The sequence below is a fragment of the Lactuca saligna genome, chromosome 3 (assembly GCF_052625555.1).
Source record: "Lactuca saligna cultivar CGN05327 chromosome 3, ASM5262555v1, whole genome shotgun sequence".
Lineage (NCBI taxonomy): Eukaryota > Viridiplantae > Streptophyta > Magnoliopsida > Asterales > Asteraceae > Lactuca > Lactuca saligna.
The window spans coordinates 140,722,223-140,794,311 of record NC_136419.1 but is presented as its reverse complement, the minus strand read 5'-3'; the positions used below and the strand labels follow the sequence as shown (position 1 = coordinate 140,794,311).

The 72,089-nt window shown below is 38.4% G+C and overlaps 4 protein-coding genes across 4 annotated transcripts in view; 1 reads left to right on the top strand and 3 right to left on the bottom strand.

The window, feature by feature from the left end:
- The window catches only part of LOC145037313 (peroxidase 55-like), a 2,231-nt gene extending 2,037 nt beyond the window's left edge, over positions 1–194 (bottom strand). The window contains exon 1 of the mRNA XM_078985948.1: positions 1–194. This exon is cut by the window's left edge and continues 111 nt beyond it. Coding sequence (XP_078842074.1) covers positions 1–105 — 105 coding nt within the window. The 5' untranslated portion in view covers positions 106–194.
- A 31,230-nt stretch (positions 195–31,424) lies between these two features.
- LOC145036029 (uncharacterized) lies at positions 31,425–32,809 on the top strand. The gene is made up of 5 exons (XM_078984515.1): positions 31,425–31,450; positions 31,536–31,662; positions 31,747–32,049; positions 32,314–32,421; positions 32,513–32,809. The coding sequence occupies exons 1-5, from the start codon at positions 31,425–31,427 to the stop codon at positions 32,807–32,809; spliced, it is 861 nt and encodes a 286-aa protein (XP_078840641.1).
- Positions 32,810–52,980: 20,171 nt separating this feature from the next.
- On the bottom strand, positions 52,981–55,941 carry LOC145037312 (plant/protein). The gene is made up of 7 exons (XM_078985947.1): positions 55,812–55,941; positions 55,652–55,692; positions 54,986–55,043; positions 54,791–54,884; positions 53,452–53,536; positions 53,295–53,360; positions 52,981–53,213 (listed from the first exon to the last, which is right to left on the bottom strand). The coding sequence occupies exons 1-7, from the start codon at positions 55,873–55,875 to the stop codon at positions 53,121–53,123; spliced, it is 501 nt and encodes a 166-aa protein (XP_078842073.1). The 5' UTR covers positions 55,876–55,941; the 3' UTR covers positions 52,981–53,120.
- A 156-nt stretch (positions 55,942–56,097) lies between these two features.
- On the bottom strand, positions 56,098–57,352 carry LOC145037311 (ribonucleoside-diphosphate reductase small chain). The gene has a single exon (XM_078985946.1). It carries the CDS (start codon positions 57,235–57,237, stop codon positions 56,248–56,250), a length of 990 nt encoding a protein of 329 aa, XP_078842072.1. The 5' UTR covers positions 57,238–57,352; the 3' UTR covers positions 56,098–56,247.
- Positions 57,353–72,089: the final 14,737 nt, after the last annotated feature.

Sequence of the window (72,089 nt, the reverse complement as noted above, 5' to 3'; positions counted from 1 at the left end):
GGTTCCGGCGTAGAAATTCTCAACCAGTTGACCATTCCCAGCTCCGGCGAGAACCACCAGCGTGATCAAAAAATGTAATACACTTCTCCGCCGTGTCTCCTCCATCTCTTCCTCTGAAAGACACAAGCAAACTCCAATTGATCGACCAATAAACTTTTAGTATTGGCATATTCAACCTGGAGTTGTTATAAGGTGTACAGAGTTGACAAAATTGCAATAAACGGTCAGCTGATATGATCTTCCAATTTGTAAAATTTAATAGGGAAAGTGACGCAATTTGAAACCTACCACACGCATGCTATCTATGAGAATTGGTATGGTGCTAGTCATAGTCATAGAAGTAATCTCTCTAATGGAGCATTGCACGAAACTTTGTTGCTGTAGAATTGGCAAATATATCGACCGGATCATTAGCATGGTGGATTGCGATATTTAACCTGTTTAATTAAACTAGTCAAGTTGGATTAAGGTTGAAGATGTTTACTTGAAATCATGCTTGAACCGCTTTAAATGTATGTTTTTGTTTTCACTTTTATATATTATCTTGAGTCATGTTATAAATGAAAGTGGATTTTCTAGAATATAAGATTAATTATTCAATTAAATGTCCATTTATGAAGCCTAACATAAGATTCCAAAATTATAACAAGATGTTACATCGACCCCTCAAATAATTTACTGTGAACTTGTAATCTTTTTTTTTTTTTTTAATGTTTTGTGTTTGAATTCAAACTTTAATCCTTGTCTTCTCTTTCAATGGAAGGTGAAGACACCGTAAAGTAGCGTTTTTGGAGTTTGTCGAAAGCAATACAGCGCAACATGTTAGTAAAATGTTTATGCTTTACTATTGTTCTCACGATAAAACTTAACCGTTGTCTTGATTATAGGTCGTAAATATATTTTATCATTCGTGAAAGGTAAGAATGTGGGTTCTTTTTTACAAATACTCCATGTTTACATCATATCCCTCCTCAACATCACAAGTAATCGATGGTGATAAAAAAAAAAAAACAATATTGTTCACAACAATATCCTGAACATCTGTGAGACGATGTTAATATGTTAGTAAAATAAATGGTTATGTATTGTCCCAAAAATACTAAATAAAAATTTTCTTTAAATCAACAAAAATAACCATTCGTTTATTCCAAAACTCAATCAAAATATAAGGAAAATGTATCAAAAGTCATCAAAGTACAAAACAAAACATAGAATGCGGAACACTGGTGGATGTTGTACGATCATGTCAGACCCTTCCCTTTCATTGTTAACCCTAACTGTTACTTTGGTTAAGATTATTTATCCTAGATAATCTTCGATAAAAAAATCATTTTTAACGTTTATTATATCTTAATTGATTAGCCCGAATCTGCAGGTTTTACACCTAGTTATTGCATGTTGGTATGTTATAGTGATCTATTAGATCGGTATCCTGGTATCTACCATATATGTTATGCTTAGTGATCTGTAAGACCTGTTTGATTATCTGTTGAGTGGCTATATATGCTTATATGTTATGTTTATGTCGACATGTTATGTGATGTTGGGTTGAGACGGACCAGTGAAACTCATGGCCATGAAACATAGGGCAATCCAGATAGACTGAAGGCCCATGAAGCGAACCAGTTAGGTTGAAGGCCCGGAGAACGGTCCAGATAGGCTGAAAGCACAGTGAGGCGGTCCAGTCATGCTGAAGGTTCTGTGAGTAGTCCAGATAGTATGTAGGCCTGCTAGGCGGTGCAGTCAGGCTGAAGGATCTGTATACATGTTGTTTGTTATTGTATATGTTACTTGTTTGTGTTGATATTTGGTGGGGTCTCACTAAGTGTTGGCTTACAGTTTTGGGTTATGTTTCAGCTACTTCAAATGATCGCGGGAAAGCAAAGGCGTGACTGTACACATCCTCATGATTTGACTTATGGTTTTGGGAAAACTATGATGTTGAAATGTTTTTAAAGACTATGTCTGTAAACAATTTGTGAATTACGTTGGTTTTAAAAAGTTTAAATTTATCATGATTTTTATGGATGTTACAAGTTAGTATGAGAGTCTTGGTTCGAGTGAATTGGAGGAACACTCGTGTAAATCCAATCTCAAACCAAGGAAAAGATTTTAAAAAAATGATTTTCAAAGTGTTTTCAAAATAATCAAAGAGGATGCGATGTGTACGATCAATCGGAGACAGTAAGTAGACCCCAAATTACCACACTGTTATTTGATCTTGTGATATGTTAGAATAACATGCTAGTGATAGGCCATGGATCTTTAGGAATTGCATGATAGAATTGTCTAATTGTATGATGCCGGATAGCCTAGGTTATTCATTATATGAAATTGACATCATTGCTATAGTTGCTTAGTGTATGCATCAAATAACTAAGATTTTATAGCCTGAGAATGTTTGTTTTGGCATTATTTCCTGTTCTTGTTTGATGCAGGGATTAGGGTAGGATCAGATATTCGACTGTCTATAGGGTCCAATGTTATGTATGATTAACATACATGAGTGTTGCAGGGTTGGTGGATGTTTCATTAATTAGTTGTGTGGGGTCAGCAGGCCAGTTTCCTGATGTATAGTGTAACACCGTAAAATTTCAAACAAATTTTCACATTTTAAAAACACTTTATTTCACAAAATGATAAAACTCATTGTTTCATATATTCGAACATAAGTCAAAATCCCAAGATCATAACATATATATATATATATATATATATAAAACTCTGTGTGTGTGTGTGCTGATCATGTCGGCGCCTTCCCACGATCCTCACTAGTACCTGAAACACATAACACAAAACATTGTAAGCACGAAGCTTAGTGAATTCCCCAAAATACCACACATAACACATACTAGCCACCCGAGGCTATAACTCTGTGGGCCCGTGGGCCCAAATTCTGTGGACCTTCTGGTCCTAACTTTGTGAACCTTTTGGTTCTACTCTATAAACTCTAATATACACACATCATAAATCACATAAAAATAATGCAGTGCAACACATCACATAAATAGCATATAATAACTCTGTCATATAACTCTAATTACCACTCATGGTATAGTATAGTGAGAAAACTCACATCGGATGTCTCGGTAATATCTCGCTCGCATAAAAACTGATCTAGCCTCTGCCTAAACACATAAACAATCATCTCAATCAATAACGGCTCTCCAGGCTAGACTAGATTCTCACATGTCCTCTAAGAAGGCTAAAAGACCATTTTACCCTTCAAACAGTCCACGAGTCCAATTGTTGACCAAACCCTAAAAGTCAACAAAAGTCAACGGTCAAACCTTTGACCAGACTCGTAGAGTGCAAAAAATGTGACTCGGCGAGTCCATGCTTGTCCTCCTCATCCCTAGTGCTCACTTGACTCACTGGGTCAACCCCCACTCTTCGAAATCATCTCAGGTCGTGAATTGCGGGACAACCCATCCCAACTCGTCGAGTTAGGCTCTTGACTCGGCGAGTTCAGTTGTGAACTCAGGTCCTCTAAATCCCCTCTGACTCACCGAGTCATTCCCCCAACTCAGCGAGTCACCAACTGTGTGATTCATGGGGAAAACTAATCCTATTCGTTGAGTCTGTTCTTGGACTCGACAAGTTCATGGCATGCTCAAACTCAAATGACCTCCTGAGGTCAGATCTGTTCCTCTAATCCATATATCTGACCTTCCCAAGCATGATAATTACGTAAAGTTCAGATCTTGGTGCTCATGCAAGGTCCAAAGAATCTATTTGAAGAAATAACCTCAAATATGAACCTAAGCTCATGTCTCCCAATATCAATCATAAAGATCAAAGGGTTAAGGTCTCTAGACCTCTTTCGATCCAGATCCAAAGCCTTAATACGAGAAGGGACCAAATACTCACCAATCAAGCCTCTAAAGGGTCTAGAAAACCCTAACTCCAAAGGTTAACACCAAAACTGAAGAAGGATCGAATCTATACCTCAAATGTGAAGTCCATGGGCTCTGAAATCTACAGAATAGCTCCCTTTTCAGCTCCCGCTTGCCTTGGTCACCTTCTTCTTGCAAGATTACCAACACAAGGATCAAAAATGGCCTCTCCTTGCTTACAAACGCTCTAGCTCTCTTAGGGTTTCTCTTTAGGGTCTGGTAGCGGCAACTGAAGGCTATAAGGGCCTTTAAATAGGTCCTAAACCCGAGAAATTAGGGTTTCACTTAACAACGTGGACTCGTCGAGTCCGGTCATCAATTCGAATAAGAACTCGCGATCCTACTCGGCGAGTCTAAGAATCAACTCGCCGAGTTCCTCCCCAAACTCTAAATAGATGAATAAAATAATATACCTGGGAATCCGAATGTTACAATTCTCCCCCACTAAAATCAGACTTCGCCCTCGAAGTCTTACTCCGCAAACAACTCTGGATGCTGCTCACGCATCTCTCGCTCCGGCTCCCAAGTCAAATCGAACCCTCTCCGATGTTGCCACTAAATCTGCACCAGGGGCACTTCCTTGTTGCTCAGAACCATGATCTTCTGATCCATAATTGCAACCGGTCTCTCAACATAGTTCATGCTCGCATCCACCTGAATATCCTCTAATGGTACCGCCACCGACTCATTGGCCACACATTGCCTCAACTGCGATACGAGAAAGGTGTCATGAATCTGACCTAACCGCGCAGGTAGCTCCAACCGGTATGCTGCCCTACCTACTCTTGTGATCACCCTGAAAGGACCAATATATCAGGGCCCCAGCTTGCCCCTCTTCCTAAATCGGATCACTCATTTCCAAGGAGATACCTTCAGGAGTACGAAGTCACCAACTTGAAACTCGAGCTCCGAGCGACGCCTATCCGCGTAGCTCTTCTGTCGACTCTGAGCTGTCAGCAATCTCTGTCTGACCTGCTGAATCTTCTCGGTCGTCTGAAGCACTATCTCGGTGCTGCCCATCACACGTTGTCCGACCTCTCCCCAACAAATAGGGGTCTGACACCTCCTCCCATACAATAACTCGAAGGGAGGCATACCAATGCTCGAATGATGGTTGTTGTTATAAGAAAACTCAGCCAAAGGCATATACGTGTCCCAACTTCCCCCGAAGTCCAACACACATGCTCGAAGCATATCCTCGAGTGTATGAATTGTCCGCTCACTCTGACCGTCCGTCTGTGGGTGGTATGCGGTACTAAAATGCAGCCTCGTACCCAACTCCTCGTGGAATTTCTTCCAAAATCTGGAAGTGAAACGCACATCTCGATCTGAAACAATCGAGACTGGAACTCCATGTCGTGATACCACCTCCCTTACGTACAACTCTGCCAGCCACTCAGTAGAAGAGCTCTCACTGATAGCAAGGAAATGAGTGATCTTCGTCAACCGATCGATTATTACCCATATTGCATCGATACCTCTCGCAGTCCTCGGCAATTTGGTGATAAAGTCCATGGAAATCTGCTCCCACTTCCACTCGAGAACCTCTAATGGCTGCAACTTGCCATGCGGACGCTGATGCTCAGCCTTGACTCTTCGACAGGTTAAGCACCTCTCTACGAACCATGCAACATCCCTCTTCATACAGGGCCACCAATAATCTCTCTTCAGGTCCAGGTACATCTTAGTGTCCCCGGGATGGATCGAGAACCACGACCTATGCGCCTCCTCCATCAGAATGGTGTGTGCCCCTCCCTTAAACGGCACCCAAATCCGACCCTGAAAGGTCAAAAGCCCTCGGTTGTCTGCAACAAACTCAGTCACCTGCCCGACTACCCGCTCTCTCTTGCGGTTCTCTGGTCTCCCGGCCTCAACCTGGGCCTCTCGAATGGTGTCCAACACTGGAGTCATCACTGTCAATCTCATGTAAACGTCTCAAATCAAGGCACTCTCCGCCCTACGACTCAGGGCATCAGCTATAACATTAGCCTAAACTCGGGTGGTACAGGATCTCACAATCGTAATCCTTTACCACATCCAACCACCTTCTCTGGCACATATTCCGGTTGGGCTGATCCATCAAGTACTTCAAACTCTTGTGGTCTGTGTATATAGTACACCGGACCCCATATAAATAGTGACGCCAGATTTTTAGGGCGAACACTACAGCCCCCAACTCTAGATCGTGGGTGGGATACCTCGTCTCATGAGGCATCAGTTTCCTCGATGCGTATGCGATCACATGCCCTCTCTGCATTAGCACCACATCCAAACCCGATATCGACGCGTCACAATACACCACAAAATCCTCCATCCCCTCCGGAAGGGCTAACACCGGAGCTTCGCATAATCTCTGGCGAAGCGTCTCATACGAGGTCTGCTGCTCCAGACCCCACGAAAAAGCAACACCCTTCCGGGTCAACCTGGAGGCACGACAATCTTGGAGAAATCCCTGATGAATCTCCTATAGTAGTCGGCCAATCCTAGGAAACGCCTAATCTCGGTGGGGGATCTCGGCACCTCCCAACTCATCATTGCCTCAATCTTGTCCGGATCAACCAATATCCCATTTTGGTTAATGAGGTGCCCTAGGAACTGAACCTCTCATAACCAAAAATTGCACTTGGAGAATTTGGCATAAAGCCTCTCCGATCTCAGAACTCCGAGGATCTCCCTCAAATTCTCCTCATGCTGCCCTATGGATTTCGAGTACACTAATATGTCGTCAATGAACACGATCACCGAACGATCCAACATCGGCCTGCACACTCTGTTCATGAGATCCATGAACATTGTTGGTGCATTGGTGAGCCCGAAAGGCATCACCACGAACTCGTAATTCCCATAACGAGTCCTGAATGCCATCTTCTGAATATCACCATCGCGCACTCTCATCTGATGATATCCAGACCTCAGATAGATCTTGTAGAACCAAGATGCTCCCTGTAACTAATCAAACAAATCGTCGATCCTCGGCAAGGGGTAACGGTTTTTGATCGTCAACTTGTTCAACTCCCAGTAGTCAATGCACATCCGGTGTGAACCATCCTTTTTCTTGACAAAAAGGATCGGAGCTCCCCACAGCGAGCTGCTCGGCCGAATAAACCCCTTCCCTAGCAGCTCCTGAAGCTGCGAGGATAACTCCTGCATCTCTGGAGGCACAAGGTGATAGGGCGCCTTGGCGATAGGTGCTGCCACAGGAATCAAATCAATGCAGAACTCTACCTGCCTCTCAGGAGGCACACCCGGTAACTCCTCGGGGAAAACATCCGGGAAATCGTGCACTATCGGTACCTCATCGAATGACCTCGATCTCACTGAATCAACTCTCGTATCTATCACGTAAGCCACAAACCCACTACAGTCCTGCTGTAGACTCTGCCTCGCTCTAACATCCGAACAAAAGGTTGAACCAGTACGGGTACCCTCGCCGTACACCATAAGAACTCCCCCACTAGGGTCTCATATGGTCACCAGCTTTCGCTCGCAGTCGATAACCGCTCCGAACTTGCTCAACCAGTCCATGCCCACGATAACCCAGACGTCCCCCATCGCAATCGGGACCAAATCAATAGGAAACGCAATGCCGAAGATCTCGAGTATACATCCTCGAATCACCTCAGTGGCATACACTGCTCTCTCGTCAGCTATGGAAACTCTCAGAGGTCGACTCAACGTCTCTCGACTAATACTGATGTGCTGACTAAAAGCTAAAGGTACAAAGGACCGACTCGCACCCGAGTCAAATAACACCAAGGCAGGTACAGAATTCACAAGAAAAGTACCCACGCATATCATAATATAAGCACAATATCTCAAACATTAAAATAAATACATGAAAGTATACATACCAGCCACAACGTCGGGTGCTGCGCGGACCTCCTCCGCGGTCAACTGGAAGGCTCTCCATCTCAAGTAAACAAACAACGTATAAACACATAGCACGTATTTCATAGCAAATACATCATATCTATGTGGTAGAAGAAAGTAACTATACACTCACACATATAAACAGCAGTATATATATATATATATATACACACACACACATACCCACATAGGGTTAAGTTCAAATGAGAACACTATTTAATGTGAGAACACTACTTTATGTTACTGTTCTACTATGAATGTTGTATATACAACGATATGGTATTATTCATCAACAGATATACGAACAATCACACATTAATATTTACATTAAAATTTTGTATGTACAACTATATGACATTATTAATCACCGAATATATGAACAATCACATATTTAACATTCATATTAGAATTTACTAAATTACTACACATATATATATAAATTTTATAGTAGAATAGCAATATAAAATTGAATATATTCATATTATAATTACTACAATACTATACATATTAAATTCATAGTAGAATAGTAACATAAAGTAGTGTTCTCACGTTCTCACATTAAATAGTGTTCTCATTTGAACTTAACCCTATATATATATTGATAAGTTTAAAAACAAACTTGAAGATCGATTAGATCTATGAAACAGGTAGAGAAATAACCAGATAAACAATAAGAACAAGCAAATGGATCAAAAGGTGTCGAATGATTAATAAACAATCCTCAGAAGAGCTCGATAAAGAACATCAACTGTAGAGGATTTTCGGGTTTACAATGATCAATTAGAATGACGACCCCTGCCTTATACGCATACATGCATGCATATATTTATAATAAAACCCTAACACTTTATCTAAGAAAAAGAAGGCTAATCTAGATAAACACGGATGGACAAGCCCAATCTGGCTGTAAAACAAAAGGGCCCAAGACACAACACGATAATCTTCAACAATCTCCCCCTTTGCGTCTTTGGCACAGAGGCTTCATTCCCTTTTAACAGCAGAAGGTTTCTTCACCGTCTCAAAAATTCTCGGTATAATGGCCAGAATGTGATGCCTGAAAGTGATACACCACTGAAGCATATCAGTGAAGTTCTTCTTATCTGTTGTAGAGTTCTGCTTGCATCGGTGAATGATGTTTATGATATGCTCCAGACAATCTGTTGAAAACAGATGCTTGTCTACCAAAGCAAACAGAAACTTGTGCTTATCGCCTCTTGTGAACATGACCGTCAGATTTGAAGAGTCAATTTGCCCTAACTTCATTTTGTGCACATCTCCTGTCTTGGAAGTAGGCTTGACGGTCGGTTTCTTGTTCATTATTTTTTCTATTTCCTGATCCATAGTGGCAAGCTCATGGATATAGGAAGCCAACATTCTTTTGAGATGTTTCAGAATCGGTTCATACTCTCTTTGATTGGAGAGAAGAATGTTGTATAGCAGAATCCAATCATGAGGATTCAGACTGGGAAGATCTTCCAGAGAAATAAAATGTTTTGTGTTGGCCGTTCCTCTGTTGACTTTGAAGTTAATGTTCACAAATGGTTTCAGTACCTTGACCTTTATTATCTTCTGTGCACTCCATGTCAACACCTGTGGTTGACCATACTTCAAATAAAAATCTATTAATTCTCTGTCAACCTTCAAGTTTGGATGAGGGACATCAGCAGTGACATCGAAGCAATGAAATGTAAAAGCCTTTCGTGTGATTGGCATGTCAAACTGCGAGTCTTTGGTATTCTCACACTCAAAAGATGCAATCGGTTCCAACCAATACATGGAGGGAAACTCAATCGCTTGATTAATGAGTGTGTCTCTGTCCCATTCTGGGAACAGAGTCTTCTTGGCCTGTAGAGCATCCTCATCCTCCTTGATTCTTCTTTCTTTGGCCTCTGCCTCTCGAGCTATTTTCAGTGTCTCATCCAGCTCTTTGTCTCTTTTCTTTCGTTGAAGAGCTTCAGCGATAGTTTCATTAGTATCTGATTCGCTCTCAACAAGTAATTGTTTTCCAGAACCCGAAGCTAAATTAACCTTCGGTTCTGTCTTTGGTATACCCTCCTCTCCCCCTTGTCTCGGAAGAACAAGCTTCTCTGAGACACCCTTCATTTCGCTCAAAATGTTAATCGCAGGAAGGAGTTTAGCCTGGAGATGCTGTCTGATGGTAAGGGTAAGAAAGGGATCATGAGTGTCAAGGATAGTTGTCAACATATTCTTGACATCACCAGCGCAACCTTGAAGAACAGCCCGCTGAGTTTTCAGCAAAGAGATTTCTTGTTGTGCCTGGGCCAGTTGTATCTTCTGAAGGTCAATAATTGCCTGATGCTTGACAAGATCTTCTTTTAAAGTGCTCTCTGCTGCTAGAGAAGCAAAACGTGAATCCAAAGATTGGAGAAAAGAGGTGGATTCAGTTTTGAGATCAGCACGCAGAGCCTCAAACTTGGAGGTTTCACCCTGAAGGGTAGCCGAAAAGGAGTCCACAGACGTTTGATACTTGGCCGCATTAGCATCAGCATGTGCTTTGAGAGAATCGAGAAAAATCTGAGTTGTGTGAACAACCTCAGAGACTTCCTTTGTAGCTTTGGAGCATGAAGCGGCTGAGTTGTCAATGGCATCGGTGGAACGATCCAGAGCATCAGTATACATCTTGATTGCAGACTCGATAAAGGCTTTCAGCACCACACCCCCATAAGCTTTATTATCAGCCAACAAACTATCGAGTTTGTCATGAATTTCTTGAAGCTGCTGACTGGTAATAGGGGTATCTGCATCAGTATCTGTGGGAATCCGGTATGGGCTATAATAAAGAGAATCGTACTCTTCATCATCACCGCCCAAAGTAGCACCGGAGGTTGAGGATGGAGAAGGTGATGGTGGGATGTTGATGACGGGGGTTTCAACCACAGTAGTAGCCCCTGTATCAGATACATTGACTGTTACTGGTGGTTGGGAAGAGGTGGTAGTAACGGATTTGGTGATGATTGGAGTGGGGATCGAAGATGTAGGAATAGTAACAAAGAAAGGAATGGTTGAAGTCGGTAAAGAGGTTGGTTCTTTTGTAGTGGGAGGGATGATGATAGGAACAGAAAGTGGGATCTTCTGTTTCGGTGATGGGGGTGGGGTAGGAATTTTAGGAGAAGGTGGAGGAGTGGGTGGTTTTGTAATTTTGGGAGATGCTGGTAGAGAGGGAAGATGAGTATCTATAGGAGAGGATGGTTATTGAGGAGACTGAGCAGTAGTTGGCTCTGTTGGGGAAGCATGAGGAGCAGCAGCCTCTGCGTCTGATTGGTCATTTGGAGCAGAGCCAGGAGAAGGGGATCCTTTAGCCCTTTTAGCCATCTTCTTAACCTTCTTTGATTTTGACTGAGAAGGTTCATCTGCATCATGTTTTCGCTTGGAGGATCTTGGCTTTCTCTCCTTTTTCGGTTCTGATTCTTTCTTCTCTTGTTTTTCCTTTTTACCAGCCCTCTTGCCACGGATGGCAGGTTGATCTAGGGCTGCCAAGGCGGCTTTCTGTTTGTCAGTCAGAACCCTTGGAGGCAATGGAGTTCTGGTACTGTAATCGGCCATGATCTTGCTATGAGGCGTGACACACCTGTACATGGATTCAGGAATTAATCCATAATGTAGAAACTTACTTGGATCAGAAACAATAATCTTCTTAGTGTGGAAAGAAGCTATTGAAGCCAGAAGAGCATCCTTCATCACAGGGATTTCTAGGGAATCCATGGCTTTCTTTGTGATGAGCGTCCAGAAACGTCCACAAGAGATCTCGGAGTACCGGGTTGAGGTGTTTAGACTCTGAATGACTTGAGACCAGATTATGGAGCCATAATCTAGGTTGATGCCGTTGTAAAGACCATAGAGAATGGTGAGAAATCCTTTGCTCGTGGTGTCAGAACCACCACAGCGTTCCGCTAAACCCTTGATTAAAAGGGTAAGCAAGCCATTCCACTGAGAAGGAAGACAAGATTTCTTGACCTTTGCGATTGTCGTAAGAACATCGGTATAACCCATCTCGTACATCATCGAGAAAAGCTGGGTAGTTGTGACAAAATCCGGTGAGATGATGGAAGAATCAACGGCAAGCCCTAGAAGAGAGCAAAACTTGGTTTTTGAGACGGAGGTTTTCTTGTCATGGATGGTGAAGTAGATACGATCTTTGTGTTTGTCATAACTTGCTGATGTGTAAACTTGAGAAAGCAGGGACATCAGAACTGCTTCCACCTGCGTGAGAGCCAACAGCAATGGGGAATATTTCAGACATTCCACCACATGAAGCATGTACGCATCATATAAGAAAGGGGTCATCTCGATAATCATATTCTGATTAGGTTTGATGGAAAGCAAAGATGAAGATGCAGTTTGATCGTGCACAGAAGAAGAAGTCGCCATTGTTGAATCGAAGAAGAAGATGAACAGTGGAAACTTTTTCAGAGAGAGAGGTTACGTGTCTGGTAAATGCCAAAGAACACGATCACCCCTTATTTATACCGTTCACTGGAGAGAGAAAATCGTGATGATTATGGAACCAAAACATCGCCTGAAAAAGCGTGATTGGATGTTATGGTGTATCCCAGGATAACGTCAGCACACGTGGGCGTGAAACGAATCAACTGCACGCGCCCAAATCATATTTTTTGTACCGTTTGAAATTCCTTGTGCCCTTTTTTGGTTACAACTGAAACGTAAAACCATATACCAAACAGCAATAAGAATGTTGGAAAAATTAATTTTCGTGCATAAGAGTGTGAAAGATAAAGAAATAAATCAAAGGTGTTTGAGATGTGAGTGTTGTCTATGAAGAAGACAGAAGGCGGAAGATTTCGGGCAAGAATCACTTCCTTCAAAGCCAAGAGAGACTTGAAGTGCTTGTGTAGTTTCCCAAAAAATACGATCAATTGTCTGTCAATAAACAATGAAAGGCATCTTTTGATCATAGGCTGTGGGGTGGCTGTCCTCTAACCGAACATCAAGTCTCAACATAAAACTGAGTGTTGGCAGAGGTACCTGTGAGACCGATGTGATCTGTTGAACAAGTAGGTGGGAATTATCTTGTGACAAGCATGGGATAAACAGAAATCTCAAAAAAAAAAATAGATTGGACCTCTTTGGGAAGAAATGTCTTAGGTAGAGACGATTTCATAAAAGATCACGCAAAAAGAAAATGAGATTTCCAAGTAACATCTTGAGTATATCACTCACCGTCAATTCATTTTAGGTATTGGATGTTGGGTTTCACTTGGAACGTGGTAAGCGAATCCAAGATCATAAACACAGATGTTGTGTAACCATAAGCTTCAGTGGTAAAGACCGAAAGCATCAAGGGTTACTTTAGGGAATCGAAGGTAAATGTAGAATTTGAGGAGGTGGTTAAGAGACCGAATGTACCTTCTGCTATAGAGGTGGGACAAAGCAGAGCAACTCATGTTTCGAATGAGAAGAGTAAGGTAGCTCTAGACCGAGTGTTGGAAAAATAGCCTGATTGGGAAGAAACGATAGGTATTGATCGAATCATTAAGGCTTACTCAAGGTCATAAAGGCTTGTGACAACATACAGCAGCATGCTTCTAGGGACGTCTAACTAGTCTGAGAAAAAAAATGAAACATACCTGGTTAAACACTATCGAAGGTGATACTTGTATTTACCTGTGCAAAGCTTACACCAACCCGAACTAGCGAGTAGTGGAAATAAGTAAGAAACTGAATAAAAACAAAAATGAAAATATTTTTGTATTTTAAGATGTTTCGAAAAGAGAAAGATAAAATGTTTTTGTGATTTTGAAAAAAAAAATTCTGAAAAAGAAATAAAAACAAAAAGATAAAATGTTTTTGTGATTTTGAAATTTTTCTGAAAAAGAAATAAAAACAGAAAGATAAAATGTACAACAGAAAAGAAAAAAAATGATGAAGTAGAGATAGACCGAGCGATCTGTGTATTTCGGTGACATTAAAATTTCAGAACAGAGAGGAACCGAGCGGTCTGTCTATTTCGGTTCCATTAAATCTCCAGATCAGAGAGAGACCGAGCGGTCTGTCTATTTCGGTTCCATTAAATCTCCAGAGCAAAGAGAGACCGAGCGGTCTGTCTATTTCGGTTCCTGATTCTTAGTTAGAGATTTGAGGATTCGGGACCGACTCTCCTACCATCATACCTAAGCCTTGTAGAATTTTGTTGAAAGTTGCTTCAGGAAGAGCTTTGGTAAAGACATCGGCCAACTGATCAGTGGTTCGAACAAAGTGTACTTCAACGTTTCCATCTTCCACGTGATCTTTGATGAAGTGATACCTCAGTGCTATGTGCTTGGTCTTCGAGTGTTGCACTGGGTTATGACAAATCCTAATTGCACTTTCAGAGTCACAATATAGTGGGATCTTTTTCATATTGAGTCCATAGTCTCGAAGTTGACTTTGGATCCAAATCACTTGAGAGGTACAGGAAGCAACGGCAATGTATTCTGCTTCAGCGGTAGACAAGGATACACACGTTTGTTTCTTGGACTGCCAGCTAACCAACTTCCCATCGAGGAATTGGCAACCGCCAGTGGTGCTTTTCCTGTCGAGGCCACATCCACCAAGGTCTGCATCTGAGTAGGCTTGAACGAAGAAGCCTGAGTTAGAGGGGTACCACAGACCTAAAGAGGTAGTTCTCTTGAGATATCGTAATATGTTCTTTACTGCAAGCATGTGAGGCTCCCTAGGATTTGCCTGAAACCTAGCACAGTAACAAACAGAAAACATTATGTCCGGCCTGCTAGCAGTAAGATACATCAGAGAGCCTATCATTTGACGATAAAGCGTAAGATCAACAGCCGGTTTATCCAGGGATGGAGTGAGTTTAGTGCCGAACGCCATTGGAACTTTGATCTTCGAATCTCCCATCATGCCAAATTTCGCTAAGAGGGTCTTCGTATAAGCTTCCTGGTTGATAAAGATGCCTTCAGGTCCCTGTCTAATATTTAAACCAAGGAAAAAGTTAATGGGACCCATCGAGCTCATTTCAAATTTAGTCTCCATCGCTTTCTGAATTCAACTGTTAGGCTAGGATTCGTTGAGCCAAAGATAATATCATTGACATAAATTTGAACGATCATCAGGTGGTTACCTTCCTTTTTGCGAAAGAAGGTTGGGTCAACCGAACCTTGTTTGAATTTGGACATCTTTAAAAATTTAGTCAGCGTTTCATACCAAGCTCTCGGTGCTTGTTTCAGACCATACATGGCTTTATCCAGAATGTAACAATGAGCTGGATACTTTTCATTCATGAATCCAGGAGGTTGCTCCACATACACCGTTTCTTCGAGTTCGCCATTGAGAAATGCACACTTGACATCCATTTAAAAGACCTCAAAGTTTTTGTGAGCAGCATAGGCGAGAAATATTCTTACAGATTCCAGCCTAGCTACAGGAGCAAAAGTCTCTTCATAGTCAATGCCTTCATCCTGACAATATCCTTTTACGACCAGACGTGCTTTGTTTCTTATAACGTTCCCTTCCTTGTCAAGTTTGTTCCTAAAGACCCATTTGAGACCAACAACCGAGGCATATGGAGGAGTTGGAATAAGACGCCAAACTTTGTTCCTTTCAAATTCATTCAGTTCGTCTTGCATAGCTTGAACCCAATCGGAGTGATCAAGAGCAGTGTTAATTGTCTTTGGTTCAATTTTAGATACGAATGAGTTAAACATGCAGAATTCGACTTTTGAGAACAAGGAAGCTTGTTTTGCCTTGAGTTGTGATCGAGTCAGAACTGTTTCTGAGAAATTACCAACAACTTGAGAGACAGGATGATTTCTAGTCCATTTGGTGCGAGGAGGGAAGTTTGGATCAAAAGATGGATCTAATTCAGCATTTATCAATTCTTCTGGTTCGGACAGACTGTCGAAATCGTATGACATTTCAGCATGCTCCTCCTCGACAAATGATCTTACAGGAATGTCTTGTGAATCTTGAGCTACAGTGGTTTCTGGTGGTGTTGAGCTTCCGGGCGTTGATGCACCTTCGGTTGGTGAGGCACTTTCGGTTGGTGAGGTGCTGTCGGTTGGTGAGGTGTTGTCGGTTGAAGGTTGAGACCTTAGCTCCCCCTCAACTTGTAAACTTGGCTAGGATAATGGAGGATCCTCCCCCTCGACTAATGGTGGACACTCCCCCTCGACTGACGCATTGTGTTGGGGAGGGTCTTTTGAACCTGATTCTTCTTCATTCATTCTTCTTGCAGCATCGTCAACAAGTTGTTTCAAGTGATCTACCCTGTTGTCTGCTGCACTGGCTTCAAAAAGAGTGGCCTTCTCTGGTTCATCAAAAATCTCCATGAAGTTCTCGAATAGATTAGCGATCGAGGCTGTGACGTGGCCAGTTTGAGGAAAGATTTCTCCTGATGTGTCTTCGTTGGCCTTTAGCTTTTTAACATAGCTATCATCAAAAGTCACGTAGTAAGTTTCTTCTATTTTCCCTGAACGCTTGTTTAACACCCTGTATGCTTTGGAAGTAAAAGAATAGCCCAGAAATATCCCTTCGTCAGCTTTGACATCAAACTTGTTGCGGTGTTCTTTAGAATTGAAAATGAAACACCTGGAACCAAACACATGAAAAAACTTCACATTTGGCTTCCTGTTGTTGATGATCTCATAAGGAGTGAGAGTGAAGCGCTTGTTAAGATACGACCTGTTCTATGTAAAACAAGCAGCAGAAATAGCATCAGCCCAAAAATATAAAGGTAAGGAAGCAAAACTTAGCATGGTTCGGGTAGCTTCACATAAGGATCGGTTTCGTCTTTCGACGATCCCATTCTGTTGAGGTGTGTAGGGAGCTGAGAAGTTGTGACTGATTCCCTTTTCTTCCAGGAATTCTTCAAATTCTTTATTTTTGAACTCCAACCCATTGTCGCTTCTGATGTTGCGAACGACCTTCTTCAGCTGTACTTCAATCTGCTTGATGAACACTTTTAGCTTGTGAGTCGCTTCAGATTTAAGCTTCAGAAAGAACACCCATGTAAAACGTGAAAAGTCATCAACAATAACAAGAATATACTTGCTACCACCAATGCTTTCTATAGAAGATGGACCACATAAATCAATATGAAGTAATTCTAGTGGTTCAACAACTTTAGTGTTTATTATAGATGGATGACTTTGACGACTCTGCTTCCCCATTTCACATGCAGCACATAGATGATCTCTATCATACTTGAGCAATGGAAGACCTCTAACGTGACCTCCAGTGACAAGTTTGTTGATATCTTTGAAGTTGAGATGAGAGAGTCTTCGGTGCCATAGCCAGCTTTCGTCAGATTATGCTTTGGATAACAGGCAGATGGTTGGGTTTCCTTTGATTGGTTTGAGATTTAGGGGAAACATTTCACCTTTGCGCTCTGATTTGAGAATAACTTCGTTCGTCTTCTTCTCAATAATTTCTGAACCTTCATCATCGAACGAGACCTTGAGACCAGTACCTCCAACAAGCTGAGATACACTGATGAGATTATGTTGTAGTCCCTCTACATATGCAACTTTCCTGATTGAGAAATCACCGTTTGTAATCATCCCGTAGGCTTTGATGGTGCCTAAGGAGTTGTTCCCAAATTTGACATTTCCACCATTTGAAAGAGATCTGAATTCCCTTAGCTCTTCCTTCCTTCCTGTCATGTGACGCGAGCAGCCACTATCAATGTACCATTCTTCGTCAAACTGCTCGTCACTGATAACCTGCAAAAATTAAGCAGATTTAGGAACCCAGAGCTTCTTGGGTCCACGTGAGCTTTTTACAGGAATTGGAATAGTAAGAGAGATGTCAACTAAATATGTTCTTTTTATTAGTGTTGTTTCATCTTTCCTTTTGATGGTGAAAACTTTGATTTTATTTGGATTTGATGTTTTTGGTATTGATTCTAGTTCAATATCTGAAACCTTCTGTTTTCCTTTTTGTTCAGCTGATGACTGAGATTTTTGAGAAGGAACAGAGTGGACTTTAGGACGAGAAGAGACAGAGGATTTTGAAGAGTTAGAAGAGTTAGAATGAGATAGCTCAGAACGGTATGACTTCTTGGTTGAAGATTCTAGGTGACTTTTTTGCTTTTGATTAACAGTAGGACCAACCCTAGAATTTTGATCTCTTTTGATTTCCGAATCAAACCTGTGCTTTCGGTTGAAATCATTCTCTGAACCGAATCTATGCTTTCGGTTGTTGTTATGCTCTGAGCCGAACCTCTGCTTTCGGTTGTTGTTTTGCTCAGAACCGCGCCTCTGCTTTCGGTTATCATTGTGCTCTGAACCGAACCTCTGCTTTCGGTTGTTATTGCTCTCTGTCGATCCAACAGGATTTTTCTCTGGTTTTAAATTCCTGTCTTGCTGTGAGAAATAGGCATTTTGCGATTGCCAAAATTGTTTTCTTGCTGAGAGATTCTTCCTGTATCTCTGATTCCTTTCTCGTTTTTGATTTCTCATCTGCTTTGGTTGATGATGGATGTTAGCTTTATGTTTTTGGTTTTCGTTGGTTGATCCACTCTGAACTGATGTAGTTTCACTTGGGGATGTGACTTCTTTTGCAGGAAATTCTTTCTCTTGAGGGACATCTTTTGTTCCACTGGTACTTGCCACGTTGAAGCCATCAGGTTTATTCAAAGGTTCTGGTACGTATCTGCCTTTGCTTTTCCATGAAGTCCTTTCAGACAGACCTACCGTTTCATCAGCATTGTCAATGGGAGCTGACCAGAAGAACTCGTCACAACCATCAGCATTGTCTTCGTTCACAATAGCTGTTAGTTCAGCAGTCTGATGTTCGGTTACACCTGTGACTTTGTACACCTGATTCGGAGTGGTTCTAACTTTTTGGTATACGACTGCCTTCTCTACAAGAATCGGGGACTTTTGTTGGGACAACCGAGCGAACTCCACAAAATTTTCTGAAATGAGATTTTTGTGGTTCTCGGGTTCATTCTTGACAAATTCTGAACAATCAACTGTGTCCTCTACAGAAATTTCACTCATATTATCGTCCTCATTAAGCTCAGATGCATTTTCAACATCAATTTTATTTTCCGAGCTTAAGTTGACATTCAATGAGTCAAATTTTTGTATGGTTTCGGTTCTTATCTTCAGTTTATCATTTTCATCCAAAAGGTTTTTGAGCATGTTCTTGTGGTCCTTGGATTTTATGAAAGATTCTATTTTGTCTAGTCCATACAAATATGTTGGATTAACATCCTCAGACGAAATAATACTCTCACAATTATATGCATCAGCATCAATTTCATCTTCCTTAAACTCAAGAAAGGGTAAAATCATGCGATGAATCTTTTGCCCTATTTCACAATTCAAATGAAGCTGAGTGATATTTGTATAAAGACGTTTGGCAATCAAACAGAAAACATTTCGCTGTTTCAAAAGCTTTAAATTGTCTCTTTGCAAATAAATGTTTTCATCTTTTATTTTGATTAACTCCGACTCCTTCAGTTCGATCCACATCCGCCGTTCCTCACTCTTCGATGACACCCTGCTTAATTAGTCAGTTAGGTTAGAATTGGTGACCCGAGTTTGAGTTAAACTACTATCTAGATGAGAGATTCTTGAATTAACATTTTTTAATTCCTTTTCATATGAGCATTGTGGGACTTTAAATGAGACAAAAACTGATTGTACCTTCTTGATCAGTTCATCAAGTTCGTTGAACTGCACGCTGAGTGGTTTGGCAGTAAAACACAGATTCTGTTGTTCCTTGTCATCATTTCCCCCATCGGTGTTGTATCCCCTCATCCGAGAAACGTCGGACACCATCAGGCATCTTCCTCCACTGCTCTCTTCTTTCGCTACATAAGCCTTTCCATGTGAAGGCTTTCTCACTTCATCATCTTCGGAGTCGGTTGACCATACCTCCACACCACCGAACTCATCATCAGCTACCGAACCCTGCACAATTAAAGCATTCATGGAAGGGTTAGCAGCAGATTTCTTCTTCCTTAACTCATCAAGCTTTTTCATCAACGCAGCTTCTTCATCATTTTCCTGATCCTTTTCTGCCATCTTTTTGAGGATGCAATCTTTTGCATAGTGGTTCTTTCCTCCACAATAATAGCAGTTTACTCCAGAATCTCCTTCAGCCTTCGGTTCCTTCTTTGATTCTTCAGCTTTCGGTTCATCTTTGACCTTTTCAGAGCTATAGCTCCCTTGCCAGTTTCGGTTCCTGTTGGTGGGGAATCTCTTCTTGATGAATCTCTTGGGGTTTGACACCATCATAGCATAGTCCTCAGACGTGAGATCATAATCATCCAAGTTGAGATCTTCGTCCTCTATCACCGCTTTGCTTTTCGACAGGAGGGCCAACGAACCTAGACTTGAAACCACGGTTTTCTCCTGTAATACGATCTTTTCTTGAGATTTTAGGATGCCCACCAGTTTCGCCAAAGAATAGGATTTGAATTGCTCGTGCGCTTTAACTGTGGACACGATTCTTCTCCACTCAGATCTGAGTCCGTTCAAAAACGTAACCTTCTGTTCAATAAGCTTCCTTTCGATGTCATGTTTGATCATCTTGCTAAGAAGATGATTGAAGCGATCGAACGTTTGAGTCACCGTTTCTTCTGCTCCTTGCTTGAACTCACCAAACTCAGAAAAGAGTAAGGTTTGAATGGAGTGTTCAAGATCTTCGTCTGTAGAGTACAATTCACGTAGCCTGTCCCATATCTCTTTTGCAGTCGTGCATGAACTTACCAGCCTAAAAGTATCGGATTGAAGAGAAAATCTAATCAATCTTAGCGCTTTGATATTGCACTGAAATTTAACTTTTTCGTCTTGCGCTACATCTTTAACATCTTTCAGAAGATCGTTATACTCCTTTTGAGTTTTAATAATCCTTGAAGTTGCTGAATGAGAAAACGGTCCAGAGATGATTGCTTCCCAGATGAGGTATCCATTATCCTCAGATCCTATGACATAATCTTCAAAGTGATTCGCCCAGACTTCATAATCATGGGTGTACAGGATGGGAATCTTCGTTGTTGATCCAATGCTGTTTGAAATATTGATGGGATTGGATTGCGACTCGTCCATAATTGATCGAATTACCTATTCAAAGATCAGACTTGTAATATATCAAATTAGGGCAAAAACAATAAATATTGAGATACGTCAATTATGAGATGACGGCTCAATAAATATCAATGAATGCGGAATAACCCTAATCGAAGCTTTTTCACAGAAAAGAAGTGTATCGAGTACACAGCCTCCTGCTCTGATACCAATTGATAAGTTTAAAAACAAACTTGAAGATCGATTAGATCTATGAAACAGGTAGAGAAATAACCAGATAAACAATAAGAATAAGCAAATGGATCAAAAGGTGTTGAATGATTAATAAACAATCCTCAGATGAGCTCGATAAAGAAGATCAACTGTAGAGGATTTTCGGGTTTACAATGATCAATTAGAATGACGACCGCTGCCTTATACGCATACATGCATGCATATATTTATAATAAAACCCTAACACTTTATCTAAGAAAAAGAAGGCTAATCTAGATAAACACGGATGGACAAGCACAATCTGGCTGTAAAACAAAAGGGCCCAAGACGCAACACAATAATCTTCAACATATATATATATATATATATATATATATATATATATATATATATATATATATATATATATATACACACAACACGTATTTTATAAAATACTTCATATCTATGTGTATGATGAAAGTGACTATACACTCACTTGATCAGAAGATGATCGGACAGCACTACGACTTGTAGAAGTAGTATTCTAGGGTAGATCTGGAAGATCTTCACAAAAAACGGGCTTCTCGCGAGCAGAGCTTCAGCTCGGGAATCTCACTTCTCGGGATCCTTGGGGCTTCGAAACTTGCTTCGGGGCTCGGGAATGATACCAGGGCTTAGGGATATAATTGGCATGCAAATCGAGGCAAAAACTAGAGAGAAGAAAGAAAATGAGCAAAAAATGGTTGATCTCGGTTTCTATTTATAGGTTGTTGGGTCTGGGATTACGTTGGGCATAATTTCCAAGTACGTTGGGCGTACTCAGTACGTTGGGCGTAATCTTGGTTACGTTGGGCGTACGCTTCGGATAAGCTTTGGTATGTGTGCCACGATCTTCAAAAATTCATAACTTTCGCATTCGAGCTCCGTTTTCGACGTTCTTTATATCCACGCGTAGGTGAGATTATGATCTACAACTTCCATTTAGACTTCGTTGGCTAATTTTGACTTAAGTTTTTATTATTTATTTTTAGTAGGCTGGGACAGGAAAACTCCGTTATAAATTCATAACTTCTTCATCCGACGTCCAATTTTGTCTGTCTTTTTACCGTTGGTCTACTATCAACAAGATCTTCGATTCCCGTTTAGATTGTTTCGGCTAAAAACCGCTCGATATCAAATCGAGTATTCGGGCTGCATACCGCTAAGTCGAAACTTAGAAAAATCATAACTTTCTCATACGAAGTCAGGTTCGGATGTTCTTTTTATGCACACTCATGGTTTAACGGTTTTACAACTTTTGTTTAGATCGCTAAGGCTAAATATCAATCTAACGTAAATTCACTTTTTACGTCATTCAACGTCATGCCGGTTCTGTCGCGAAACTTCGACAGGTCATAACTTCTTCGTTATAACTCGGATTTCGGCGTTCTTTATATGTACGAAATCCTTGTAACATATACTAAAACTTAGTTAAGATTACTCCTTCTAAATAATCTTCTATCAAAAGTCATTTTTTACGCTTAACGTCTCTAAATTGACTAGCCCGGATCTACGGGCGTTACAATTATCTCCCCCTTAGGATGATTACGTACCAAAATCATCAACGAAATAGGATTCGTATACTGACTCCATACGTTAACTCTCCATCCTAAGTAATAACTGTGATGCCCAATCTTTCATCTACTCTTCATACTATGTTGGACTTTCAATCTTAACCTTCAAGTTACAAAATAAATCCTTATTGTGGACTCCTTCTTCTTCTCAGGATAAATACATTCCTTTATCTATTGTAATAGACCGATGGGTCGTGTCTCGATGACTTCTCATCGTAGTCGGACTCAATTTGATATGACCGCTAGGGTCAGAATATCAATCATCTTTTTAGTCATTACCGAAACAATGGTAACGACATACTTGAATAAAAACGAGCTCAATTACAAGCTTCTTGGTAACCTTGTGACTTTCCCTGATCCAAGCGTGAGTCCTGTGCTTCCAGTAGTATAGATCTCTACTATTATTCACACCTACTCATACTCATCCCAAGTAATATCTTGCAGTCCCTAAGTCCTAAAATCACAAAACAATTTAACACATACGAATGTGTCGAATTAATCATAAAAATTTTCCTAGACTCTACTAGGACTTCTTCCATGCGTATCTTCTATCATCAATTCTAATTCAACTCGGTTGGTGATGGAAATTCCATGCGATGGGACAACTTCAAGAATTACGCCTAGCGTTCCATCATTCTGCCAATCGCAGGTGTACTTCAGACGTACCGTACTCCTTTAAATGTGCTGTTATTTTATCAAACATAAACTAAAGGCAAGATACCACCTTCGATATCTTCCGATAGGTGTCACTCAATACATCAGATAAAAAAACCAGGGTTTATATTAATTCTTGAAACTATTACACAAAAGTTCAAGTTCACCATATACTATACCTATAATAGGCTACACCATAAGTTACATCATAATTTGACCTTTGGATATGAAATATTTATTACTGATTTCTCACGTTATTGTCTGCTTCGTCGAGGATCATGTGGAATGCCCTAGGCTTAGGTGGTGCCTCTAGCCTTGCTGCCCTATTTTTCTTTGGGCAGTCTCTAGACATGTGTGCCTTGCCTCCGCATCCGTAGCATACCTTATCATTATGTGTACAATGCGAAGAATAGTGGCCGATCCTTCCACATTTTTAACAAGTTACTTTTTCGTTGCATGCTCCAAAGTGATCCTTCCTGCACTTTTCACACTAGTTGGCTCCATATCCCTGGTCATCCAGGTTAGATTTTGCAAACTTTCCCTTATTATCAGGTCTTGAGGATCCTTCAAGCTTCCTCTTCTCGCTAACTTCAGCTTTCTCCAGACCCTTTTCCTTTATTTGGGTCTCAACATTCTTGGCTACCCAGATTACGGCTTTCAAATTGGTTGCTTGCTTGACCATCGGACCAAAGTTTGCTAGTAACCCGAGGGCAAACTTGTTGACCTTGGAAAGTTCCGTTGGAAGGAGGTATGGAACAAGCTTCATCTTCTCCGTAAAACTAGTAGCGTACTTAGCGACGCTCAATCTTCCCTTCTTCAGATTCAAGAACTCATTGTTGATTTCCAGAAGATCCTGTTCAGAGCAGTATTGCATCTTTAGTTCCACGAAAAAATCTTCCCAAGATATCTTGCTAGTTGTTCCCTTGGGCATCGAACCAGCTAGTAGCTTCCACCAATTTAGCACTCCAGATTTTAACAGAGGAATTGCGAGAATGGTTTTCTGTTTGTTGCTACATTCGCAACTCTCAAACATTTTCTCCATCTCGAAGAGCCAACCCATAACTTGTACTGGTGTTGGGTTTCCCAAAAGACATGGGGGTTTGGATGCCATGAAGTCCTTGTACATTCATCCTTTTCCATCGTTTCCTCTACCCCGGTTATTCTGCCTTATAATCGGTGGGTCGTCTTGACCAATGATCCCAATAAAGTTTCCTCCTTCAGACTGCCCTCCATTTACTTCGGGCTCTTCAACTTAAATTGACAATTCTTCTCGATTCTACCTAATCCGATGCCTGGTTTCTTCCATCTGACGATCCAGAATCGTTTGAATCATCAATTGTATTCCAGCCATTGTTATCGGCTCAGGTGTTGTTGTTACAACCGGTGCTTGCTCAACCACAGGTGGTTGATTCCTGTTTTCGCTCATGTTTCCAGCTCCACTTCTTGTTCTTTCCATTCTTGATCTTATACACCGAATAATGTGATTTTAGATCTTCATTCATGGTAGATATTCAAATCATCCTTATCACTCCGAAATGTTTACATGCTAGTTCTAATATCGTAGTCGTACGCTTAGAATCCTAAACACATAAGGTTTCCAGATCCGGTCGACAACAGACCATAGATCCGAACAAACAATATCATATATGGCAAACATATAGCATTTAGCAGATAAAAGCATTTTAGACATCCTTCCTAAAATAAACTACTACTTGTGTCAATTTAGGTGTACTACCTAACATATTTTAGACACACTCCTCACGATCATTACTTAGCAGTCTAAGTTTAAGTCTAGAAATCCTACAAATTTCTAGTTCGCTTAAACTAATGCTCTGATACCAACTGTGACATCCCCAATTTCACGGCCAGATAAGACCGATTTGTTTATGCTTTGTTTTTAAAATCATAGTAATCGTTTAAAGAAAATTGTTACGAACACTACAAGAAAAAGTCGAAATAACTACGGAAATTTACTACGAAAGTAAAATCCGTAGTTATTTTGCTACAGATTATGCTACAGAATGGCTTGTTGTAGCTATTTTACTATGGAATTTGCTATAGAATTGCATTCTGTAGCAAATATCTAAATAACTACGGCATTTAGCTACGGTATGAAAAACTGTAGGTACTTTACTATGGACTATGCTACAGAATCGTTAGACGTAGGTATATTTGCTACAGAATTAGCTACAGAATTATGTTCTGTAGCTAATATTCAGATAACTACAGAATTTTACTACGGAATCGGAATTCGTAGTTATCATGCTACGGAATTTCCTACAGAATTATAAGTCGTTGGTATTTTGCTACAGATCATATACGTTGTAACTATTATATGTACTATAAAATAAAAACCACATTAATATTATGCAATACAGTTTTTCAATATTCAATTTTTATGTGTTTAGATGCTTTTCAAGTCAAGTTGAAACACTAGAGACCGACACATTATATTTAAGACTGAAATTACTATATATATGACAACAAGAAGTGAAAGATTAAAAACGGTGGAAATTATTTGGTCTCGAAGACTGAAAATCAGAAAACCAAATCGAACCCATCGAAATCGATTTAAACTATACCATATATCAAATTCAGTATTTGAATATTGTTTTTTGGTTGTAGTTTTTGTCTCATAAACTTTAGATCAAACCGATCGGTTTAAACTTTTCAGTTCGAAAATTTGAATTGCGTTAATTAAATATAAAGCTATATCTTATATTTTTATATTAAAGCGAACCGAAACTGATTACCACCCTAAGCTAGATTGAAGTCATTTTTTTGTTCTAGGTCCAAAAAAATTTAACATCCAAGTTGCATTTGAGTCATTGAGTCAACCAAAAGTAAAAAGAAAAAAAGAAAAATCCAAATATCCAAGTTTCTTTTGACTTTCATATCAATGAATTATTCATATAGAATCCGTCTCACTTCAATTTTATTTCACACTCCGACTCAGACCACCCCGATGCTACTCGCCAGTGGCGGAGTTAATACATTAAAGAAAACATTAGGGGCGGTCGGATGCCTAGCCACCCCTAACGTTTTCTAATTTTACTGTAATAATTAGATAACACATCAAAACATTAAAGAATTGGTTTTTAATTAACATATTTGTATTCAAATAACATGGCCACACTCGGATTCTAAATTGAAAAAGATCCGATTCCGAAATTGAAAAAGACAGTTACATCTTTGGTATGTTTTTTAATTACTATTGTGTATTTAATATTTTGTAATTTGCCATTGATTATATATTATTAAAAATGGTATTTTTTTCTTATAATTATAATGATAAAGTCAATAACGAGTATAATTCAATTAATGAAACATTATTTGTCTATAATTTATATAAATGTTTAATATTTCCATTAAAAAAAAAAAAAAAACTGTTTAGTATTGATTTGTTAACGGAATCAAACAAATTGAATTTGACCTAAAAGAAAGCTAAAAAACAATTATTTAACTCTAAATAAAAAATCCCCTTTTCATTTCTTATTTTCACATTCCCGCTTCCCTTCTCCCACTTCCTGTGAGATTTCCGATCCGACGATAGTTTGTATCGTTGATGTTTCCCTTCTCCATCGAAGATATACAGTTGACCGATCTCGTCATCCCTCTTCTCTATTTCAGTATTTGCCAACGATTTCCTCTAAAACAAAGACACAGGTAATTTTCGTTCTGACTTCTTTTATGCAAAAGATTGAAGAAAAAAACACTTACAGATAGAAACTTTTTGAGGTGTTTCCCTGAACCGATATCTATAATCGCTGCAAAACCTTTGTTTAACTCAATTCTCAGGGATGAAACAATTTCCAAAACGGGTTTCTGTGGAATCAAAACTTTAGGAATTTTTGTGGAGATCTGTATAAAACACCAACTCATGAATGAGGGTATCAAATTAGTGAGACAGTAAGATAAAACACTTACATGTTGATAAAGGCCAAGACATTTAACCAATTTAAGAATCAGACCGTTACAAACAAGAGTCATCAAATGATATTCCAGCACTTCAAAAATAAACCAGATGATTGAAACTCCAACATACGATTCCACCAGATACCTTCTTATCCTTCTTTAGGAGCACATTAGCGGCTTAGCAGCATTACAGATTATAAAACTTAGATGATGAACAGATAAGAGTAAGACCTCCATTGGTCGTTTCAGCAATGATATTAAGCATGTTTCACATTTGGTGGTATTATATTCAGGGCCGACCCTAGAGGGAGGGCAAGCTGGGCGACCGCCCCGGGCCTCGCCAAATCTTGGGGACCCTAAAAATTACGTTTAATATATATATGTTTAGATAATATAAAAAAGAATATGCAGAAAACGACCAAAAATGCTTGTAGTTGAGATGGGTGAGACGCAAGATGCAAGCAGGAGGGTTATATGTTCGAATCTTGTCACTGCATTTTTTTGGCATTTTTTAATTCTCTTAAATACAAGCAACTTCTTCGTAAATGAATCATCTTTTTTCCGCATCTTTTGATGGAAGCGATTTTTTTTTGTGTCTGGTCATGGAAGCGGGAAAATCAAGTCTCTCAATTCTCCCAAAAGATTCTATTTCCCAAAGCAACCTCTCATAATCGACTTCATAAACAGTAAGCAATAGACACTTGTAATTTGTAAACCCCTTTCTAATATCTGAATGTGTATCGTATCTCTGAATCTGTGTAATATATACTACTTCCGATTTTGAATCCTCCAGTTTTTGGTTTTAAATCTTTAATTTCAAAGGTCTGATCTAGACTTGAGTTTGAAACATATTCCGTTGTCAAGTTCTATGTTTTGATTGTGAACTTCCAATTTGGGACTCGATGAACTCTAAAATATATGATTTATGATTTTGCATCCACAATTTTAGAGAGGAACAGTAAATTGAACGGTTGATTGTGAAAAGCCTTAAACGAAGTGTAGGTATCAAGAAAATGTGGTAAAGTTAATGTTATTAACAACCATACTTTCACTGCCCACCAAGTGTTTGATGATATTCTGAGTTCATTGGAACTATTGGTTTTACATGCTTTGTTCTCTTTTGATTATATTCTAGCTTTCTTTGTTAGTTAATTGGATGTGGATACATAATTCCTTTGTTTTCAGATACTTTAATGCAAAAAACCTTAATCTTATCTTTCGGCTAGCATTCTCTTGAAATTATGTAATTGATGGTGATTCACTTGACAGTTAGTTGAACATTACATCATGCTATATAATTCAGTAATTCACATACTCTTTTAATAAAGATTATTATTGAAAATCGATATAGGATCAATAGATATACTATTTTATTATGTGTTACATGTGCTTGTTAAAGATTAATTGTGTGATTTGTAGTGTTCATTCAGAATTATTTATTTCTGTATTTTTTGTTGGATCCCATTGTCACATGTTTTTTTGTTGTCAATTTCCTGAGTATAGTCTTGATGATACGTGGAACTTGGTTTCTTTTTTTTCATTATTACACTTGTTTGCTGTTAAAAAAATTATTAAGGGCCTCATATCTTTTATTTTGCCCCGGGCCTAAAATCGGGTTGGACCGGCCCTGATTATATTATGACATACAAGTAAAAAATTATTCTTTTTCAACCCAAGAAGAAACACCCTTTTGCTTTTGTAATATTAATTATTAACACTTAAGAAAAGATAATTCGAATGTGAGCAATCTTTACGAAGCAAACAGGTAACATATTAACTGGAAACATATTATTATTTTCTTTTTACGCATGCAACTCAACATATCAGCACATTACCCACAACAGCAACATATTAGGCCCATAAAATCATGTCTGATTGGTTAGTTGTATGTAAAGTTAAACCACGTGGATGGATTGATGTACAAAATACTACTAATAATAAAAATGATGATGCTTTTCAAGATGATGAAGCGAAACCAAATGAAATCATTAGCCCTATGGAAGAAGCATCCACAAGTTCACGTGATGAAACAGTCGAGTATGGTGACATCTCAAGCAATGCTTCTAGTGATGATAATGATGATGACAATGAGGGTGAGTTTGGGTACAATTCATCAACAAACGAAGAAGAAGACGGAAATGATGATATGTATGATGATGATAATGAGTAAGGCTTCATTAACGATTTGTTTGAAACTTTAGAGATTTGTTTTTTTTGGTTTTAGTTGCTTTACAAATGGGAACGATATTGGTATTAATTTGTTTGTTACACCATCACAATTTAATTATTTTAGTTTATTATAACATTGTAATCTATATGCATATATAGGACAAACCAATTTATACTCTGTGTTGCTTTTTCCTAGCAAGGGTATTTTAGTCTTTCTAATTTTTTTGTAGTCCTTTTGGTGGAAACTTTGGTTAATGATGTGGGGAAATACTAATATGTTAAGGGGTAAATACGGAATTTCCTTAAATAAAATTGGACATATTGAAAATCAAAAAAAGATATCGTATGATGTTATGCCCAGCAACCTGATCCAATTAAGATTGATCAGGCCAATCCTGACACAGCTTGGGTCGGTCCAAACTAACCAGTCCAATAACATTTCCAACTTTGTTCTTGTTCAGGTCCAGGTTTTGTGTTATTTTTCAATTTACTTTATGTTTGATTTTGTAAAAATAGTTGGTTTTTGTGCTTTATACGGATGAATATGGACAGATTAGGACAATAACAAATCATTTTGGTGGGATACAGGGTGGTATTTCTAATGGAGATGTCATATACATGAGAATAGCCTTCAAAAAAACATCTACAATTGGAGTAAGTATTATTAAATTTTGAGAAAAATAGTTGATTGATTTCTTTGACTACAATTGGAGTAACTATTGTTTGAAATTTTCCATGAGATTTGGCATATGGATATAATTTCGAGCATATATGAATAAGTGGATAATAATAAGTAATGTCAACAACATCTATAACAAGGAAGGGTATTTTGTGTATTTTCAAAGGAAAAAGGTTTCATACTGCAATAATTTCAGTTACGGGAGTGAGTTTCAGCTACAAAATCATTTTGTTACCCATTCCATATATATAAAATCATTACCATGTAAATCATACGGATATATATTTACATATATCTTATCATTGATTGAAATTTTTTAATCCTTGTTTCAAATCCCGCCAAACCAAATCTCCCTGTATCTAATCCTTAAAAACCAATTCCCATTAATTACGCATAACTTCCCCACGTCAAGAGTAATCCTGGTGGTGGACGTCTTTGTTCGTCCTGCTTTCCTATCGACTTCTAGGGCTGTTCGTTGCTTCTTACTATTGTGCTCCCACAGATTCTGGTAAATTTTCTTTTATTTCTTCCATCTTCTTCTTAATCTTTATCTTTTATAAGTATCAAAGATAGTAAAATTAATCATGTAATTTAGTTGTGTTTCTACAATTTCTACATAAATCTGTTCGATCTTCTCTAGTTTCTACATCGAGATCCCACCGAATAAAAAAATTGATTGTTGAAGAATTTTTTTTACCGATCAGAATAACACCAGTTCGTGATTGGATTGCTACTAGACAACCGTATATGGCTTTACAGAAAAGTAGGAAGACACTAAAAGGAAAGATACCCACAAATGTTTCACTTATCGGTCGTTTATATGTTGTTGTCTGCCATACTTCTTGATTTTATCAGACTTTTTTTTATCAGTTTCAATATAACTTGTTTGTTTATGTGTAAACCTGGCCTCCTTATAATATTTCATTTCAAATTTGTTATTACAGAAGAGATGTCTCCGTTCCCATTGAAAGGACATCCAACAAGGCCACACAAGAACATGTATAGGTTGTTACAAAGGTACACGAATGAAGCATCCACCCCTGCATCCACACCGACTATGAGGCTGACAACATCTACCTCCCCACTGTTTGGTACTCAATCAGCCCCAATAACCACCCATTCATCCACACCAACACCATCATTTTCCCCTACATCGACAACGACAGCATCTACTACCCCCATAATGTTTAATACCTTATCAGCCCCTTCATCCGCATCAACCCCACTGTTTAGTACCCTGTCATCCCCTTCATCCACATCAGCCCCACTGTTTAGTACCCTATCAACCCCTTCATCCACATCAGCCACATCATCATCCCCTTCATCTACACAAGCCCCATCATCCGCCCCTTCCTCCACAGCAGCCACATCGACACCGATTGCTACTGAACAAGAAGATGCACAACTAGAACAACGCATGAATATTACAGTTCGGGCAAATACGTAAGTGAAAATACTAATTGATTTTCATATTTTTTTTATTTAAGTTTGATTAGTTCATATTATTATGCATTTTTTTGTTTTGTAGATTATTACCTTCAGGTAAATGTTCGTCCATAATTACGAAATCATTCCTAGATAAAGTGGACGAAAATGGATATAAGTGGGTAAATTTAAGTGAAGAGACAAAAATTTTCTATTGGGAAGAGTTTCAGGTAGATTATTTATTATTATGTTTTTTTGTAATTATTAGTCACACCAATCACATATTATAACTTAATTGTTATTATGAATTATAGAAAAAATGCCAGTGGGATGTTGCTGTTAGTGACTCAGTCGTCAAGGCTGCTTGGGAACAAAAGGCCAAAGAAAGATATCAACAGTACATCTATGACATAAGCACAAGAAACCCAACTCGTGAAAAGCCATGTCACATAGAAATACAAGTATGGAATGCTTGGAATGCAATATGGAATTCAGAGGACTTCAAGAAAAAATCAGAGCAAAATAAAAAAAATAGGCGTAAAGGTGTAGTTGGTGGAAAAGCCCCACCTACCCATAATGGTGGATCGGCTTCACATCAACAAATTGCTGCTGATATGGTATGTGTATTTTAACTACTAATATTATTTTTAACATCTTATTTTCATTTCATCTAATGGAGGTGTGTTTTAATTATTTTGGCATATTACATTCATGTTTACTTATGATCATTTTTTGAAAAGTGTTATAGCAATCTATAATATTTGTATAATATAACCACCGCCTTTCCTTATTATTGGTTAATGTAAATTATTAAAGTCTAGTATGATAATTTATTTCTTTCATTTCATGTTGTGTTTGACATATACTTGGTGTTAATGTAGGAGGAATATACAGGAAAAGCTCCATCATGCTATGAACTATTCATGTTTACTCATACTAAGGATCATGACGGAAAAACATTTCAAGTTGACAAAGCTAAAGAAGTTCATGTAAGTTTATTTCTAATTTACTTGATAAAAGGAATTTTTTTTAAAAAAATCTTGTATAAATAAATATATTAATGCAACAATATCATTATAGGATTTGTTTGTGTCTCGACGTGCGGATTTGGCATTGCTAGGAGAGGAAGTTCCTGAAAGCGAACTGTTTTATGCAGCTGTTGGAGGACATGATCGTAAGAAAAGAGTTTATGGGCTTGGATCATATGGCAGGTCCATTTTTCGTGAAAACTTCTCTCAAACATGCACTTCACCAGATACAAGTTTTGAGAAAGATCATCTCGAGAGGAAGATCCAGAAATTAGAGGAAACCATAAACCAACAAAGGATGGAGTTGGATGATGTGAGAAACATGGTTAATGATATGAATAATCAGTGATACACTCTTTATTGATTGCATTTTAGGATTTCTAGTTGAGTTTGAGTATTACACTAATTTGATTGGTGCTTTGGACATAGGGGTATTTCATTTGACAATAAACTATTTTTTTATTAAGTATTTTTGTAATTTCTTTTATTGTTATTGCAATTTCAGAATCTTGATTTTGTTATAAATTCGCTTCAGAAGAAAAAATTGAATCATTTTTTTATGTTTTTTAAATAATCATGTCACCATTTTTTGTTATTGATATTGTTACAGAGTTACTATGGCTATTTTTACGTTGTTATTATGTAGTTGAATTATTATGGATTTTTCTATGGAATCTATTCCGTCATAAATTTTTTTTTTGCAATGAAAATATGTTGTTGTAAATTTACTATGGAATATTTGCAACAAAAATATATTGTAGTAAATTTGCTATGGAAGTAAATTGTAGTATATTTACTACCAACTATCTGTTACAGAATTAGATCGTAGTAGATTCACTATGGAATATTTGCTACGACATTGCACGTAGTAGATTTGCTATGGAAATTAGCTACGGGTATGGTTTGTAGTTAATTTGTGACAGATTAACTATGGATTGGGTGGTAGGTAATTTGCTACGGATATGCTACGGACAACAATTGTAGCTAATTTGCTACGTCACTACTACGGATACAGTTTATAGGTATTTTGCTACGGAAATAAGTTTGTTGCAAAATCCGTTGCGAAGGTCCTACGGATTCCGTAAAAAAAGTTTAGTAACGAGGATTTTTGCAACAGATGGGTTCCGTAGCAAATTCCGTCTCTAACCACACGTAACTACGGAATATCATGGTTTAGCTACGAAATATTTCCGTAGTTATTTCGGATTTTTCTTGTAGTGGAAATTTGTCCCCAAAACAAAATATGATAAGAATTTATCAAAGCATTTCTTAAAGAAAAGTATTTTCATTATATAACAAAATCTCGGGATGTCATGTTCCGATACAGACACATAAGCATAAACAGAACTTACATTTATTTACATTAATAATTTACATCTCCTTTAATCTCTTAGTGCAATATGTCTTCGTATTAATACCTGTGATACAAAGAAAACTGAGTGGGTCAGGCTTGGGAGCCTGGTGAGCATATAGGGTTTTCAACCCACAATAATATAATTATTATATTCACTCATCAAACAATCAACCCAATTACCCATCCCCATTATCTTCTTTATTTCTTAAGGTTTTACCCTAAGAATCGACTATCCTTCCTTCATTCGTTCCTAAGGAATTGGCACAAAGTCCATTGTTGCCTGAGGTTAATCTACATAGTACTAAATCCATAGCTACCAAGGTTCATAGTACTAAATCCATAGCTACCAAGGTTCATAGTTCTAAATCCATAGCTACCATGGTTCATCTACACTGTACTAAATCCATAGCTACTATCTTTTTATTATGAGGCACTAAATCTATAGCTGCCAGGGTTTTTAGAGTACACCGGTGAACATCAAGTCCACAACACCTACAAGTTACGAGCTTGCTAGTGTTCCACTGGATTGTCTAGAATAGTCTATGGTTGTCATCCCTACTCTGCTGAATGACGGAGGCCATCGTTTGGGTAAAGGTTTCACTCATTTTTCACCTGTCACCCTCATCTCATGATCTATATCATCTTTCGTCTCATCCTCAAACTTATTTTCATCACACACCAACTATTTCATCTACCCGTGTTCTACCCAACATATTTGTAGATATAAATTACATATATATAATTTAATTATTTAAAAACTTGTATAAAACATTTGTTTGACATCCATCTCAAGTAAAAAAAGCAACGTATAAACACATAACACATATTTCATAGCAAATACTTCATATCTATGTGGTAGAAGAAAGTAACTATACACTCACGCATATAAACAACAACAACAATATATATATATATATATATATATATATATATATATATATATATATATATATATATATATATATATATATATATATATATATATATATATATATATATATACAAACACACACACATAACACGTATTTTATAAAATACTTCATATCTATGTGTATGATGAAAGTGACTATACACTCACTTGATCAGAAGATGATCGGACAGCACTACGACTTGTAGAAGTAGTATTCTAGGGTAGATCTGGAAGATCTTCACAAAAAACGGGCTTCTCGCGAGCAGAGCTTCAGCTCGGGAATCTCACTTCTCGGGATCCTCGGGGATTCGGAACTTGCTTCGGGGCTCAGGAATGATATCGGGGCTTAGGGATATAATTGGCACGCAAATCGAGGTAAAAACTAGAGAGAAGAAATAAAATGACCAAAGAAAATGGTTGATCTCGGTTTCTATTTATAGGCTGTTGGGTCTGGGATTACGCTGGGTGTAATTTCCAAGTACGTTGGGCGTAATCTTGGTTACGCGGGGCGTACGCTTCGGATAAGCTTTGGTATGTGTGCCACGATCTTCAAAAATTCATAACTTTCGCATTCGAGCTCCGTTTTCGACGTTCATTATATCCACGCGTAGGTGAGATTATGATCTACAGCTTTCGTTTAGACGTTGGCTAGTTTTGACTTTATTTTTTATTATTTATTTTTAGTAGGTCGGGACAGGAAAACTCCGTTATAAATTCATAACTTCTTCATCCGATGTCTGTTTTTGTCTGTCTTTTTACCGTTGGACTACTATCAACAAGATCTTCAATTCTCGGTTAGATTGTTTCGGCTAAAAACCGCTCGATATCAAATCGAGTATTCGGGCTGCATACCGCTAAGTCAAAACTTAGAAAAATCATAACTTCCTCATACGAAGTCAGATTCGGACGTTCTTTTTATGCGCACTCATGGTTTAATGGACTCTACAACTTTTGTTTAGATCACTAAGGCTAAATATCGATCTAACGTAAATTCACTTTTTACGTCATTCAACGTCGTGCCGGTTCTGTCGCGAAACTTCGACAGGTCATAACTTCTTCGTTATAACTCGGATTTCGGCGTTCTTTATATGTACAAAATCCTTGTAACATATACTACAACTTAGTTAAGATTACTCATTCTAAATAATCTTCTATAAAAAGTCATTTTTGATGCTTAATGTCTCTAAATTGACTAGCCCGGATCTACGGGCGTTACAGTAGCCCTTCTGGCTCACTGATTTGGAATCGGCGGGATTGGCCCGCTTGGCTGTTGGCTGGGACTGTGTCGGTTGCTTATCCCTCCCTTGAGACCCCGCCTCCTCCCTTGCCTGAGTCTCCAGCTCTATATCCCTCTTCCGAGCATTTTCCTGAAGCTCAGAAAATATCCGGTACGAGGAGTTCGCCACGACCTCCTGTATATTCCTCCTCAAAATACTCAGATATCGACTTATACGTGCCTGCTCGGAAGACACGTGCTCCGGGCAGAACATCGCCCTCTCGTGGTACATCCTGGTGATCACGGTAACAGACTCAGTACCCTGCTTGAGGGTCAGAAACTCCTGTGCCAAACGTTGCCTCTCCACCAGGGGAACGTAGTCATCACGGAACATAGCGGTGAACCTCTCCCAGGTCACCGCAGCAAGCTCAGCAGACGAAAAGTGTGCCGTCACAAACTTCCACCAGTCCTTCGCTCCCAAGCAAAGCTAGTTCAGCGTGAACCTGACCCTCAAGTGCTCTGGACACGAACATGTGTAGAAACACCCCTCGATGTCTGAAATCCACCTCATCGCTACAATAGGATCCTGCGTCCCATCGAACTCTGGTGGCTTTGTGTTGCTGAACTCCCGGTACAGCAACGAGTCACCCCCCTGCGGCCTGGCCAGCGGCGACGGCTGCGGTGGCCGCAGCAACAGCAACACCAGAAAGAGCAGCGTATCGCTTGTCAAAAGTCTCAATCAGAGTGGTCTTGATAGACCCGAACATCTCCGGTATATCTACTCTGATGGCAGCAGCCACCTCCTCATGGATCATCCTACGGATCACCTCATCGTTAGCACTGTTGCTCTCTGGTGTAAGGTGTGTCCTGACCATGATGTCTCTGAAATACAACATAAGAAAAATATAAGGGGCTCGCTTGAGTATACTCACACTCGATAACTCTACCCTACTTGATCTCTGGTGCCCCAAGGATTCTTACTTGGACTGTGCACCGCTCCGGTGTCTTTAGTAGTACAGGCCCAATACTACTATACACACCGCATCAGTATACACCCCAAGTCCTCATCCTAGGATCCCAAATTTCAAGTACTCTACTCTCACTATGCATAGTCTACTCTCCAGCAGATCTCTCATAAGCCCCTTGCTGCTATCTACTCACTCTCAAGTATCTCCTAGCAGCAACCCCTAGGCTAAGGCATCACAAATCAGGTCACTCTAGTCCTAATAGGAATACCTAGCCTGCTCTAGCATGCAAAACATATCATATCATCTCATAAACATATAACATAAGGGTATTCTGGGAAATCACCGTTCGGGCGCTGGTTGATCGTACACACGGCTCCGTTCTCCTCTTTCTAAAATCTTTTACTCTTTTAGAAAAATTTGTTTTACTTTTGAAAAATATCTCTCAAATCCTCAGTTTGAGTTCAGATACGCCCGAAGGTGTACCCGAATCCCTCAAACCAAGGCTCTCATACCAACTTGAAATGCCATAAAATTTCAAACAAATTTTCACATTTTAAAAACACTTTATTTCACAAAATGATAAAACTCATTGTTTCATATATTAGAACATAAGTCAAAATCCCAAGATCATAACATATATATAAAACTATGTGTGTGTGTGTACTGATCATGCTGGAGCCTTCCAGCGATCCTCACTAGTACCTGAAAAACATAACACAAAACACTGTAAGCACGAAGCTTAGTGAGTTCCCCAAAATACCAAACATAACACATACTAGCCACTCGAGGCTATAGCTTTGTGGGCCCTTGGGCCCTAACTATGTGGACCTTCTGGTCCTAACTCTATGAACCATTGGTTCTACTCTACAAACTCTAATATACACACATCATAAATCACATAGAAATAATGCAGTGCAACACATCACATAAGTAGCATATAGTAACTTTGTCATATAACTCTAATTACCACTCATGGTAAAGTATAGTGAGAAAACTCACCTCGGATGTCTCGGTAATATCTCGCTCGTGTAAACACTGATCTAGCCTCTGCCTAAACACATAAACAATCATCTCAATCAATAATGGCTCTCCAAGCTAGACTAGATTCTCACATGTCCTCTAAGAAGGCTAAAAGACCATTTTACCCTTCAAACAGTCCACAAGTCCAATTGTTGACCAAACCCTAAAAGTCAACAAAAGTCAACGGTCAAACCTTTGACCAGACTCGTCGAGTGCAAAAAATGTGACTTGGCGAGTCCATGCTTGTCCTCCTCATCCCTGGTGCTCACTTGACTCACTGGGTCAACCCCCACTCTTCAAAATCATCTTAGGTCGTGAATTGCAGGACAACCCATCCCAACTCATCGAGTTAGGCTCTTGACTCGGCGAGTTCAGTTGTGAACTCAGGTCCTCTAAATCCCCTCTGACTCACCGAGTCATTTCCCCAACTCAGCAAGTCACCAATTGTGTGATTCATGGGGAAAACTAATCCTACTCGTTGAGTCTATTCTTGGACTCGATGAGTTCATGCCATGCTCAAACTCATCCTCAGGTCAGATCTGTTCCTCTAATCCATAGATCTGACCTTCCCAAGCATGATAATTACGTAAAGTTCATATCTTGGTGCTCATGCAAGGTCCAAAGAATCTATTTGAAGAAATAAACTCAAATATGACATCCTAAGCTCATGTCTCCCAATATTAATCATAAAGATCAAATGGTTAAGGTCTCTGGACGTCTTTGGATTCAGATCCAAAGCCTTAATACAAGAAGGGACTAAATGCTCACCAATCAAGCCTCTAAAGGGTCTAGAAAACCCTAACTCCAAAGGTTAACACCAAAACTGAAGACGGATCGAATCTATACCTCAAATGTGAAGTCCCTAGGCTCTAAAATCTACAGAATAGCTCCCTTTTCAGCTCCCTCTTGCCTTGGTCACCTTCTTCTTGCAAGATTACCAACACAAGGATCAAAAATGGCCTCTCCTTCCTCACAAACGCGCTAGCTCTCTTAGGGTTTCTCTCTAGGGTCTGGTAGTCGCAACTGAAGGCTATAAGGGCCTTTAAATAGGTCCCAAACGTGAGAAATTAGGGTTTCACTTAACAGTGTGGACTCGCCGAGTCCACGAGTCGACTCATCGAGTCGGGTCATCATTCCGAATAAGAACTCGCGATCCTACTTGGCGAGTCTAAGCATCAACTCGCCGAGTTCCTCCCCAAACTCGAAATAAATGAATAAAATAATATACCTAGGAATCCGGATGTTACACATAGCTTTCCTATAGGGAGTGAGGATTGAGTGTATGTGTATGCTAGTATGTATGATTAGGGTTGTTGTGATGATCCTTGAGACAAATACGGGTAGATGTGGAAGGAAGTATGGGCGTGTATTACTGAAAACATAGGACCCGTACACGTAACAGGGAAGTGATAACCCCTAGGGATTTGTTGTGAATTAGTTCCCCTGTTATGATATGTATGTTATCTGATATCTTCCTGTTTTATTTTTAGTATGGTAATGACACGACGTTTCGAGGACAGGATTAGGGAGATCCTTCAAGAGGAGGTTGTTGCTCACTTCCGAGCACAGTTACCAAAGATGTTTGGGTCTATTAAGACCACCATGTTGAAGTATTTTGATGAGCGTTAAGTTGCTTTGTATGAGGTTGTTGTTTTTGCAGCCACCACAGTCATTGTTGCTGTTGGGGTTAATGTTTGGAGAGTATTCCAGTATCGAGACTTTGACAATATGAATCCCCCGACATTGATGGAGTTTAGAACCCGATCATAGCCATGAGGTGGCTACCTGAAACTGAGGGGTGTTTCTTCACTTGCTCTTGCCCAGCTGACCAGAAGGTCAAATGCACTTTGAACCTTCTAAGGTCCGAAGCAAAGGATTAGTGGAGACTTGTTACTAGCTCGTATTCTTCTAAGCAGAGAGTTGTTGTGTCTTGGAAGCAATTCTCAGAGATGTTCCGTTCCAGATATGTTTTCTTGGTGGAGCGTGAGATAGGGAGCTGAGTTGGTGATGGAGATCACCAAGATATTCACGGAGAGGGCCATGTTTTGTCCTGAGTTTGCTACTTCTGAGCAGGCTCAGATGACATGTTACTTGAGCATGCTCAAGACGGATATCGGGTTGTTTGTATCTACTCATTTTTATGGTTCTTTGTTGGAGTTACAGGAGACCGCCAAGCGGTGTGAGATTAAGATGGAGTTGCAGACTAGGGAGCAGAGATCGGCCTCGGTGTAGTTGCAACCTGCTTCAAAGTGGTTCAAGGCCACTGATATTAGATTTGGGATTCAGAGGGACCATACTTGTGGGAAGTGCGGAAAGGTTCATGAGGGGGCCTATGAATCAGGTAATGGGTGCCACAAATTTGACAAGGAGGGGGACTCTGCAAGGGATTGTCGCCGATCGGCCCCGGTTCCGAGTTCCAGGATTTGCTATTACTGTGATCAGGTTGGCCATGTGAAGGTCAATTATCCATTGCTCGCCGACATGCCCGTACAGGCCCCAGCACCAGCTACTTTGAGGATCATCGATGGGCGTCATCGGAGGGCAGAGCCCCGAGGACTCGAGATTACGCTTTTCAGTTTATTGCCGAAAAGGCCAAAGCAGCTCTAGATTTTGTGACTGGTATGTATCTATTCATTATTATGTTGATTATGTTTTGTGTTATGCTTATATACATGCCTCCGATAGGTACGTTCCTAGTAAAATCTTTGCCTGCTCTTGTGTTGTTTGAATCGGGTGTGATTCAGTCTTTTGTATCTCAATCATTTAGTAGGGGGTTTGATATGCCTATTGGGGAGTTAGAGTGTCCATTACAAATTTCTATCGCTAACGAACACGGGATTTCTGCATATGCAGTATATCAGGGTTGTTTTCTAGAGATCTTTTTGGTGCCTTGTCCAATTGATTTGATCCTTATCTCCATGGGTTATATGTGCGTGATAGTGGGTATGGACTGGCTGACCATGTTTGGTGCCATGATTGATTGTGAGGTCCAGTGAGTGGTAGTTCAAACCCCAAGTAAGGAGAACTAGTTGTTTATGGAGAGGGCACAAGGTTTGGTTCACGGTTTTGTTCGGTAGCCAGGGCTCGTCAGGATATTCAACATTGGTGTGCAGGTTATCTAGCTTATATGGTTGATACTCGAGTTGGGGATCAGGTTTCATTTTTAGAGGTTCCAGTGGTCGGTGAGTTTGTTGATGTATTCCCAGAGGAGTTACTCGGTGTGCCTCTCAAGAGGCAGGTCGAGTTTAGGATTGACCTTGTGCTAGGTGTGGCCTTGATTGTTAATACGATGTACTGCTTGGCACCGTCTGAGATGCAGGAGTTGTCATCTCGGCTGCAGGAGCTGTTAGGCAAGCAATTCATCAGACCGAGTAGTTCTCCATGGGGAGCGTCGATATTGTTCGTCAAGAAGAATGATGGTTCACACCAAATGTGCATTGATTATCGGGAGTTGAACAAGTTGACGGTGAAGAACCGTTATCCCCTTCCACAGATTGATAACCTCTTTGATCAATTACAAGGTGCATCTTGGTTCTCCAAGATAGATCTGAGGTATGGGTATCATTAGGAGAGTGAGAGAGGAGGACATGGAAAAGACCACGTTCCAGACTCGTTATGGGTATTACGAGTTCGTGGCGATGCCATTTGGGCTCACTAATGCGCCTACTGTGTTTATGGATTTGATGAATCGGGTATGTAGGTTGATGCTCGTTTGACAGTCGTTGTTTTATTGATGATATCTTGGTGTATTCCAAGACCAGAGAGCAGCATGTGGAGCATCTTCAAGAGATTCTGAGGGTTTTGAGGCGAGAACAGCTTTATGCCAAGTTCTCAAAGTGTGGGTTTTAGTTGCGAGAGGTCCAGTTCCTTGGACACCTCGTTAACCAGTATAGGATTTTGGTCAATCTGACCAAGATTGAGGTTGTAATGCAGTGGTATATTCTGAAATCTCCCTCTGATATCAGGAGTTTCTTGAGTTTGGCGGAATATTATCGGAGGTTTATTCAGGATTTCTCCAAGATTGTGGTACCTCTCACACGTCTAACGAGGAAGGTAATGGATTTTTGGTGGGGCCCTAAGCAGCAGTTGGCGTTTGAGACTCTTCGATAGAGGTTATGTGAGGCCCCATTATTAACCCTTTTGTACGGAGTTGAGGCTTTTGTGGTGTTCTGTGATGCATCCATCACTAGTATGGGGGTTGTCCTTATGAAGAGTGGATGAGTGATCGCTTATGCTTCATGGCAGCTGAAGCTGCATGAGATGCGATATCCCACACATGATCTGAAGTTAGGGGAAGTGGTGTTTGCCCTCAAGATTTGGAGATAATATCTTTATGGGGTCTGTTGTACTGTCTACACGAATCACAAGAGTTTAAGATATCTGATGGACCAACCGACCCTGAACATGAGGCAGCGCATGCATGTGGTTGGACGTAGTGAAGGATTATTATTGCGAGATCCTTTACCATCCGGGTAAAGTAAATATGGTGGCAGATGCCTTGAGCCTCAAGTCGACTGGATCTTCAGTCCGGAAGACATGTATGAAGATATCTGTTGATTCTACGCTTTTAGGATTGATCAGGGAATCTCAAATCGAGGGAGTTTAGAAGTAGGAGAGGATCCGGGGAGATATTGATAGATTTATCAAGCATAGTCGAGGGTTGTTGACCCAGTGTGGTCGGGTTTGGGTTCCAGTTTCCGGTGGGATCAAGCAGATTGTGTTGGAGGAGGCTCATAAGTCTCGTTTTTATATTCATCTGGGGGCCACCAAGATGTATCCGGATTTGAGATTGAGCTACTGGTGCTCGTGTATAAATAGGGGGATAGCATGGTATGCTGAGAGATGCTTGACCTGCAGGATGGTCACGGATGAGCATCAGAGGCCGCATGGCAAGCTATAGCCTCTGGAGGTTGCCATATGGAAATAAGATCAAATTTTGATGGATTTTATCACCAAATTGTTAAAGACAGCAAAGGGTTTTGTTGTTATCTGGGTCATCGTGGATCGATTAACCAAGAGTGCTCACTTTTTGGCTATCCGAGAGAGTGCTTCGGCTGAGAAGTTGGTCGATGTGTATGTTCGCGAGATTTTAGCTTGTCATGGGGTTCCGGTCTCTATTGTTTCAGACTGTGATGTTCGACTCACTTCTCGATTCTTGCAGAAGTTCCACGAGGTTACATTTCAGCATTACTTATCATCCGCAGACTGACGGCCAGAGTGAGCACACGATACAGACCCTTGAGGATATGTTTCATGCTCGTTTTATTGATTTCAGTGGGTGTTGGGATTCCTACATAATTGTGCGTAGTTCTCCTACAATAATAGTTATCACTCCAACATTGGTGCTCTGCCATTTGAGCTCTTGTATGGGCTGAGGTATCATACCCCGGTTTCTTGGGGAGAGGTTGTTCATATGGTTACGGGAAGGACCGAAGTAGTCCTTCATACCACAGAGCTTATCCAGCAAATCAGGCAGACTTCTGACAACTAGAGCCGGCAGAAAGGTTATACCGACTGGCACTGATCTAAGTTGGAGTTTCAGGTCGATGATAAGATATCAATGAAGGTCTAACCTTAGAATGGTGTGATATACTTCGGGAAGATGTGGAAGTTGGTTTCCCGTTATATTGGGCCCTTTCGGATGATTGTTAGGGTTGGCAAGGTTGCATATAGGTTGGATCTACCTAAGGAGCTCAGTCAGATTCACAGCACTTTCCATGTTTCGCAACTGAGAAAGTGCGTATTGGATGAGGATGCAGTGGTGTCCTTAGATGATATTCAGGTCGATGAGCGTCTGAACTATGTGGAGAGGACAGTGGCTATTTTGGAGAGAAATATGAAAGTCCTACGCAACAAGGAAATACCTTTGGTAAAGATACAGTGGTAGCATCGGAGAGGCTCCGGGTGGACTTAGGAGCTGGCGGCTGAGATGCAGGAGCATTAACCTGAGTTATTCGCCGCAGCAGACTTCGAGGATGAAGGCTACTTCAAGCGGGGGAGAATTGTAACATCTCGATGATTAAGTTAATTATAACTTCAGCCCTATAATTTGATTATATTGTATTTTGGTCCCAAGTTCAAGAAATGTATGCATAAATGGCTTTAATGGCATTATTGTAAATTTTAGGTCTTCGGAGTACCCCATGCATATGTGGTGTAAGTTGTGCGTACTAGGGCATACCTTAATGAACGCATGGAGTACTTACCAAATAAGGAAACCCTAATTTTTAGGTTTTAGCTCATATATAAGCATCCTCATGGCCTCATTATCCTTCATCTCATCAGCCTCCAGCCTTTCGTTCGTGTTTGAAGCTCTAGTTCACCTTGTGAAACCATTTCAAGCCTTAAAGAGTGTGTTTGTGTGTTTAAGAGAAGAAGGAAGGAATCCAAGCTCATCTTGGAGGAGTGGAGCACTTTGGATCTGGGATTTATTCTTCATTTGCAAGTCTTATAAGGTATAAGTTTGCATCTTTGTCTTTGAATCATGTTGTAACACCGAAATTTTTAAAACAAATTTTTTACGTTTAAAATCGTTTATCTCTTTAACACTTTTCATAAAAATTTCCCTTTTTGTTAAATTACAATACATGACTCTTTTGTTCAATCAATTAATAGACCATGATCTTCAAAACCAATGCTTCTTCTGGTATATACAATCGAGTCGGTGCTGTCCCATGATCCTGAGAAAACTTGAAACATATAACACAAAACACTGTAAGCACGAAGCTTAGTGAGTTCCCCAAAATACCACACATAATACATACTAGCCACTCGAGGCTATAACTCCGTGGGCCCTTGGGCCGTAACTCTGTGGACCCTCTGGTCCTAGCTCTGTGAACCTTCCGGTTCTAACTCTGATATACTCTGATATACACACGGCATAAATCACATAGAAATAATGCAGTGCAACACATCACCTAAATAGCATACAATAACTCTGTCACCTAACTCTAATTACCACTCAAGGTAAAGTATAGTGAGAAGACTCACCTCAAACGAAGTCGGATGAACTCTCGTGCTCAACGTCCCGACCTCGCCTCCTCCTATTATTCAAATAACATCCCCGATCAACACTCTTTCATTGTCTCAGCTCTAAAGATTGGGTAGAAGACCATTCTACCCTTCCTTGAACTCTCTTAAGTCAGTCTTGACCAAAACCTTAAAGTCAATGGTCAAACTTTGACCCGACTCGTCGAGTGCACATGGGTGACTCGGAGAGTCCACACGTGTCCACGGAATCCTCCTTCTAGCCTCGCTTGACACGTCGAGCCAACCACTTGCTCGACGAGTTACACCTGGTATGAATCGCGGGGCAACCCTGACTCGACTCGTTGAGTCCTCTCATGAACTCGGCGAGTTGCTCCCATGACAACACTCATCTGTCCTTCTGAGGTCAGATCCGCTCCTCTAATCCATAGATCTGACTTCCCTATGACCAATAACCACAAAAAGGTCGAATCTTGGTACACATGCAAGGCTCTCTATGCTTATTTTGGTGAAATCCTTCATATCATGACAACCCTATCTCATAACTCAAAGGAAAAGGCATAAAGCAGAATAGAAGGGACTCACTGGACCTCTTAAGGTCCAGATCTAGGAATTATTTCACCATGGGACCTCTCATACTCTAGATTTAAGCTAAATAAAACATGAAGAAACCCTAGATTTATGAAATCAAACGAAGATGGACATGAATCCTTACCTCTCACAGCAGCTCTGAACGAAATGATGGAAGATTTGAGTCGCACAAGACAGCCCAACTCGGAATCCTTCGTTCCCTTTGCTAAGACACTACAAAGGATGATGAATTAGCCCTCCTCTTGCACCACAAGCTTCCTCTCTGCTCTCTATGGTTTCTCAGGGTGTAGTGGCCGCAAATGAAGGCCATAAGGACCTTTAAATAGGTCCCAAACCCGAGAAATTAGGGTTTCTTTGCCCAGAACCTACTCGGCGAGTCCATCCTCTGACTCGTCGAGTCCACTCATTAAATCCGCGTGAGAAACCCGACTCGACTCAGTGAGTTGGATCCTCAAGTCGTCGAGTCTCTCCTTTAATCAAAAGATTAAACTGCACAATAATAACCCTAAAAATTCGGATGTTACACATGTAGATCTAGAAGTGGGTGTTTTAGTGATGCTTTTTGGTCCCAAATGTCTTATCTTGAGCATGGCATGTTCTTAACAATTTGAGTTGTCCTTTCAGGCCCCGGGAGGGGTCTTAAGCCATAAATATGAAGTCACAATGTCCATGCAACTTGTAGAAGGTCTTAGTGGATTAAGTCCTTAAGTTAAGCTCTTTATGGGCATCCAAAGTAATAAAGTTGGAAACTTTATGACGCTAGAGTGTATTTTACCCATGGATCTGAAGTTTGGTCGTAAGAGCATAAGCCATTAAGCTCTTAATGGATTTTTGGACCTTTCAAGGGTACGCTCCTTGTACTCGGAGTACACCCTGCGTAAGAGGTCAACCACCCTGATGGTGGTCAACTACGAGGCTTCATGTACGCCCAACGTACCTCACGAGTACACCTCGCGTACGCACCCTAAGTTGACTCGGTCGAGTTGTCTCGGTTGAGTTGACTCGACTGGGTTGACTCAGTTGACCTAGTTGGTTTGACCAAGTTTGACCTTGAGGGTATTTTGGGATTTTGATGGAATTGGTTAATTGGTGGGAATAGGTGTCGGTTAGAAAGCTGAGATTTAGAGTCAAGACCTCATTAGTTTCTCTTCAGTTTGCGAGGTGAGTTTTCCTCACTGTAGTTTCAGGTCGATGGCACCAAGGTCGGCCCATTGGATTGTTATTGTAGGTTGGTATGTTGTAGTGATCTATTAGATCGGTATCTTGGTATCTACGATGTATGTTATGCTTAGCGATCTATAAGATCTGTTTGATTGTCTGTTGACTGGCTATATATGTTTATTTGTTATGTATATGTCGACATGTTATGGGCGGTTGGGTTGAGGCGGACCAATGGAAACTGAAGGCCAAGAAACACAGGGCGGCCCGGCTAGACTGAAGGCCCGGAGAACGGTCCAGATAGTCTGAAGGCTCAGTGAGGCGGTCTGGTCATGCTAAAGGTTATGTGAGCGGTGCAGATACTATTTAGGCCTGCGAGGCGGTTAATGATCTTCTCATCTAGAATGTCCAGACGAATAACATATTAGAACACATCATTAATGATCTTCTCATATAAAATGTCACGTTATCAAAACATGAAGAAACCGGTTATATGGACTGAATATGTACAAAAACAACAATTACTTATTTTGTCAAAAAAAAAAACAACATTAAAAACTAAATGTGTACAAATTGAAAACTCAATCCAGAGTAGTCGGTCATAAGAACCGAATGAATATATACAAAACAATAAGATCAAATGTTTATTTTACAAGAAAAAAAAAACAATAAAAATTAAACATACAAAAATTATTATCTTTTGTCATGTTGTAAATTTTTCCACTTTTGTGATGTAAATTATGCATAAAATGTCGTACACACTATAATTGTTTATGATTTGACGTGAATTTTGTTTTGTTTTGTTTTCTTCTCTTCTCGTGTTCATAACTTTCCAAATCTTTAAATTATGCATAAAATGTTGTACCATCTAGAATTGTGAACGAGTTTTTGGTGAATTTTATTTTATTGGTTGAATTTTTAGGTGAATTTTATTTTATTAGTTGAATTTTGGACTGTGGCATTTTAGAATTTTATTTTGTTAGATGTTGTAATGCTCTCTAAAATTTACGAGGTTAGTGGGTTACATTTTAAACTTATTGTAAAGACAAAACTTCAAAAATATCCTTGTAGTCTTTGAAAATATCACGTTTAGTCCTTAAGTTCAAAAAACTTCACAGATCGTCCCTGTGGTTTCAAAACTTTTAACATTTGGTAATTCCGGCTCACTCCGTTACCATTTAGCCGTTAAGTCGAGGGCATTTTTGTCATTTCATTACACAGGGACCATTTAGCCGTTAAGTCATGGGCATTTTTGTCAAAACTTTTAACATTTGGTCCTTCCGGTTCTCTCTCTCTCTCTCTCTCTCTCTCTCTCTCTCTCTCTCTCTCTCTCTCTCTCTCTCTCTCTCTTGTTTATGCCAGATAACCAAAAGCATCAACTTCATCTTCATTTTATATCTGGTAACCAAAATCAAAACTTGGAAACTAAAAACCCAAGATTTGAAGGTGCTTAGATGGCTTGTACTTTGATTGGTATTCACATGGAATACCACTGCCACTCCATCACCAAGCTATATGTAATTTCAAGCCATGGACCATCGTATGACCACTCCATCACTTCCTCTAATTTCGATCGAAAATTGATTTTTGGAACCATTTTGGAATACGATCGAAAATTGATTTCCGAAACAACGTCTCTTCGATCTACAACTTGATGAAGACGATGGTTGAGCCGCTCGTCTCTCTCCTTCTCCAGCGATGTTGTTCCACCTCTCTGATGGCGACGACATTTAGGTTTATTCTTGCTTGATTATTAAAATCTAAAACTGAAAATCAAAAGTCGAAAAGGAACTGATTTGGGTTTGTTCTTGCTTGATTTCTTTGTGGAAATCGAAAGACGTTAGAGTATTTGTGGAATCACGAAATCAGAGTTCTAAAAGAATATTGTAGGCGGCAGACGTTAGAGTCGAGTTTGGAGTTCGTTTTGATCGAAATTAGAGGATTTCACTTCAATTTTGATTCTGTTTCACGAAATCGGCTTTCAAAATCAAGTTGATATATTATTAACCTCCAATTACCAGGAGGAATTGGAGTGTTCAAACCACCATCATAGACTCATAATGGGGGAAACTTTGAGATCAGTTTGCAAATCTTTTTTTGATTTTGCCTCCGAAATCTTCCTTCAGGTTGCAGTAGGGCCAATTTTCGCTATTGTTTGGGCAGAATTAAGAGAACTACTTGTTGGTGGGCATATCTGCTTCCAATAAGTTATGGTGGTTGAATCATGGCTTCGTGGTGAGAGGAGGGACGGTGGTGAGACCTGTCTTAGGGCTACTGATGGTTTGGGTATTGAATTTGGGTATTAAAACGAGAGAGAGAGAGAGAGAGAGAGAGAGAGAGGTGGGACCCTTGCATATTAAATTTTTTTATTTATTTAAAAAAAAGTAATAGAAAACCTCATAAATGGTCCCTATGTAATGAAATGACAAAAATGCCTCTAACTTAACGGCTAAATGGTAACGGAGTGAGCCGGAAGGACCAAATGTTATAAGTTTTGAAACCACAGGGACGATCTGTGAGGTTTTTTGAACTTAGGGACTAAACTTGATATTTTCGAAAACCACAGAGACCATTTTTGAATTTTTGTCTATTGTAAATAAATAAATATCCTTTCTGCTTTTTTATTAAATTCATTGGACCTGCATTGAATTGTTATTACAAAAAAGATCGATTGAAAGATAAAAAGGTTTAATCAAGGGAAAGGCAACAAATTATATGAAAACCATTTTTATGACTTAAGTATTATATTTCACCAAAACGTTTCTAGCTCATCGGTATCAGGTTTTGTCTTTCATCTTGAAGGTCGAGTGTTCAAATCCGGTTGTTGACATAGACAGAATTAAGTGTTAACTTAGGAGTATATTAGATTTTAAAAAAATTAAAAAATAATAATAAACTAAAATAAAAATAACTAACTGGTATTAAAAAGTTTTACCTAAGCCACTAGATTTTGACAAAATGTTATATCATGAACACTTTAACATGTTCTATAATAGCAAATCACAGTGATCAAGACAGGCGGAAATAATAGGGAAATGTGTGGTTTTCATTAAAGAACTGAAATGAAGTGATTAAACTAAATTATAGTGGCTTTTAGGTATTTTGCCCAATAAATTAACATAAAAATGATGATGCTTCAAATCCTAGCTTTAAGTAACAAACATGGTGATACATAATATTTGAACAGCTAACTTAACCAAATATAGCACATAAAAAACAAATAAAACCCCTTTACACTCCATTTTCAACAATCTCCTTCATTTCACCCAAAGAAAACACCAATGCTTCATTTTCAAACTCTTATTTCTTTATTTTCTGCCTCAACTGCAAATACCCGTTGTGTTCATGCATTTTATCTTTACTTGATACTTTTTATTGATTTCATAACTCAATAATACTACCGCCAAAACATTATGTGCCTATTGTTAGGCCAAAAAAGAAAAGAATAAGAGTTGCTAAAAGGAGTGTCAAACTTTGTAAACAAGTAGCAACTTAAGAATGTTTCACTTCAATCAAATCAAAAATTATTCAATCAATCATTTCTCTCTCTAACATTTTTCTTGTTCTTCATATTGTTCATATTTTTCTTTACTTATTTTAGTTGAACACTTTGTTGGGTATATTCTTCGAGGTTTGACTGGTTTATCCAGACTTGACTGGACTTAAGATCATTTGTAACCATTATCAAATCTCAAGTAGTGTCTCTTTGATGATACAGTTACCATTCCTCTCAATGAGATTCAAGTCAATGCCAAATTGAACTTCGTTAACGAGTCGATAGAGATTATGGATCAAGAAGTGAAAAGGCTTAAGAAAAGTTGCATCCCCATAGTAAAGGTACGATGGAACTCTAAACGAGAACTATAATACACTTGGGAATGGGAAGATGAAATGAAGAGCAAATACACTTATTTGTTCGAAGGAATCCCGACTACAATTTGAATTTCATGACAAAATTCCTTAAACGAGGGAAGAATGTGACAACTGAGAAAAACTTCGTCAATGACCACTGTTAGAAAATAACATAGATAAATAATGTAATAGAGTATCAATGTAATATCTCGGTTTATAAATAAATATGATTGAATATACTCTTGCACATAAAAATAAATCGACTCATAGGCTCGAAAATGAGTGTCCAAAAAGTTGTGTTGTCGTCTACACCGGTTGACATATTCGGAAAGTACAGGACAACGTGATTCCAGAGATATAAGTTTGGTAAAAATCTAACTTCAATTGGAGAAGTTATGATTTTTTTTTAAAGTAAAATCAACCACGTAATTAAATTATTAACGTCAAAATGGAATTGAGAGATCAGTCGAGTTTTGGCTAGTGTCGCCGAAAGGAGAGTCGAATTTTAAGCTCTAATGATATGTTATAATTATAATGGTATGATGAATGTTGTAAATTGTAATGGTATGAATGCATGCTTTGCCGGTTACCAAAAGTAATACCACAATTTCATTAACTTGCAAAACATGCAATACAACTTAAAGCCATCATATAGATACTAACATGATAAACATATTCGATCACTTAACCCACACTTTGTACACAAGAAACGACACAAACAAAAACCAACTAATAGCTAGATATAACTTCAATTTCAAATATTGTTGTTCAAGTTTCATACTAATAGACAAGCACACTTCTTAATGTTCAGACAAGCACACTTCTGTTCAACCACCACCCAACCAATGAAATTACAATCACAACCCTGTAAAGTTCAAATTTGTAAACATTTAACATGTTAATAACTAGATAAAGTTGAAGAAAGTTGGAGATTAGGTTAGATTTAACAAGAAATTGAAATTAACCGGGTTAGAACAAGCGTAGTAAAGTTTTTTAAAGTTGCTCTTGCTCCACGAAGTACGAATCACAACTTCAGCCCCACAATTGCATCTAATGGTCATTTTGATTTCTACGTTGAGAAAGATAAACTAAGAAGGGGAAGAAGAATATTGGGGGAGGTAGAGTTGTAAACGAACTGAATGTTCGATGAGTTATTCGTGAACCGTTCGGTGGGAAGTTCGTTTATGTTCATTTTATTTAATAAATGAACAAACATGAACACAAATTTTAGTTCAGTTATATTCATGAATGTTCGTTTATGGTGTTCATTTATGTTCGTTCATTTAAGTTCATTTTATGTTCATATATTTTTTATTTTTTTTATTACATTACTATATTATATGTTTGTTTATGTTCATATATGTCCAATTATGTTTATTTATCAACGTTTGTTTATATTCGTTCATTTATATTCGTTTAACATGTTCACGAACATAAATGAATGAATATAAACAATGTAATTTTTTAAACGAATGAACATGAACAGAAAAACGTGTTCATTTGGTTCGTTTACAACCCTAAGGGGAAGTGAGCGAAAGAAAGGGAGGGGCAACGGTTATAATTGGGCAACACTTGAAATGATGAAAATACTCATGCATGTTAAGCACGTGGGGAACCCAAATGGAGAAAACAAACTGATAATATCGATAAGGATAGGGCGGGCAGGATTTAACCGTGTGAGGGACCATCTAGGTTAATTTTTAAAAATAAAGACCGAACGTGCAAATGGACACCTGCACCGGGGATGATTCATGTAATTTACTCAAAAATGAAACATAGTCAAAAATTACATAAATGGTTCATATAGTTTATCCATGGTCACAAACTCAGTTTCTGTTAAACCTGAAAAAATTAATTTACCCTCACAATAACGGATGAAAAGTAACGGTGTGTGCAAAATGGACCATTCATACAAGTTTTGGAAACCATTAGAGACAATGTTCGTCAAAAATATTAGCAAGGATTGAGTATGTGACCTTTGGTAAACTATAGGGACCATTTATGTAACTTTATGCAAAATTTATGAGGGTTAGTGGGTTATGTTTTAAATTTTTGGACGTGTATTGAATTCTTATTACAAAAAGATCGATTGAAAAACAAAAAGGCAACTGTGAATCAAGGGAAAAGAAGATAAAATGAAGACAATTAGATTAGTTGTGAATCAAGAGAAAAAAGAAGAGAAAATGAAAGACAATTAAATTAGGACAAATTACATGAAAATCTATGTTTTGAAATTTTTACAGTCTAGCTATTATATTTCGGTTTCCTCAATTAAAACCAATGAAGAAGGTTAAAGGGCTGATAATATAAAACTTTATCAAAGTTAATGATTTTAGAGAAAATTTACTAAACTTTGATAGTATTAAAACACTTTAACATGCTCTGTTATAACAAATCACATCGGTCAACATTAAAAAAAAATGTCAAAATTGAGTGCCTTTCATCGACAAAACTAAAACAGAGATTAAACCAAAATATAGTGACTTTTATGTAATTTGTCCAATAAATTAACATAAAAATGTTGATGCTTCAAATCCTAGAATAAAAATGGTGATACACAATAACTTAACCAAATAAAGCACATAATAAACAAATAAAACCCCTTTACACTCCATTGTCAACAATCTCATTCATTTCATCCACCGAAAACACAAATGCTTCATTTTCAAATTCTTCTTTCTCCATTTTCTGCCTCAACTGAAAATACAAATAACACAATTCGAACATTTAACATCACAAAAATAGAATCCAAAAATCAAAGCAGTAAACAAACAACACCTTCTCTAAGATAGCACACTGATGATCCACACCATAGTTACGCATGTGTTTCAACATCTCCAATTGCTACAACATATTTACACATTACCCATTTTAAAATTTCAAAATAATAATAATAATAATAATAATAATAATAAATTATATTGTTGGATCTTACATGTGAATGTAATGTTTGTTGCATTTGCAATCTTTCGGAATATTCATCTGGACCAAGCTCGGCTTCTTCACATGCCATTTCTTCCCTGTTATTAAATCGGTTTACATATCAATAAATCGTATCAAATGTGTTTCTTTTTGGGATAATGACATAAAAACCCTTAAGTTTGTAAGTTTTTGTCGGTTTTACCCTTTTGTGGATTTTAGGTTCATTAAAATTTGCAAACTTAAAAAAAATGATTTAATAGAAAAAACTTTAAATTATGTATGTGTATAATGGTATCAGAAATATAATGACAAAGGAATGGAATTGACAATTGACAATTGACATAGCAATGTAATAAACAAGGTAATGGAATGAGTTATTACATTACATTATTACATGATCATCTTTGGTTGACATGTAGAAATGGAATGATGTTTTGATATGAATATTTTATGTTGTTAAAAGAATGTGTAGCTTAACTCTACATATACATTGTTTAATAATAGTTAAGATTAATCTCATAAAAGACCTTATATTTTGTGTTTTTTCCGGATTAAACTTCAACTTTATTTTTTTATGAAAAAGACCTTGCACTTTTTCATTTTTTTCGATCTGATCCTTTTAGTCATTTTATTCCGAGAAAACTTGTAAAATGTGAGGGTTTTTTACTTTTTTTTGGAAAAAAAAAAACTAAAAATATCGAGGGTTTTTTCGGAAACGGTTAGAAGGTCAAGAGCTTTTTCTGTATTAAAAAAAAAAAAAAAAAAAGACAAAGTTGAGGGTTTTTTCGGAAAATTTGAAATTGAAAAGATACAATGGTTTTTTAGGAAAAAAAAATAAAGTTTGAGGTTTAATCCAGAAAAAACACAAAATATAAGGTTTTTTAATAATTATTGAATTTTTTTATTTACAAAATAATAATAGGATTAATCTCAAAAAAAACCTTATATTGCGTGTTTTTTTTAATTAAACCTCAAATTTACTTTTTGCCTAAAAAACCTTGTATTTTTTCATTTTTTCCAAAAAAGCCCTCAACTTTGTATTTTTTACAAAAAAAACCCTCAACCTTCTAAATGCTTCCAAATAAATCCCCAACTTTTTTAGTTTTTCTCAAAAACCCTCACATTTTATAAATTTTTTTGGAAAAAATGACTAAAAGGGCCAGATCAGAAAAACTGAAAAAATACAAGGTCCTTTTCAGGCAAAAAATAAATTTGAGGTTAACCTGGAAAAAAACACATATTTTCCACTTTCCGGTCATTAAACCCAAATAAGTCTATAGTAAATAGTAGGAGAGAGAGAGAGAGAGAGAGAGAGAGAGAGAGAGAGAGAGAGAGAGAGAGAGAGAGATTACTTTGCTACAAATGCATAAAAGCGAACCATTAAATCCCGATCATTTTCATAGTCCATGTTTATTTTCCCCAAGCAAGCAAGCCCATAAGCTGGATCTGAAATAATACAATTTTTTTATTTATTTATTTATTTTTAAAAGTCTATAAAAAATTATACACTTTATTTTAAAAAAAAAAAAAAAAAAACATGTATTTACCAACTCCCATTTCCTTTAGTATTTCCTCCTGTATAGCAGTGGTCACAGCTACAGCTTCCTGTATTTATTACCATCATGTTCATGTTCATGTGTTGTCTATTTCAATTTTCAATTATTCAAAAACCATTTATTTCACATTTATCAAATTCACAATTTTACAGATAAATCCCTGGAAAATCCTTTTGAGTCCCTCAACTTACTAGAACATTCAAAAACCATGGTTTTTTTTCAAAAAATTTTGACTTGTAATGGTGGTTGAGGTTATATAGGACTTCATTCAACATTGTAACTAGGAACCAATTACCTCTTGAAATGGAAGAAGTTAAATGCTGATTTTTCATTTTTCCAACAACTTTACACTTTCTTTTATATCAATTTATGTAACGTTGGTTTCACCTTTTTACCAATTTATGCAACATTGTAACCAAAAACCATGTTTCAAACAACACTGGTTTCATGATTTCATCTTTTTGACTATTCCTCATTACAAGAGTTGTGGGTGGTTTTAACGCCATTTACAGAGGTGACTGAAAAATACTGAAGATTAATCACTTTACAAAGGGAACTACATCACACTAACTAAGAACTTAATCAAATCAAAATTAGTCCACTAAGAAAACCTTAAAAAGAATCCGAAAATCAAGAATAAACGAGAGAGATAGATACCTGGTTATCGTTGACAGCATCTGCAATTCGTTTCTTGACATCTGAAATGATTCGTTGAATCTCGAATTGGAATCGATTCATAGGAGAATATACGCATAAATTAACAATAATACTGTGTGTGTATGTGTGCAAATAGAGATCGAAAGAGAGAAATTGATACCATTTTGAGATGTGAGAGTGGAGAATCGATCGAAGAGATGAAGCAACTGTTCTCTTGATAGCATTTCGAACTGTAGTGATTGTTTTCTAACCCTAGCATGCCTATTAAATTTTGGGTACTGTATTACCCACACAAAACGACATCGTTTTTGAAAGGCGTGACAGGTCCACTAATGGTTCTTATTTCATCGTAAAAAGTTTAAAAAAAAAAAATTACTTTACAGTTTGTATCGCAGAACATAAAGATCATGTTTTTCGATCAATTTCCAAATACCCATTGAAAAAAATAAAGGAAATAAAAGATGTTAGATTTTCATTTTTCTTACATTCTTTCTTGAAAAAGAATCAAGAAACAGATTTAATAAACATAAACATAGAATCACAACACTTGAAGCTAACCCTAAATAAGCAATTTGAAGAACCCTAGAACTGAAAATTTAGAAATCTTCATCCATTTTGAAAACATGAGAGTCTCCATTTCCGTTCAAATTCGACATCACGGAAGCTTTCTGATACTCACCCACCCTTTTCTCGAAGAAATTGGTCTTCCCCTGTAACGAAATCAGTTCCATCCAATCAAACGGGTTCTGGGCATTGTACAATTTCCCATATCCCAATGCACCCAATAACCTATCAGCAACGAATTCGATGTATTCACTCATCAGATCCCCGTTCATCCCTACAAGAGCACAAGGTAAGGCATCGCAGACGAACTCTCTTTCAATCTCCACCGCATCGGAGACGATTCCCTTGACTCGTTCCTCACTCAGCTTCGTCTTCAGTAACCCATAAAGCAAACAAGCGAAATCACAGTGCAATCCCTCATCTCGCGAGATTAATTCGTTCGAGAAGGTTAATCCAGGCATCAACCCACGTTTCTTCAACCAAAAAATCGCGCAGAAGCTTCCGGAAAAGAAAATCCCTTCAACGCAAGCGAAAGCGATAATACGCTCTGCAAACGTCTCCGAGCCATCGATCCATTTAAGAGCCCAATTCGCTTTCTTCTCGACACACGGAATAGTCTCGATTGCTCGGAAGAGTCTGCTTTTCTCATTAGAGTCCTTTATGTAGGATTCCAAAAGCAAACTGTACATCTCGGAGTGGATATTCTCGATGGCGATCTGGAATCCGTAGAAAGCACGCGCCTCCGCAACTTGAACCTCTTTCATGAATCGTCCGGCTAGGTTTTCCAAAACGATGCCATCGGAGGCGGCGAAGAAGGCAAGGACGTGGGTGATAAAGTGCCTCTCGCCGTCTGTTAACGAGTCCCAGTGACGTTGATCTTCAGACAAATCGACCTCTTCGGCTGTCCAAAACGAAGCTTCGGCTTTCTTGTACATTTCCCAAATTTGAGGGTACTGAATTGGGAACATACAGAAGCGATCTGGGTTTGGAGCAAGAAGAGGCTCTTCAGGGATAGAAGGCATTCTGGTAGGTTTCGAAGAGATCTGATTGGCGAAAATGGATTGAAAGATGAGGGGTGGAAGATTAGGGATTGTTTGGTATGATGAAATTAAGGAGAGGAGTGACCATGTTTTTATAATGAAATTGTTGAATAGTGAGAGCGGGTGATTTGAATTTTGAGGGTAAAGCTTGCGGGAGAATCTTTACACTTTTTTTTTAATTTTTGGCACTTTCAAATTTCAATTTCAATATATAAATAAAATGGTATCAAGTTTACTGGTAACTCATACAACAAAATATATATTTGTATTTTTTTTGGAGTAATCTAATCAAATTATTTTAAAACAACCCTCATTTTTTTATTTTCTTTTATATGTTTGGAGATTTGCCGATAATGTTATAACAGGGGACAAAAAAAATTCAGTAAAAAAAAAAAAAAACTCATTTGTTTCTAACTTGTTTGTAAAACTCATGCTATAAGATTTGGAAGAATGGGTGCGGTTAACGTCTCCCCTTGACTGTGGTTTGTCTGCACACGGCAGAGAACGACCGCAACTCTCTCATCCGCTTTTCATTTTCCCAAGATTTGAACAATCAAAGCTTTTAAAATTTAAATTTTTGTTATTACTTATCATTAGAGAATATTTGTAATCATTGTTAGTATGGGGATTAGAGTGTAAATGACTCGATTATATATCTACATGTTGTAATACATGATTAACATAACTCGTAATACAATTCTATTTACCAATATTAACTTGGTATTAGAGTCGATCAAAACAAACCTAACTCTACTGTAAAAAATAAATAAATAAATAAAAACCTCCATCGCACAAGAAACGGGCATCAAACAAAGATTGCCCCGTCTCTTTAGTTAGCACATCACGTAATCCTACCCTACCTCTTTTTTTTTTCTTTTTTTCTTTCCTCCATGGATCTTATTACAACGTTTTCTACAATTGAAAAGACTACTCATAACTCCCACAAGTTTGGGTTTACCTTGTCTTCTATAAACTATGGCTATTGGAAAACCATGCTTCAACTTTGGCTACAAATGGCATGTTTGGCTATGTTGACGGTATAATTCCATGTCCACTTGTTACCATCTCAATCCAAACCTCAGCCACTGGGAAAGAAACTGATGTTTCATCTGTTACACAAACCATACAACCCAACCCTCAGTACCTAGCATGGGTCGCCAATGATGCTCATGTACGCATGTTGATTCTCTTGACTGTCTCTGAAGCCTCATTTCAACACGTATAGGGGGCTACTTCCCTGAATATGTGGTTGTCCCTCGAGCGTGCCTAAGCTCCGCACACGTCGACTAGGGAATACACTCTAAAGACCCAACTTCTGAAACTTGAGATGAAAGCAGATGAATCCTCCACTGCCTATCTTAACCGGGCTCAAGCCTAGGTTAATGCTCTTGCTAACATCGGTGAACCTGTAAAAGAAAAGGACCTAGTCATGCTTATTATGTCCGAACTTAGGGAAGAGTATAATGGTCTCAAATCAACCATCTTTACTCGATAAACTCCTACAACTTTCTCCGAATTACATGGTCTTCTGTCTGATCACGATTATATGGTCCGAAAATCAACACCTGAGGTCTCACCCGTTCAAGCCTTCACGACTACAACAATAAGTCGCAACATAACAACCCCACATGTCTCTCTTACTTCCTCACCAAATCAATTGCAGGCTTTACAACAATTTCTTTCTCATCTTAGCGTTCAACTTCATCCAACCAACAACCAAAGTGATCAAGCATTTCACACTAACAAGTCTTTTAGTCCTCGTGGACGAGGTTAAAATAACAGAAGAGGACAATGCAACTTTAATCGCACTCAAGGAGATTTCAACAACAAAAATCAAGGGGGGGGGGGGGGTAATCGTAGTCATCTTTCTTGGGTCTTTAACAAAAAACACCATGTGTGGTACATGTAATAGGTGCGGAATAGGACATGTAACAGATCAATGAACTTTCACCAATCAAGGTGCTTTACTTTATGCAATCAATGTAGAGCTCATAGAACTCACATGCATAGTCAATTTACCGGAATGACATAGAAACAAGAATATGTCAACACGATAGGTTATAAACCTCAAGTCGTGTGCTAGTGACGAACAACTAGGTTTATTATTGATTTGTTCTTGAAACTTTTCAAGATCATTAAGACTCCCACTGACCTCTTGCATATAAGATTATCTTGTCAATAACATTCCTTGATAAACAAATATTCAAGATTAGTGTGGGTTCCTATCAAGACAAAACCACAACACGCGATTGGTTTTAGTTGGTCTTTATCTTATCCAATACATCACAACTTACCAATTTCAAACGTGTAGGAGTAAGAAACATTTTTGCTCCATATTTGACGATGTGTTATAAACCTACTTACGACATGTCACTCAATACATAATCTTGGAGTATGATTCTAAGACTTGATTTTGGAGCGAAGTGTGATTTACCTTTTGATTTAACAATTTCAACAATTGTCGATACCTCTTCTTAGCCATACTAATGCACTAAGGTATCCTTAGAGGATCAATTGTGATACGGTTTCATAGTCACCAAGTTAATCATAACACAAGATATTGGAGTACTCACCCTTCTTTTTCAGATTGGAGAAACTTTTATCTTTCTACCTAATTGATTCTTCCTATTCGTTATGCTTTACATTGAAACCTTTTCAATGATTCAGAATTACACTTAATCTTGTAAGCACGAACATATTTACTAAAATTTTCAGTAAAACATGATGAAAAATCGTATCGTTCTTTGTGATGGACTTGACTAGTGTATAACAATGTGGAATAAATCTCCTAATCCTTCACTTGACTCATATCCATGTGTGAACAAGGAATTAGTCACGATTTCCCAAAGATGAAGGTTCTCATTCATCATACGACACAAGTCGCATGATTCCAAGTTTTTGTCCAATTGAAACTTGGGAGATGAAAATCATGTTGTAATTGGTAAATTTCTGACACTACCACAAAATATCATAATTAAGAATCACATCCATTTCAGTATTGCTAACAATAGAAACATACAAACATAAATTTTCACAAAAGTCATTACAAGGATATATATATATATATATATATATATATATATATATATATATATATATATATATATATAGGCTTAGGTTATTTTGTTTAAAGTATCTATTATGTTATTGTATGCATAATTGTGGGACAATCAATTATTTAATTTCTAAAAGAAAATGATTAATATTAAATTGATATACAATAAATGAAAATGGCTCCTCATTTAAAGATAACGAATGAATAAGGGTATAAGTGTATATTGTACTCTCCATTAAAATAGGAAACTGAATATATTGATGAAAACTACCTGCATAATCCCTATAAAATCGCATGCATCCGGATTCCACTATCCTTTGTATCGGAACACAAAATCAAACTATATTTTCTCGACTCAACCCAAAAAGTGGTAGATTCTCTTGTATGTGTTATATAAAGTGATCGATTCTTGAAGATTATTCACAGAAATTGTGTTATGATCTTTTGAAGTAAAAGAAATCGCAGTGCAATGAGGAGTACAAGGACGAATTCTTTCAAATCGAAATTTAAGAACACACAAGAAACAGTGTTGAATCTAGATGAAGACGATGATGATTTCATCGCTCCACCTATAGGTAATCTTTTTTTTTTAAGTTTTTTTAGGTAATCATTTGAATACACAACATTCTTTTGGAATGTTCTACCAATGAAGTATTTGCATGTGGTTTTTTAGTTGGTTTAAGTAAAATAGAACGAAATAGTTTAAAATTGGAGTATTTTTTTATTAGGGTTTTATGAAATTGGGGATTTAAAACCCAATAAAATTGTTGGATTTTAACAAATATGCAATAGATGTTTTGCAAAAAAGGGTTTGTGATTGTTTATTATGTTATGTGTTTTAAAAGCGAAAAAATACTATTTTTTTTGGTAATATGTTGTCGGGTTTTGTTAGAATTATGTTATGATGATATTTTGTTAGAATACTTTGTGGTTTTGTAAATTTCATATGAAATGCATTATTCCAAAATATGAACATATTTAAAATCTTATCTTTTAGGGTTGGTAGTGTTGGATATCAACATTGTGTCTATGGGTTTTGGTTCACTTCTGAACATTGACATGGACACTGCTTCGGGGTTACTTAACTACTATCTATTAGATCACTATGATCCAGATAGTAGTCGTCTAGTTCTAGAGAACATGGTCATAACAATTATGAAAGACACAGTGCATGACATGTTGGGTTTACCAAATATAGGGGAAGAATTGTTGAGCATGATTAACGAGAAAGATAATTAAGTTCTGCAGGAATGGAAAAGTCAATATGATAAAAAGGGTTTAATGGTGAAGAATACTCGAAAAGGATCAAAAACACAAAGCAAGACAACCTTATGTTTAGGCTGAATTTTTTGACACTTTTCATTGACACATTTGTGGAATCAACTTTGAGTGGTACCAATCAAATAAATGTTGTGAGTAAGTTGGTGATGGTAAAAGATTTCTCTAAAATAGATTGGTGCAAGTATATTCTAGATTGTTTGGTCAGGAGAAAGCAATTGTGGATAAGGGATGATAAGACATGCTATTACAGTGGACCTATACTCATTTTAACAGTAATATTGTTATCTCGATTAGATATTTACTCTAATGTAAATAGAATATGTTTAATGAACTAATTAATGTAGTTTTTTTAGGTAGCTGGTGTATGTATATAGCATGAAGCTTTCGGGATTGAAGATAGTTAAGAGGTTACCGTTGGTTAGAAATGTTACGAGTGTTATTCTTGAAAAGATAGAGAAGTTGGAGATTAGTGTTGGGGGTTTGGTAGGCAGCTACCAGAAAACTTTGAAGATATTGATGATGATGAAGAAATGGTTGATGAAGATGAAATGTCGGATGAGCTAATGAGAGAGTATGTGGATGAGGAGGTAAGACAGTAATTCTATTAGAATTTCATGTAAATTAGATTTAAATTGTATTATGTGTCTTAATGTTATTGAGTTAATATGTATGTTGAAAAATAATTATGTCAAAATTTTGTTAATGATTTGTTAAAATAAAACTTACAGGTATATGTGGCTGTTATAGAGCATAGCTATGGAATAATATTATCCGAGAAGAAGAATATTGAAAAAGCTCTAAAAAAGACATTACCAAACAGTTTGATGTTGAAGGAGTGGTACGAAAAAAATCAAGAATTGTTCAACGAAGTGAAGAAGGAAGAGAATGGAGGAATGAATAGTAATGAAGCTGGTTTTAATGGTCATAGGAACGAAGGAGAGGCAGATGGTGGTAATGAAGAAGGATTCTCTCCAGTTAGAGGATTGGTAGTTCATGGGGATATGCATGATGATGGTGGAGGTTTCAATACACCTAATATGGAAAAGGTAGATAATACAAACAATCTAACCTGTTCACAATTCTTGGAGCAGCCTGAAGTGTTGGCGACAACAATTAAAATGACAGATGATGATGTGTTGGAAAGTTATAAAAAAGAAAAAAAAAATGAAATCTTGGAAATAGTTGAAGTATGTGAGGAAGATGATGGCAATGGAAAAATGGGAAAGAGAGAGAAAAAGAACCCTGTATATGGAAAATCACCTTTTGTTGAAAGGATTGTTAAAATCGGGGGCAAGGTGAAGAAGGATGAAATGACATTATACAATTCAGTTTTTGTATCCAAAATAGATTATGGGTAATTTAAATAATATTATCTAGTGGTTTGCTTTTAAAATGTGGTGTTATAAAACTGATCATTTTATAATTGATGAGCAGGGAAGAGATATGGAACATTGGGAGCGATCATGTGTTGCATCAAGGATTCGTATATCATTTTAAAAGCAACACATTTATTCATGCGATAATCATTGATTTTTGGACATATTACTCAACAAAATGGAGGAACTAAGGGATGTAGGATGAGTTTCTACAATTTTATTCGACACAAATTTTTTGGTAAGAATTCAATCTAAAATTAGTTAAAGTCCATTAGTATGTGTTGTATTGATTTATTTATTTATCTTTACATGTAGAAGAAATACTGGATGCATCATTGTCAGCTGATAGAACACAAAGATTGTTTGATTCATTGTTGAAACTACACCTTAAAAGTCTATCAAAACAGGAAAGCTTAAGGATATTGGACTGGTATTCGAATTCATTTTTGTCTTTTATCATTTACAACCCTAACATACAAAAGTAGCTTATTGTTATAAAATATGTCTCTATGTTTTATACCAGGTTTTCTTCCTAATAGTTAAAAAGAGCAAATATTATCTAATATGATTTGATCTAAGGGTTCTAACGTACTACATCATTGATCATGTGAACAAAATTGGTGTTATTGAGGACATATATGGAAGAAAACCCATTCATGCGGTATGATTAAGAATTATTTTTTGTAAGGTTTTAAAAACATGAATTTTGTAATGATAATAAATAAATGTAATATATTGATTGTATTCTGTCGCAGAAAAAATTGCTAGGGTACTATTTAAAAACAGAGCATTACCAAAAATCAACAACTTTCAACAAGATTAAAGCTTGTGTTATGAAAATCATCTGGAAAGTAGAGAAAGAGGGATCAGATTGTGGAGTATATCTTATGAGGCATATGGAGTCATACATGAGGGATAATGAAGGGCGTTGGGAGTGATATACTTGCTTTAAATAATCTAATAATCAAATACATGTGAACTGCTATTGTAGAGGTGTGCTTGGGTTACAATACTTAATGTCAAAATAATAATCAAAAGCTTCTTAACCATATAATGCGTGCATGCACTATATATATATATATATAAGTAAACCCTAAAGCTAAACATGGTTGGACAGGCCCAAACCACGAATATAATGGCGTAACCCCTTAAGGACCAAACTACTAAGGCACAATGGCACAACCCCTTAAGCTCGACAATCTCCCCCTTTGTGCTAATTGAGGCGAGAGATCACTTCGGTTGAGTGGGAGCAGACGACTTTACGGTCTTGAACAGCTTTGGTATTATTGCAAGTAGAGTTTTTCGAAAATGAATATACCACCAAAGTGTGTCCGTAAATAACTTCTTATCTGCATCACTATTCTGGTCACACCGATATATGATTTCAAGAATGTGTTCCAAGCACGTGGTGGAGAACAAGTGTTTATCATCCCGAGCGAACAAACATCTTTGACCTTCGCCCCTTGTGAACAAAACAATATAAAATTATGGATCAATTTTACCTTTAATCATCACCGTCATGTCACTTGCCTTCCTGATTGGCTTAATAACACGCTTCTTTTTTATTGCAGCGATGACCTCCTGATCCATTTTCGCCACTTCAAGAATATCATACCAGCATCCGCTTGATATGATCAATAATAGGCCTATATTCTTGTTGATTGGTCAGCAAAATGTTGTTCAAAAGAATCCATTCATGGAGATTTAAGTTCGGCAGTTCATCAAGGGAAATCTCATGAACCGAGCCGCTTGTGCCTCGTGTCACCTTGAACTTGACATTTATAAACTTCCCTGCTGAAGTGGGTTTTAATACCTTCCCACTTGTAATCTTCTGATTGCTCCAAGTGAGTTATTGCGGTTGAGAGAAAGAAAGATAAAATTTGAGCAAGTCTTGATCAACTTTTGTATCATAAGAGGGGATAGGAACAGTTGAATCAAAACAATGAAATACGAATGCTTTTCGGGTGATGGGTATATCGAACTAAGCATCCTTTGAGTTTTCCGGACTGAAAGAAAGGACCGACTCAAGCCAATGTGTGCTCGGAGATTCGATAGCCTCTTTTACAAGACTTCCCATTAAACACAAAGGAAATAAGGACCTCTTTCATTCCAGGGCCTCATTCGCTTCTTGTTCCGTCTTCTCTCTTTCAATATCTTCATCAACCTTTTTAAGCTTCTCAATGAGCTCTTGATTACTATGTTTGAGTTTTGGATTTTTAGGTTGAGTAGCTTCACCTTAAATTACATCTTCAATAATTACATCATCTCCATCAACAACTTTATTCTTTTGTTTGTCCTTCAAACTGACCGAAGCTACATTAACCTTCGGTTCAGCTGTGACTTTCTGTTGAACAACTTTATCTCCCCCTTGTTTTGGAGGGACACCAGTCTCCGAAACACCCTCAATCCGACTAAGGATATCCAGAGTTGGTCATAATTTCTCAGCTAGGTGACGACGAGTAGTTATTGTAAGAACTGAATCATGATCATCCAAAAGGTGTAAAAGAATATAGTGGACAATACCAATATTGCTCTGAATGACAACTGGCTCGGATTTGAGCTCATCATTTTCTTTTTGAAGGTGGGTGAGTTGGTGAGCTTGCGTTTGGACCCGAGATGTGCTAAGAGACAACTCATCTAGATATTTGTTTTCCAGGGAGATATCATTATGCAGTTTGTCAAAATGAGAAGAAATGGTGGACAAAAGTTTAGCCTGATCAGCCTTCATAGAATCACGCACCACCTCAAACTTTCGTTGCTCGCCCTGAAGAGACTATGAAAGAGAGTCAATTGCAAAACTGACCTTCTTAGCATTGGTTTCAATAGACCCTTTGAGAGAATCTTGAAAAATCTGAGCATCATCAATAATTTGAACGACATTGTTAGATGCAGATTTGCAAGACAGGGTTGAGGCATCCACCACCTTAGTCGCTTGTTTGATCGAATCATCATGTTGCTTGATAGATGTTTGAATAAGAGCTTTGACAGCAACATCTGTATAAGCAGATGAGGAAGAATAGGCTGAAGCGAGCTATTTGTTAAGTTTGGCATTAAGGTCCTTATAGTGCCACTTTGTGAGGGGAGCATCATTATCCTCATCGCTCAAAACCTGATATAGACTGAAATATACCGAGTCAAATTCCATATTGGCTCCACCAAGAACTATATCTTATTCGGTTGAGTGAGGTGGGGATAAAGGTTTTAAGTGATAGGGATGGTGAGACCTTTGGTAGTTGCCCTCGTATCAGATGCATTGACAATAAACCGAGGTTCAGTTGTAGTGGTTGTGGTGGTTTCTTGTGTGATGATTGGAGATGGAAGAGAAACAGTTGTTGGTATGGAAGAAGGTTGAGACGCAACCGGTGATGGAAGTGGTGCAATGGAAACAGGCACAATGGTATGAGATGGAGAAGGAGGAGGAGTTGTAACAGGTTCGGTTACACGTACCTCAGGAGTTGGGGACCGAGGTGGTGAATTCCCTCTTGGTGAGCTTTCGAGATGAACGGGTTCAGCTTCAGTGGACTTCAGTTGATCGTGATCTGATGGAACATAATCTGAATCACTAGAAGCGGCAGCCTTCGGTTTCTTGGCCATCTTTATAAGCTTTTGCTTATTTTGGGCAGGAGAAGGTTCATTGTCTTGTTTTCGCTTTTTAGGCGTGGCCACTGGAGATGATTGAACCTTGCATTCCTTTTTCTTCGGTTATGGTTTCTTTCCCCTCTTTTTCGGTTTGTCAACAACCTCCAAGGCAATTTGCATTTATGGAGTAAGTTGTCTTGGCCCTGTTGGAGTCAGCTTCCTTTAATCAACCATAACATGGATTTCACTTGAAACACATCTAGACATCGATTCAGGAATTGAACCGATGAACATAAACTTTGTCGGATTAGAGATGATGATTTTAGTGGTGTGGAAAGTGACAATTGAAGACATCAGAGCATCCGCCATAACATGAAACTGAAAATGCTTAATGGATCTGTGAGTAACCAGCGTCCAGAAGCGTCCACATGAAATTTCAGAGTGTTTGGACGAAGAATTGAGGCTCTGCACCAGTTGAGACAAAATGAGGGAGCCATAATCCAGATTGATTCCGTGATTAAGACATAAAGAGTGGTCATAAAGGCCTTGCTGGCACCATCAGACCCAGCAACCCTTTCAACTAAACCCTTGCTGGCACCATCAGACCCAGCAACCCTTTCAGATAAAGAATGGTCATAAGCGGTTTTGAGAAAATGTATATCATTCCAAAGTTCGTGTGTTTTCCAAGAAAATCCCTTATTTTCTTATAAACGTATGAAATGCATAGGGCTGTTCATGTTATGAGTTATAAATAGTTGTACCAAGAAAATCCCTTATTTTCCTATTAGTTGATTGTTTTAGATACAGGAAAATCCCTTATTTTCCTAAATTAATAGGTAGTCTCTAATGTCCAAGACCAAAAATTGCAAGCAACTGAAATGCTTAAAAGGTTGAGGCATAGTTTTATACAATAAAGCTATAAGAAGATTGCACTTGTTAGATGAAGAATAGTTTTAATATCTACTCATTCATAAAAGCAGAATACCATAATAATTGTCCATCCGGTGAGTTTTATAACCATACTAAACAAAATATGCATGTGGCGACGGTCTTCAGGCGTCAAAACGTTATGACAAACTGTCACCCAAAGGACTGTAGCTAACAGACAGGGCGCGGGATCATGAATTCCCGTATAGATCTATACACATTTGACACGCTCTCCAAATGAGAGACTCTGGTTATAATAGACAGGACTTTAGGTAGTACCTTTTAACAAAAAGGTATCATTGAAGATGTAATCATCTCACAGAGTCTCAACTAAGTTTGTATTAAAATAATATTTTTGTATGCAATGTTTATCCTCTTTTCCAATGTTTGACAAAGCATAAATCATAAGTTCTTTAAATGCATAAAATGCTTTAACAAGGATAGCTACCTGGATACTATGCATTTTGTATAAATCTAATGCATGCAAAGTATAACAAGAGTTTTCACGTTTCCACTCGGGATCAACCGTGTCTTTACTTGTATTCTCCCCTGAAATGTATTAAAAGTACATTATAAAGTATTTGAAAGTGTATAAAAGGGGGTATGAACTCACTTGATTGAAGTGGTAGCTTGAAGAAGTTAAGATAAAGAACCGAGCAGAACTTCAACTAGAGAAAGCTGAATTCTCAGGATCCATGGGAGCGTAAGACTTCCTTCTAATCTCGAGTATAAAAACCGGGGTGTCGGGATGGCTTCGAGTGGAAAAACGCAGAGCAAAAGCGCAAGAAAAGAGAAGAATTGAACAAGAAACTCGGAACCCTAGCCTCCCTTTTATAGGAGGTTGAACCGCCTCCGTACGTTGGGCGTACACTCTTGCGTGGGGCGTAGCGTACGTCATCCGCCTGACGGATGATGGGATGTCTGCTGCTGAAGGTACTACGCCCTTATCGCCTAGTACGTTGGGCGTACGAGGGCACGTTGGGCGTAACCCGTGTCGCTTTGTGCACCTCGAACATGTAAAATGCATAACGTTCTCATACGAGCTCCATTTTTGATGTTCTTTATATGCACTCGTAGGTGATAATGTACTCTACAACTTTCATTTAGACTCCGTAGTCTAATTTTGACTTTATTATAATTATATTGTTTTTAGAAGGACGGGACACGAAAGGTCCGTTAAAATTCCGTAACTTCTTTATCCGATGTCTGTTTTTGACATACTTTTTACCGTTGTACTACCATTTTTGAGGCCTTTGATTCTCATTTATATTGTTTCGGTCAAAAATTCCTCAATCTCTATTTCGAGTTTTTAGCCGTCTACTACTACATCCGAAACTTTGAAAAATCATAACTTCCTCATACGAAGTCAGATTTGAGCGTTCTTGTTATGTATGTTCGATGTTTAATGATATCTATGACTTTCATTTAGATACCTTAGACTAAAAAGTGTTTTATCGAAATTTCTCGTTTTATGCTTAACAACGCTTTACCGATAGTGTTACAAATCTTTGATTGGTCATAACTCCTTCGTTATAACTCGGATTTCAGTGTTCTTTATATTTTTGGAAACCTTATCACGATATCTACCACATAGTGTACTCAAACGGAGCTTTTTGAACATTTCATTTTCGATGATATTCTTATTACTTCACAAAGAGATTACAAAACTCGACTTTTAGACATTACATTGACCTGAAATAACAAGTTGTTACATCATCTCCCCGTTAGAGGGAATTTCGTCCTGAAATTAATTACAAAATAAGTGCCAATGGACTAGGGAAGAGATGCGGGTACTTTTGTTGCATCTGATCTTCTCGCTCCCAAGTGAATTCAGGTCCTCGTTTAGCATTCCAGCGAACCTTCACTATTGGTATGCGACTCTGTTTAGTTCGTTTGATTTCCCTATCCATGATCTCGACGGGTTCTTCCACAAAGTTAAGATTTTCGTTAAGTTCAATTTCGTCATGTGGAATCACAAGAGTTTCATTGGACGAACACTTTTTCAGGTTCGATACGTGGAACACTGGATGTACTTTGTTAAGCTCGATTGGAAGTTGAAGTCTGTAAGCCACTGGACCAATCCTTGAAGTAATTTCGAAGGGTCCAATGTACCTTGGATTTAGTTTTCCACGCTTCCCAAAGTGTATCATGCCCTTCCAGGGTGAGATCTTCAGTAGAACACGGTCACCAACCTAGAATTACAAGGGTTTTCGTCTTTTGTCGGCATAACTCTTTTGCGTATCCCTAGAGGTTTTCAGACGCTCTCGAATTTGGAAGATCTTTTCAGTTGTTTCCTTAATGATCTACGGACCATTGAGAGTGCTATCGGGGACTAGACCTTTTGCCAACTGCGTGTCGCCCACTTTCGCCTAGCACATAGGTGATCTGCACTTACGGCTGTAAAGGGCTTCAAATGGACCAGTCTTGATACTAGTATGATAACTGTTGCTGGAAGAGAACTCGAATAATGGTAAGTGAACATCCCACACTTTACCAAAGTCTATCACACATGCTCACAACATGTCTTCTAGAGTTTGGATCGTTCTCTCACTCTGTCCGCCAGTTTGTGGGTGATAGGTTGTACTCATATCCAACCTTGTTCCCATGGATTTTTGCAATGATTGCCAGAATATGGAAGTGAATCTACTATTTCTGTCCGAGATGATAGACATCAGCACTCCATGAAGTCGCACGATCTCTCGGATGTAGGTTCTCGTTAGCTTTTCCATCTTATCAGTTTCCTTGATCGGTATGAAATGAGCAGACTTGGTTAGTCTGTCGACGATCACCCATATGGTATCGTGACCACCCTGAGTCTTGGGTAGTTTTGTTATGAAGTCCATGGAAATCTATTCCCATTTCCACTAAGGTATTTCGGGTTGATGGAGTAGACCTGAGGGCTTCTGGTGTTCTACTTTTATCTTGGCGCAAGTCAAGCACTTGCTCACATAGGTAGCAATTTCTGCATTCATGTTTGGCCACCAACAGAGTTGTTTAAGATCCAGATACATCTTATCTGAACCTGGGTGTACGGATTATAGAGCCTTGTGTGCTTCGTTCATAATTATCTATCTGAACCCACCAAACGTTGGTGTCCAAATTCAGTTCATGAGGTAGCGCACTCTGCATTCTTGATCTCTAGATTCTTGTCCATCCCTCTAAGGGTTTTACCTGTCACGTTTTTGGGTTTCAAGACTTCTATTTGAGCTTCCTTGATTTGTGTTGACAGATGTGAATGGATCGACATGTTTAATGACTTCACTCTTTGACCAGAGTACTCCTTACGACTAAGGGCATCAGCCACTACATTCGCCTTTCCCGGATGATAACGAATCTCACATTCGTAGTCATTGAGCAATTCGACCCAATGTCGTTGTCTCATGTTTAACTCCTTCTGGTCGAATATGTGTTGAAGGCTCTTGTGGTCTGTGAAGATGGTGCACTTGGTATCGTATAGGTAGTGCCTCCAGATTTTTATAGCGAAGACCACAACTCCAAGTTCTAAGTCATGAGTGGTGTGGTTGACTTCATGTGTTTTCAGTTGTCATGAGGCATATGCAATAACCTTTCCTCACTGCATTAGCATACATCCCAACCCTTGATTTGAAGCATCACAATACACCACAAAATCTTCGATCCCCTCTGGAAGAGAAAGAATGGGTGCACTGCATAGGGCCTGTTTCAGAGTCTGAAATGCAACATCTTGCTTTTCTACCTAATTGTAGGTCACAACTTTCTGAGTTAGGGAGGTAAGAGCCTTTGTGACGCTGGAGAAGTTCTGAATGAACCTTCGATAATAACCAGTAAGGCCCAGAAATTAGCGAATCTCTGTTGGTGTAGTTGGTGTAGACCAATTTTCGATAGCCTTGATTTTAGATGGGTCCACGTGGATTCCTTCTTCGTTGACCACGTGACCTAGGAAGTCCACCTTCCTAATCCAAAACTCGCATTTTGAGAACTTCTCATAAAGTTTCTCAGCTTGCAATGTCTCTAAGACTTGTCTCAGATGTTGACCATGCTCTTCTTTACTCTTTGAATAAATGAGTATGTCATCTATGAATACTATCACAAATTTATCCAAGAATGGATGACATACCCGATTCATTAATTCCATGAACACGACAGGGGCATTGGTTAGTCCGAACGACATCATTACAAACTCGTAATGCTCGTATCTTGTTCATAAGGCCGTCTTGGGAATATCACTCTACAAGACTCGCAGGTGGTGATATCTCGATCTCAGATCGATCTTGGAGAAGTAGTTGGCTCCTTGGAGTTGGTCGAATAAGTCGTCGCTTCGTGGTAGGGGATATTGGTTCTTGATGGTAAGTTTGTTGAGCTCTTGGTAGTCGATGCACATTCTAAATGATCCATCCTTGTTTTTCACAAACATCACTGGTGCTCCCCAAGGCGAGAAGCTCAGCCTGATGAATCCTTTGCTGAGTAGCTCATTTAGTTAGTTGGATAGCTCCTGCATCTCCGCTAGAGCTAATCGATAGGGCGCTTTGGCTACCGGGGTAGCTCCGGGAATTAGATCGATTTTGAATTTGACTTGTCTTGCAGGTGGTATTCCTGGAAGATCTTCGGTAAAAACATCGGGAAAATTGCATACGTCA

Excerpts from the sequence above, each read along its gene's own strand:
- LOC145037311 (XM_078985946.1), bottom strand. The coding sequence starts at position 57,237 with ATGCCTTCTATCCCTGAAGAGCCTCTTCTTGCTCCAAACCCAGATCGC.
- LOC145036029 (XM_078984515.1), top strand. The coding sequence starts at position 31,425 with ATGAATATTACAGTTCGGGCAAATAC. Across the intron at positions 32,050-32,313 it reads AACAAATTGCTGCTGATATG|GAGGAATATACAGGAAAAGC; the intron begins GTATGTGTATTT and ends GTGTTAATGTAG. Across the intron at positions 32,422-32,512 it reads ACAAAGCTAAAGAAGTTCAT|GATTTGTTTGTGTCTCGACG; the intron begins GTAAGTTTATTT and ends ATATCATTATAG.
- LOC145037312 (XM_078985947.1), bottom strand. The coding sequence starts at position 55,875 with ATGCTATCAAGAGAACAGTTGCTTCATCTCTTCGATCGATTCTCCACT. Across the intron at positions 55,044-55,651 it reads ATGCTGTCAACGATAACCAG|GAAGCTGTAGCTGTGACCAC; the intron begins GTATCTATCTCT and ends TAATAAATACAG. Across the intron at positions 54,885-54,985 it reads ACTAAAGGAAATGGGAGTTG|ATCCAGCTTATGGGCTTGCT; the intron begins GTAAATACATGT and ends GTATTATTTCAG.